Source organism: Clytia hemisphaerica, unplaced genomic scaffold, assembly GCF_902728285.1.
Source record: "Clytia hemisphaerica strain Z4C2 unplaced genomic scaffold, Clytia hemisphaerica genome assembly, whole genome shotgun sequence".
Lineage (NCBI taxonomy): Eukaryota > Metazoa > Cnidaria > Hydrozoa > Leptothecata > Clytiidae > Clytia > Clytia hemisphaerica.
Window position 1 is genome coordinate 1,898,141 of NW_027103551.1, and position 65,436 is coordinate 1,963,576.

The 65,436-nt window shown below is 35.3% G+C and overlaps 4 protein-coding genes across 4 annotated transcripts in view; all 4 read right to left on the reverse strand.

Annotated features, from left to right (window-relative positions):
* Positions 1 to 21,675, reverse strand: part of LOC136800244 (EF-hand calcium-binding domain-containing protein 12-like) — a 40,480-nt gene extending 18,805 nt beyond the window's left edge. Inside the window, exons 1-2 of the mRNA XM_067056866.1 lie at positions 21,515 to 21,675; positions 12,351 to 12,413 (exon numbers count right to left, since the gene is read on the reverse strand). The gene's annotated coding sequence lies outside the window, so the exon portion shown is untranslated. The remainder of the gene's footprint in view (positions 1 to 12,350; positions 12,414 to 21,514) is intronic.
* A 5,539-nt stretch (positions 21,676 to 27,214) lies between these two features.
* LOC136800246 (transcription factor CP2-like protein 1) lies at positions 27,215 to 51,841 on the reverse strand. Its single transcript, XM_067056867.1, has 18 exons — positions 51,620 to 51,841; positions 50,960 to 51,121; positions 50,409 to 50,456; positions 49,879 to 49,955; positions 49,338 to 49,405; positions 48,432 to 48,537; positions 46,621 to 46,727; positions 44,895 to 44,930; positions 44,196 to 44,306; positions 37,187 to 37,255; positions 36,628 to 36,669; positions 36,320 to 36,396; positions 33,201 to 33,330; positions 32,534 to 32,718; positions 31,735 to 31,905; positions 29,898 to 29,937; positions 29,482 to 29,533; positions 27,215 to 28,844 (listed from the first exon to the last, which is right to left on the reverse strand). The coding sequence occupies exons 1-18, from the start codon at positions 51,784 to 51,786 to the stop codon at positions 28,807 to 28,809; spliced, it is 1,686 nt and encodes a 561-aa protein (XP_066912968.1). The 5' UTR covers positions 51,787 to 51,841; the 3' UTR covers positions 27,215 to 28,806.
* Positions 51,842 to 52,569: 728 nt separating this feature from the next.
* On the reverse strand, positions 52,570 to 56,296 carry LOC136800248 (TBC domain-containing protein kinase-like protein). Its single transcript, XM_067056869.1, has one exon. The coding sequence runs from the start codon at positions 56,255 to 56,257 to the stop codon at positions 53,528 to 53,530; it is 2,730 nt and encodes a 909-aa protein (XP_066912970.1). The 5' UTR covers positions 56,258 to 56,296; the 3' UTR covers positions 52,570 to 53,527.
* Positions 56,297 to 58,198: 1,902 nt separating this feature from the next.
* On the reverse strand, positions 58,199 to 60,452 carry LOC136800249 (uncharacterized). Its single transcript, XM_067056871.1, has 2 exons — positions 60,323 to 60,452; positions 58,199 to 59,523 (listed from the first exon to the last, which is right to left on the reverse strand). The coding sequence occupies exons 1-2, from the start codon at positions 60,365 to 60,367 to the stop codon at positions 58,372 to 58,374; spliced, it is 1,197 nt and encodes a 398-aa protein (XP_066912972.1). The 5' UTR covers positions 60,368 to 60,452; the 3' UTR covers positions 58,199 to 58,371.
* Positions 60,453 to 65,436: the final 4,984 nt, after the last annotated feature.

Sequence of the window (65,436 nt, forward strand, 5' to 3'; positions counted from 1 at the left end):
GGATGAAAGTTATTACAGTAGAGTCTCCATAACTCGAACCCGCCGCACGGGGAACAGAAATTTGTTCGAGTTAAGGAGATTTCGAATTATGGAGTAAGTCACTGTTAGTTGAAGGGACGAGGAAACTTGTTCGAGTTAAGAGACAGACTCCGCTGTACTTATTGATTGAAAAAGGTCTTAAAATCAGCATTTTCTTAGAAATCACGAATCTGGAGAATCAAAATCATCCAGAGACTACACAACGCTGTTTCAACGTCCATCTAACGTTACATTCGCGCTGGGTACGGTGTTTTGTCGTTTCGTATCAACTGGATGGATAGATTTAAAGGTTCAAAACCTTAAAAGCAAAATCAGATAATTCTATAATTTTGACGAAAAGATACCTTCCATGGTCCTCAGAAAAGTCTTTTGAAAAAACTGTCTGACTCAATTATTCTCAAAAAATATTACGAACCATCAACTTTCCAAAATGTTTCACTATGTAAACATTAATGACGATAATGAAAACATAAAGACACTGTAAAGATTGCCATCCATTTAATCAACAAAGACCTCGAAACTCTAGAACTACGCAAAGGGTTTTCAAAATACTTTGACCTAAATTGTATATACTGACCATGTAAGGGAGGTAATCTCCCACATAATATATCTTAAACCTTTTCGTATCTGTTATTGTCCTGTATACAGCTCAAAATAAGATACATGAGTTGATAATGAAGCATTGACCAAAATTTCATCGACAGGCCTGCAACACCATTGGTCATTCTTCAGTATGAAAAATGAGGTGTTTGAGTGACATTTCAGAAATCGTTAATATCAAGATATGGGTCAAAAGCTTTAATCAGAAAATTGTCCATTTTCAAAAGAGCAAAAACGAAAAACATACAATGTTGTTTGAAAGTCCATAGTATGTCAATCACGAAGGCATTCTAAAGCAACTGCTTTAGAATGGGTGCATGCCCTCATCTTCGTCCCGCCAGAGAATATTATTTGGGACGTCTGAATTTAATTAAGCTGATAAATAAGCAGGGAAAGAGGTTGAAATTACCGTAAACAAACCAAGAAATATTCATAAACATCCACCCATCCCTAATCATACAAAGCCTCATACGTCAATTTTTACCAACTCTTCAAATGTGACAAAAGGTTTGGCGAAGATCTCAGTAACAAATATTATTGGCAAGAATATTTCTCCTAGACTGGATGGATACCCTGAGATTTTTTTTATTTGAAGTTTCTGGTTAACTGCCTGGTCTTACAACGTCGATTAACATTCAAAATTACAAGGCAGCGCATGCTTGCTTTGTCGAATAAATGATTCCGCGCAGCGAAAAATTTCCCTTTACAATCTGGAAGATCAGGCGACAAAAAGCAGATAAATAAAAATAAAAATTACAATCTACAGCTTTGATATCCAGGCTAGATCTCTCCATACCCTTTAAGTTAAGTAACAGTCACGGTGATGCGACTTTTATCTGATCTCAAGAGCTCATTATACTACAAATTATGTAATAATTACGCCTCAACCAATATCAAAAAACAAAATAAACACACATCGCATCGCGGCCATTACCAATCAAGTTACCATAGTAACCGATGCTATGTATCATTTTTAGTAACCATGGGTTACTATTGTTGTTTTGATGAAAGTGCATGAAGTCAGGTCAGAAGGATAAAAACGAGGAACGAAGAGAATGGATGAAGTTAAGTCTTTTTATAAGAACAAACTATTTAAGAACATAAGGCTTCAATGGCTAAAATGCCAAGAACAAGTTAAGAACATTTTAAGGCTTTGCGGACTCTAAAACGGCCATTTTCATAACAAAATGGATAAACATGCATGTCAAAAACATTTTTCGGTCTGAAACTCAAAAACTTAAGAACATCCCAAGGCTTCAAAAACTTTGGATGTTCTTATAGAATAAACGTGTACACCTCTCATAATAAATAACTTAATTACCTGGCAATCAAAGCGTAGGTAGATCCAGTTTAGCAATACCATTGTGGAAGGATCATGTAAAAGTACAATCACGTGAGATTCTAGTATCACGTGACTTGCATTTAGTGGAAAGGGCTTAACCCATTCAATACCACTGACGTCATATGAGATCGGTCACTCAATTTTCGGTCACGCACCGGTAGGTCTAGACCTAGGAGCGCCGCGACCCATGCCGACCTGTTATTTTTTTACCCCGCCCGAATGAAAAAACTAAGTTGAGATTGACATTTTTTTCTTAATTGGGGCGTGTAAACGTTTTGAAATCAAAAGAAATATTTGAAAGGAATACGTGAGAATGGTAGAGAGCAAGTGAAAAATTCCTTTTTGGTTGGATTTCCTTGAATTTCGCCTATTAGATAGTTTGAGAGAGGAACAAAAGGGCTCACCATTGAAATATCTTTTTCTTTTTAATGGATTCATGGGGAAAAATATGGTTTCTTTAGACTCCGACGAGCTATAAATGAGCTAGAAAGTTTTAGCCCCGAAGGGGCTTCAGTGAGATCTTTAACCCTTATCAAGCAAGAAAAAGCGAAACCTTAAGATTTGCTCGCATTAAAAATGACGGATTGAATCTAGCGCTTTCTTTGTTTTCAGGCGGCATACTATTCGAAATCTGCCGATGGGTTTTACTTTCAACCTGGCGTTTAGTTTGTGAGAGAACCACGTGGGTCACGCACTTTGGATGGAATCTAGCCTCTTTATGGCTTCGAAATCATTGTAAAAAGGCCAGTTATCAAACCATGAGCTTAATTTTCTCCCACGCTAGATATGATATAAAGACAAAAACAATAAAGAAAAAAACTTAAATTGTTTCAAATCATTTTCGAAATATCATCGTTAGTTGGTGATAAGGAGGGGATTATCATTAAACATTAATTACGCGTTTTTTTTATGAGAACAAGTTATATAAGAACATAAGGCTTCGATGGCCAAATAGCTCAGAACAAGTTATAACAGGGTGGCCAGCGATTTCGGGAATCCAATTTCCAGTATAATCAAGTACATTTTCACACATTTTTTCCATTTTTCAAGTATATTTTCAAAATTTTCAAGTATCTTGGACTAAGAAAAATAAGTATATTCAAGTACATACTCGACTAAAATCGACTCGACGAAAAAGGATATTCACAAACAATATAAAGAAAAAGGGTGGCGAGTTATCCCGCGCTGGACATCAATCCAGGATTTGACCTCCGCGGCATCATGAATGATGAAATCAAGTATATTCCAGCACTAGAGATTTTCATTTCCAGTATATACTTGAAAAATAACGCTTTTATCAAAATTTCAAGTATAATCAAGTATCAATCTTTTTCTCCAGTATATTCAAGTATTTTCAAGTATTTCCAGTATCGCTGGCCACCCTGTAAGAGCATTTTAAGGATTTGCGTACTCTAGAATGGCCAATTTCTTAAGAAAATTGACAAGAATGCTCTGAAAATGGTGTTAAAATAAGAACATGATTGTTAAGAACGTTTTTAGGCTTAAAACCCTAAAGCTTCAAAAATTTTGGATGTTCTTATAAAAAATATCATCAAACATTAATTATATACTCTCCCACACAAATGAAGGAGAAAGTTTCCAGAAAAAAATTGACGCGGTCAAAGCAATCATAATTATATTTGAGCATTACCACCGTTCCCTGTATGTAATGGTATATTAGTGGTCGGTGAATAGGTATATTTTCAAAATAGAATTTCGTCAAAATAAGAAAGTGGGCCAAAGTATTTATTGAGGTTTTAATTATGCGTCTGTAGCCCTAATTTATGATATTCATAACTTAATTTCTTATACGGAAGCACCCAGAAAAGACCGGGTGTTTACCACTCGTTTTGAATTTAAACAATAAAAATAGTGGTAAACGCTCCGGCTATTTTGAGAGGTCTCGTATACCACATTACGTCATGAATACCAAAATTCTTAACTTATGAACAGTTTTAAGATTAGATATGGAATTGTATTATTTACGATCAAAATTCGAGCTCCGATAAATGTTCGAAAAATGTCCGAAAGGAGAAAGGAAAGCCTTTCCATTATCACTAAGGGAAATCTGTAAAAATGCAAATCGGTAGAACAAGTAACTGACTTTCTCCCAGCAAAAAAGACGGCTGTCATTCACAGATGTCATATACCTTTACACTGGACGGGCTAACTGCTCATAGATTTCCCGTGAGAATGTGTCCAGGTTTGAAGTAGTTGAAAAGTCTGCCATGTTGCCTTCTAATTTTTTTCTTCTAATTTTCCTTTCAAAACATTTGAACCGTGCTGTTGACGACCAGAATTGAAAACAAGATGGCGGACTAGTCAGCTCTAAACTGGACACGCTTCCTTCCAGTAAAGTAGTTAGAGATCAGTGCTACCATTGCATATTACACCGAACTATAAAAAAGCGATAAGTAAGTGCCCCCCCCTAGACTAGAGTCTACTTCTAATTAAACTTTGCTTTCTGATAATTTTGACGGCGTTGAGTCCAGTGAAGGGGACCAAGGGCTATTGGAGCGCAACCAACCACAACAGCCCTCACTCATATCCAGTCAACTTTCAAATGAAGCTATAAAGAGCATCTTTGGAGCAATTTAAGATGCAACAGATCTCTTAAATCTACAGCTGATCCTTTCTAATAGAACTACTAATTGATTAAAATGAGAGAATCCTTAATTACCATGGCAACTCAGCAAACATACAAACAAAAAATTACTTTATTTTTTAAAGATGTTAAGAGCTCAGGAAAGGCGGGAATCTATTGTAGATATAACTCCATTGCCAACAAAATCCAAGAGTAGCTCTCTAACACTTTCTCTATCACTCTCTCACTAACACTTAGTCACTCTCTACTATCTTCCCCTTCCTCACTGATTCTCACGACAGTAAATCACATATCACATCGATGGAAATGGAGGATTATTCAACGATGTTATGACTTATGACGACTTAATTTAGTTAGATTGGTAAAACAAACTCTCTGAAAGAGTATTTCAAAAAAATGTTACGGCAACGACTTAATAAACCAGCGACCTTATCTTCTGTATTCCCCACCGAATTTCAATTCATTCCAATCTTTCCTCCACAAAGGGTGGGGGGGGGCTTAAACAAGCATAGGCGCTGGTCGGTCTATCTAAGTTTCAACAAAAACAACCAACAGTCAAATGGAAATAATCTCTCCAAAGGTCAACCTCTCTAACGTTACAAAAACCGCTATAAGCCAAAAATGCCCCTCTAAGGGGAGAATATTTTTCAAAAACGTCTTTCTAAGTGTGACATACTTCAGATAAATTGATAAAAGTGAGCTAAAAAATAGTGAATTGTCAAAGGGATATGAGGATGGGCGAAAGTTTTTGTATGGATAAAGAATATTTGGAGGGGTGATCTGGTAGGTATATTATCCTGTTATTTCTTTGTGGTATCATTTCTAGAAACCAAAAGTGACAGGCAACAAGGCCTCGCCCCCATAGAAATGAGGAGGTAAGAAAAAGAGGAATCTAAATTGCCAACCCATCCTATTTTAACGACTTGGCATTAACACAAAACACGTTGCTTTTTTATAAGAACATAAGGCTTCGATAGCCAAAATGTTATGAACAAGTTAAGAACATTTCAAGGCTTTTTGGACCCTTAAACACATATTTTCTTAGAAATATTCACAAAACTACTCTCAAAAAAGTGAAAATAAGAACATGTTAAGAACATCTTTTGGTTTAAAACTCAAAAAGTTAAGAGCATGCGAAGGCTTCAAAAATTTTGAATGTTCTTATAAAAAAAACGTATATATTTATTTAGTTATCATAAACTTAATCAATAGAAAGAGCATCAAATTAGTTAAAAGTGCCTATCCCTAGCAAGTAGCTAGGAGGGTTAATTAAGACACTATGCAGATAGTAAATAAACGTCATAATCATTGTAAGGATATATAATTAACACGTTAACTCTTGTCAACACTTCCAGAAATATCCTGTTTTTATTAGAATTGTAAGGTTTGTTTGTACCCGTTTTTTTATAAGAACATCCAAAGTTTTAAGCCTTATGTTCTTAACTGTTTTAGTGTTAAGCCTAAAAATGTTCTTAACATGTTCTTAATTTTTACTATTTTGTGAATATTTTTGTCCATTTTCCTAAGAAATTGGATGTTTTAGTGTCCACAAAGCCTTAAAATGTTCTTAACTTGTGCTTAATATTTTGGCCATCAAAACCTTATGTTCTCATATGGTTTGTTCTTATAAAAGAAACGTGTAACCTCTTGAGCTGGAGTGACTGAAATAATACTCAGTTTTCAACCACAAAATCGAGTACGTAAAAAGGTTGATACTGTATACCGCAGTCCTTAGAGTGTTAGGATTATTTCATACTTTCTGCGCCGCTCAAAATCTAAAAGAACATATAGAAATTTGTTAATGTTTAAGTAAGAACAAGAGAGTCAAAGCCCAGGGGGGGGGCACTCGATTTTTAAACGACGGCGTGTGCCGCCAAAAAAATGGCTTTCAAAATCGGACCCTCGCAGTGCAGCCCTTGAGCAGTGAAAATGTACCCTTACAGTGCATTTTACCGAACGTTTCTGACCCTTACAGTGTACTTTGATTTCATATCTTATTTTGCTAAAGCTACCTGAGAATGAGCTTGAGATGTAAACACATCAAAATGGGTGGAGTCATGAAACTATATAGATACATCAGATTTTTACTGTTAGACTTGCAATTCATCAGTCCCCAAACAAACCATTACAGTGCATTTCCAGGGTCACGAAAAACCTACTCTTAAGGATATGAGTGCCCCCCCCCCAGAGTCAAAGAAAATTCAAAATTAACCATGTTATCGTAAACTTAGAAGACATAGAATTTGAATTAGCAAAATTATGTCAAAGATCAAATCAGTTTAAAAAGTATACTCAACAGAAACAAGAAATAAATACAGTAGTTCCGTTATGGTACACGCTTTTTTATAAGAATGGTGTAAATGGTCCATTCCATCATGGATATTCTTAACTTTTTTGGGAAAATCATCCTGAAATATTCTTACAGTATTCTTAGGTTAGGATCCTAATTCAGACTAGATTTAACATTTAGTGCATACGTCTCAAGCATCAAATGGCATTTTTGTGAAAAGAGTGAGCCTTACTTGAGGGTAATTGGCAATTTATAATTGAAAATGCCATTCTTAGCTTGAGCCGCAAAATTCCATGATGGTGCTTACGATATTCTTAATTTTTTAGCCATTTTCATCATGGACATTCTTATAAAGTGTATTCTTATAAAAAAAGCGTGTAGTGCTGCCAAAAAAATCAGAAAAACTAATGAACCCATCCCGAGAAAAGCTGGTAACAGACGAACGAACGTGTTGCCATTTGTAGCCAATCAAGCAGCTTCAAAGAACAAAAATCAGCAAAATACAAAAAAATATCTTTCCGCCTATAAAGTGAAAACTCAAATGACCTAACTACACGTTTCAGTTTACAGATAACATATGCTAACCCACTCAGACATTATCAGACTGACCATACATACGTAAAAGATATTTTAATTTAAACATATTTAATTTATCAACAAAAGATAAGAATGAAGAAAATAAAAAAATCGCCCTATGACCCAGTATGTAGAGAGAACTTTTCTCTTTTTCTCAACAAATACAAGAATTTTTTTTTCAGAATTCTATCCAGGTCAAATATTATAAGTATCTTACAAGATTAAAACGTAAACAAAAATTCAAAATGGCGCTAGTTTGAAAAAAAATTTTTCTTGTAAGCACAGCGGGGCATGAAAAGTTCTTTTGATTTGAAACTCAAACAAATTTACTTGCCAGGTCAATGAAATAGAAATAACATATTTAGTTTATAATTCAAAAGAAGAAATAAAACACAAAAATCTTGAGAAAAAATTCTTTCAGGTCAAGGTCAGCTGCCCTTGAAACTTTATTTTTGAAAGAGATACAAGACATCCCCTTGGTGGAGAGTTTTTAGTACGTTTTTAAGACGTTGAGTCAAAATCATCGACCGAATCGAGATTATCATAAGCCTAAAATAACAAACACCATTAACACGTAAAAGCTGTAATCTATATTTAGCAATGATAACTTCCCTTTAAACTTTTCATTCCGCGTCTGATATAAGACCTGTCATAACCACGGAACTTACTTTAAATTACTTAGCTATTATTCCCTAACTTTACACCGTATGACGAAAACAAAATTAAAAATCTACCAACCAACAATTTTTAAAGTTTTTAAATGACATGGTAGAAGTTTAATTAGCGGTGCCATAAAAATCCTCTATCAATGGAAAATATCTCAGCACAGATTATAATTAAGAGTTCCCATTGGAATTCATTGGAAAACGATTCTGAAAACATCTAGACAGGAGACCCGTCCTGTATTTCTATAATCTGATGTATACAGGACGGCTGCCTAAAAAGATTTACAGTGGGAAATTCGAATTTAGCGCTGTCCTCACTTACTAAAATAAAAACCAAATTTTGGAGCTTGCGCTTTCTCTAAGAAAGTGTGACCAGTAAAAGAATAAAAAAAATTTGATTGGTTATGTTTTCAACCGTTATTAGGATCTATAATTCTAACTCTCAGCCCATACTATATATTTCACCATCAGTATATAGAATAAGAAATCATAGCATGGATTTCCAGGCTAGAAAACATATAGCTAGAAGTAAAATCTATCGACCACAAAGCACAACACATAGGAAATGTAATTTTAAGTGGTTCATTGAAATATAAGAAAAAGTGAAACTCTCATCTTCTGGAACCTGCCAAATAAATCAGGTGACCAAAATACAGCTAACTCTTCAATTCAAACCTCTATAACTCGAATTTCTCCTTAACTCCAACAAGCTTTATCCTCCCGTCAGTTAACAATACCTTACAAACCTTAACTCGTAATTTCCTCAATTAGCGTTCCCCGTGTGTGTTTGAATTATGGAAACTTCCCTGTACGCTAAACATAGAATTAGAATTACCGGAGCTACCCATGATTCTAGGGTTCTTTATCAATTCATGTCGGTTTTTCCGTAACATATCATATAAAAAGGCGTAAAAGATTTTCATATCCATACGTTTTGTTAATAGAGCAAGGAAATTTTGGTTCAGTCTTGGCTGTTCTTTTTTTCGAGATTTTATATTAAAATGACCGACCCTTTTTTTGGGGAGCTTGTCCCGTAAAACAAATGGTAACCCGCATTTGCGACGACGGGAACCAAAATACTAAAAATTCAAAACTCTTAGAGTGTTCTTAATTCTTCTTAGATTTTGGAAAAAATTCTCCAGCCATAATATCAAAATATAATGTATATTTGTCCAAAAACATTCGAGTTAACTGTTCGAAATAGTAGTAAACTAGACGGTTCCCGTCGTCGTAAACGCCGGTTAACGGTTTTTCTTGCACATCAAAAGCCTTTAAAATACTATAATGTGGGTTAATTCCTGACATCGTTTTGGCTTAAAATGCCAAATACAATAATAAAAATTATACTTCTAAACTTTCTACATTAGTCAAAATTTTGTGTCTGTAAGCCTCGATGATATGTCTTTTTAAGATAACGGGAGTTTGTGTTCAATGAAATGCCATAGTAACCCTGTCAAAATTATCGAGGGTACCCGTCGTTGCAGACGCCCAAAGGTGTCTGAGGTGGTGAGAGGGTTGCTTCTAGGAAAGAAAAAGCCTTAGTTGTGAAGGAGAGGCTCACGCTTTCCGATTGAGCACTGAAGGTTTTCCCGTTTGTTGGCTTCGCATGCGGACAGCTTAAGACCGGCGCATATGCAATGCAACCAACATTGAAACCTTTTTAAATAATGTTAGACGAAGTTTAATCATCAAACAACAATGTTGGATTTTGTTGCGTGTGTTGATATAAAATAATTCGAAATCGTGCAACAAAAATGCCACACCTTTTTATTTGAAACTTTGTAACGTCGCAGTACTTTTTCATGAAATTGACGTCAGAACATTTTTCGTTTACAAATAGCAGTGTAGAGTCTTCTCTAATCCGAGTTTTCTACGCTTGTCAAACTTAGCGCGAGACTTTTTGTATCGAAGGTGGATAGGTTTTCCAGCCGCGGCGTTCAAATTTTAGAAACCTTAACATATGTTACTGGGCTAGCGTTACAGACATTTTTCATAAACTCATTTAGTATAGTAAGATAAAAGAAGAATTTTAAAGTACTGGTAGTTATGGATGGAATAAGTTGGTTGTCACTAACAACGCTTTGGAGACCCCATTTTCCTAAAAACACATGCACTTTTTGAATAAAAGAAAAGAGTTTTTTTAGTGGGTCACCTTGTGCGAAGCAATTTTTTAGTTGGATTTTTTTTTCTGTCGTTACCAGTTTCCTAAAAAGCTGACCGCGTCGCTAAAGGTTGGTGGGTGTTAATATGTATGTAGTGGACAACTTTTACTGCTCCTTTGGTGTTTTACAATATGCCATAATCAGACTTTATACCAGAAGGCCCACTCAACGATTTGGGAGTTGACATGATTTGACATTTCAAATCATGAAGAACGGTGAAGAAAAAAGAATTTTACCCCTCTATAACTAAGGAACTTTTAACAAAATCACTCAACTTCGCTAAACGATACATCGATATCCCAGAGGAACACGAGCAGATCATACTCCATTCACGAAAATCACTACTCTTCACAGATGACAAACCCTGGGTGAAGAAATCTGGCGACCCTGACTTTGACGTGACGATGGGTAGTTTCGATGGCGCGGAGATATGCGAACTTGTTGGTTTATTTATTTTGAACACCCTTGGTGACAAATATGGTCGTTCGAAATCTGGTTTATACCGTGATGATGGTCTCAGTTGTTTTCTACGTTCTTTGGGTCTACCACCAGATAAAATCAGAAAGGACTTCATTGAGCTCTTCAAACGTGAATTCGATTTAAAAATCACGATAGAATCGAACCTTCAAGTTGTGCATTTCCTCGATATTACCTTTAACCTAAAAAATGGAACTTATAAACCATATTCCAAACCGAACAACGATATAATGTATATTAACACAAACTCTAATCACCCACCAAATGTAATAAAATACATACCGTCTATGATCTCGGATCGAATTTCAAAAATTTCATCCAGTGAAAAAATCTTCAAAAAAGCAGCACCACAATATAACAATGCACTTACATCAAGCGGTTACAAAGAATCAATCACCTACAAAAAACGAACAAATAATCGCCCAAGATCAAGAAAACGAAAAATTATATGGTTTAATCCACCATTCAGTTTGAATGTCAAAACTAACGTTGCAAAAAGATTTCTTGCGATCGTCGATAAGAATTTCCCAAAAAATCACAAATTTCGAAAAATCTTGAACAGAAACACTTTGAAAGTTAGTTATAGTTGTTTACCAAACATTTCAAGAATAATTTCTTCACATAATAAGAAAGTGCTTTCAAACAATCCAAATCCAACAACTAACGTCCCTGCGTGTAACTGTCGTAAGAATAATATTTGTCCACTTCAAGGAAATTGCCTTGAAAAAAACGTCATTTACCAATGTCACATCAAATCAACTATCAACGACCCGGGCAAATTTTACATTGGTCTCACTGGCAACACGTTCAAGGATCGTTGGAACACACACAAATACACACTGAGACACGAAGATGCTACAAGCCACACCCAGCTCTCAAACTACTATTGGGATTTGAAAAGATCAGGCGTCACTGACCCAATTCTCTCCTGGGAAATTATTGATCAAGCTGCATCCTACAAAAATGGAACAAAAACGTGCAACCTTTGTTTGGCAGAAAAATTTCACATTATCACTTCCAAACGCAAACTAGTGAACAAAAAAACTGAATTAGTCTCTAAATGCAGGCATACAAACAGATTCATTCTAAAGAACTATAAATCAGTCCCTCCGGACAAATAGCTTTTATTTGCACCTTTTCAACTTTTTAATCATGTACATTATGTAATCACTATCCTATTATGTTTTATATTTTAGCGCTTTATTTAGATATTCCCTTTGGGACTAGGTATTTCGATTTCTACAAGTAGAATTTGTTCGTAGAAAAAATTTTTATCCACATCTGATGATCGCCTTGTGCGTGAAACACCGTGTAATGTTTGTTTTTAATATTTGAAGAGAAATATATGAAATGATTTGACATTTTTTCTTTCGTGGTGATATTATTTTCGCGTGATACATGTAGGTGTAATCTCTATTCTATTACGGACGTCCATATTTACAGATTTAGTATTTTTACGCCAACCACATATTGGCGTAATTATTGTTTCGCAATATCTTGGAGCGAAACACCGTGCTTTTTTTCTCCTCTGAATGATATATCAGTTACAGATTACACATAACAAAGAAGATAAAAAACAAAATGACTGACTTACAGACAGATTTGATAATCAGCAATTGAGTATAATCCAATCTTGTTTTTGTTGGTTGTTCTTCCTCTAAAAATTATAAACACAAGAATAACATTAAGATTTTATTTATAAATAATCAGACCTCGTCACATTTTCAGGGCCCATGACACCGGGGGGCCATGTCCCTACTTTTTTGTAAAAATTTTTAGTTGCGCCTCCTTAGACTCTATATTTATTGCCCCCCCTCCCACTTTCAATTTCATGGCGCGGCCCTGCATTTTCAGGATTCGTAATGCATCTTGGTGAAAAATTAGAAATATGCCTAAAGAGACTGGTATCTAACGCTAATCTTCGTGTACGAACTTTTTTATAATATGTCACGAAAAGTTTTCTCTCTTAGACTTTAGCCAACACATCACTATCTTTCGACTATCTGTATGGCAAACCATATATCTATGGTGGAAATGGGTTCCCTGCATCAATTTTATCACATTAAATCAAAAAAGGTTTCTGGTCTTGGAAACAGTCATATTGTAAACCAGACAATGTACAGAGACACACCAAATATAGTTTCCACACCCAACGTTGATACTGTCCTTAAAGGAGATCCTCTCGCACTTTTCTACTTATTATATGCCTTGACTATGCTATGCGTACTTCAATCGTTGGTTTTGATGGAATTGTTCTCATAAGCGTAGATGTCGAAGAGACCTTCTGCAATTTCTCAGAGAGTAGAAACAGCTTGTCAATCAGGCTTGTCAAATAAGCTTATTCCTCAATGCCAAGAAAAATAAATTTATGATGGTCAACTCAAACCATACCACTCCACTAAGATTGTAGTATATATACTTGCACTAGGTGGCTTTACAAAAACCGAAAAGGATCTGAACAATCGCCTTGGCCGAGCCTGGGGTTGCTTGACGCATTAACTAATGTGTGAAAAGCTGATATTGACAAGAAAATCAAAGTCAAAGTTTTCAGACAGACAGTTGCATCAATCCTCCTTAACTTATGGGTTAGAATCATGGGCACTTTCTGAGTCTCTTGCAAAATCGTTAGATGGGTATATACAAGAAAACTTAGATCAGTAATGAACGTTCCGCCAAACACTAGTATTTCCAAACACTAGTATTTCCAACAAACGTCTCTACGACAAACTGGCCAGAACACCAGTGGGGGTGGGATACAGGTGGGCGTTTGTAAACAAAGCGTCCAATCAATATTTTTCATGGCAAGTCTGGATGGAGTTTGGATGGCTCCCCTTATGGCTTCTCCCTTTGATCTTTTATTGGTTTCATTTGTTGGTTTTGTTGATGACCTACAGAAACTTGTAATCTCAAACCTATTACTGTAACATACCAAACATACAAACATCCCAAAACATAGGGTCAGCCCAGGTCTAGGTCCCAGGCAGTTAGTCACACTAGGAAATAAAGCTTTCAGAAAAAAACAACATCAGTCATCTACAGGATGTATTTGCAACAACAAGGATGAGAGTTACCTGAATCAAGTTCAAGTTCCCAAGACAATTAATTAGAACTTGAAAACTTTAAAATGAGATAAAATAACCGATTGCAAACGTGCAGCAGCCAGAATATCAACCAACCAAATTTTGTCATTCAATTCCCGAGACAGCGCTTCGATTTTTAAGGCCTTGTTTATATGCTAAAGTAAAAATAATTCCGCACATGTAAATGGGTCCTTGTTTGAGGTCCGGCAAAATTTCCGGGAAAAAGCCTGTCCAGCGGTGCGCGGATCTAGGTGGGTTCTGTCTCCCCCGTAGATCTTTTTCTCGGGAAGTTCATCTTCAAATTAGTTTTCAAGGTTGGCTTGGCTCAAATTTTTTCATCTATGGCTCAAATTTTAGGCAATTCCTCATAGTTTTTGAAAATGTTAATTTCATTAAAAAGCGCCGGGTTATTTTTTCATGAATCCCTTTAGATTTTGCAGCGCATTTTTTTGCTTGCGAGTCAAGTAAAAGATATAGGGCTTTCACAGCATTAATCTTTGATACGCATCTTGGCGGGACGCTAGTGTGACTAACTGCCAGGCAAAAAATAGGTCTTCCAAAAGATTTAGGTCCCCCCAAATATTAAAAGTAGTCCTATACCTAGTATAAAATATTTGTTGATTTAATATCTTTTTAGGAAAATCACATTTCTATTCTTTTGCCATTCTCAAAATTTTAAACGGTTCCAACCCTGCATGTGTTGTAAGCAAAAATCCATGCAACAAGGATACAAGGATGTTTGTTATGTATATGGTAAAAGTGCTGACCAAGCAAAAAAGAAAAACTTCACTGTCTTCTGCAGTGAACAAAAATGAAACAAGCAACATGCTGAATGGACCTACCTAATGATTAACATCAGATGTAAATAAGGAAAAAGTGACAATAATTGTACAAAAATTCAGAATGGAAAAATAAAGCTTGTGTGTTGAATAGTGTAAAATGGTAAAAAGGAATTTCCCCAAATACGAAAATCACTTAAACCATTCAGGCCAAAAAAAACCTTTTAAGCTGTTTTTGGCCCAAATTTGCCCAAAATAATTTCCCTTAAAAATCTGGCTCCGTCACATTTTGGGCATTACCATTTTGCATCATTGTGCAAAAAATCAGAAAAAATTATGAGTCAACATTGAGAAAAGCTATATTTTCTTATTTGGTTAAAGGGAATTTCCCCAAAATAAGAAAATCCGTCTTTTAAGGCGAATAAGAATTTCCCGGGAAAAACCACTTCAGTCATTCTTTAGAAAATCTTGCCCTCCATTTTGGCCCAAATTTGCCCAAAATAATTTCCCTTAAAAATCTGGCTCCGTCACATTTTGGGCATTGCCATTTTGCATCATTGTGCAAAAAATCAGAAAAAAATTATTAGTCAACATTGAGAAAAGCTATATTTTCTTATTTGATTAAAGGGAATTTCCCCAAAATAAGAAAATCCGTCTTTTAAGGCGAATAAGAATTTCCCGGGAAAAAACACTTCAGTCATTCTTTAGAAAATCTTGCCCTCCAATTTGGCCCAAATTTGCCCAAAATAATTTCCCTTAAAAATCTGGCTCCGTCACATTTTGGGCATTGTCATTTTGCATCATTGTGCAAAAAATCAGAAAAAAATTATGAGTCAACATTGAGAAAAGCTATATTTTCTTATTTGGTTAAAGGGAATTTCCCCAAAATAAGAAAATCCGTCTTTTAAGGCGAATAAGAATTTCCCGGGAAAAACCACTTCAGTCATTCTTTAGAAAATCTTGCCCTCCATCTTTGTACAGAAAATCAGAAAAAAGTAATAACAGGATTTTGCACAAAGTCCAAAAACCCTATTTTTAGGCAGTTTTTGGCCCAAATTTGCCCAAATATATTTTTTTTCGAAAAGCGGGCTCCGACACATTTTAGGCATTGCCATTTTGCATCATTGTGCAAAAAATCAGAAAAAAATAATGAGTCAACATTGTTAAAAGCTATATTTTCTTATTTGGTTAAAGGGAATTTCCCCAAAAATACGAAAATCCGTTTTTTAAGGCGGAAAGAATTTTCCCGGAAAAACCACTTCAGCCATTCTTTAGAGAATCTTGCCCTCCATCTTTGTACAAAAAATCAGAAAAAAACTAATGACAGGATTTTGCACAAAGTCCAAAAAACCCTATTTTTAGGTAGTTTTTGGCCCAAATTTGCCCAAATAAATTTTTTCTCAAAAATCGGGCTCCGTCACATTCTGGGCATTGCCATTTTTCATCATTGTGCAAAAAATCAGAAAAAACTAATGAGCCAATCCTGAGAAAAGCTGGTAACAGACGGACGAACGAACGGACGAACAGACGAACGGACGAACGGACATGGGTTAATTTATAGAACCTCCACCGGGGTACCCGGAGGTAGGTCCAAAAAAATCGGGTTTTTAGGATGTAGAAAGGCCTTTCTGTTTATTGCCTAGTCTAAATGAAGCAAAAATTGGGTTTCTTTTTAGATGTAGAGAGCCCTTTATTTTGTGAGTGAAAATGACTATTATAATGGTTAATTCAAGATGACACAAAAGACACAAGTGAAAACAAACAGAATCAAAAGACAGGAAAATGAAAGGTTTTTGAATAAAAATGTGGTGATATAAACCAGACGTAATTAATCAAACAATTCGATTATTGAACTAATCGAAGGTAATCGAAGTATTAGGATTTGATTAATCAAATTAATAAAACGCTAATAGAACTAATAGAAATCAGAAAAATCTTGGAACATTTGACTAGTTCGATGAACTTGATAAGTCTTCGATTAGTTTGATTATTGTTCGATAAGCGTTCGATTAAGGTTCGATTAATATTCGATTACTGTTCAATTATAGTTTGATGACTTCGAATAAAGTTTGATTAATTCAAAGTTATATTAAAGATTAATTAAAGTTTGATTAACAGGGTTGCCACGGGTAGGAAACTTTCAAAAATCCAGACTTTTGCCCAAAAACCTCAATTTTTTCCAGATATTATTGCTTAAAATCGCCAAATTTTTCCAGACTTTAGGTAAAAAACACCAATATTTTCAAGACTTTTTTATAAGTGACAAAGTATATACAAGTAAAAAAACGTGCAAAAACCAAAATTCTAAGGTTGTCTTTAACAAAGATAATAAAGTTAACAGTGAAAACAGTACATGTTTCTCTATTTCAAGACTTTTTCCAGACAGGTATGCTATTTCCAGACTTTTTCCAGACTTTCCAGACATTTCCAGACTTTTTCCAGACTTTCCAGACATTTTCGGCAGACGTGGCAACCCTGTAAATGCATCGCCAGCGGCAAACACGTCCATTTGCTTTAAATCCCCAAGAGGTGAAACACTTGGACGGGAAATAAATCTATTTAATTTCCCATTCGGAAAGCCTGTGCGTGGTTTTTGCACTAATGCCGGAATCAAAGTAAAATCTATCGCTAGATTTAAAAAATTCAGTACTTGAAAACAAAGAATCAAAGTTTAATCGAAGTAATCGATCAATAATCCAAGTAATCAAATACCAATCGAATTAATTGAAAAAAAAGTTGGACAATTCGATAACTTTGATCATCGTTTGATAGCTTCGATTAATCGAAAATTAATTGAAGGATAAAATTCGTTTAGATTCGATTAATTCGATTAAAAATTGAATTTGATTTTATTCGATTAAATTACGTCTGACGTATAAAAAAAAAATAATAGAAGAAATAGTCAGCCCCCAGCCTTGCTATTGAAATTTCAGGTCCCCCAAATATTAGCCTGTATTTTAGCTCCCAGTTTTCATTTGGCATTTTTTTGGGTGTAACCCCCCCCCCCTAAATGGGCCATTCCAGAAGAAAAAAAATTACCCCCTAATGGATGACATCAATTTTTGAAATAAATTTTGGCACAGAATTCCAGGCAAACTTTAAAGAGAAAGTATCGGAATTCCATGAATTTTACTTAATTTTGCATTAAAGTATTGGAATTCCATGATTTTTTTAGGTTACAGTAACGGAATTGGACATGTTCATAAAACATAGGGCGAAAGTTTACACATTGAAAAATGGCTTTTTTACATTTTTATCAATAACTTGGTAAGTGTTGCAGTAATCTTGCTGAAAATTGGTGAAAATGACGATAATGATGTAACAAAAAGGACTGCATCAAAAAATTTCAAAAATATACTCCTCAAACAAGGAAAATGATAAAATTGTAACTTTGTTACTAAATTATCAATTATTAAGGTTCTAATGGATTATTTACAATTCTGTAAAAACAAAGATAATTTTGAAGCATTGGTAATGTGGCAGTAGCTTTATAGGCAAGTAATGTAACACCCTTCCTGAAAAGATACGGGATCAAAAAGTAACTGTTACTTATTTATCAGGAATTTATTTGATTATTGGAAAATAAACCAATGTTTCAGTTTTATCAATGATTTGACTTGCAATTTAAACTTATTGCAATCAAGTAGACCCAAACCATTTCCTTGAAATTAGTGATAAAAATTTACAAAATTAAAATTTCAAACTGTTACAGTTTTATCATAAAACCATTTTCAGCAGTTTTGAAAAGCTAGAAACACTCCTGAGTTACATTTTTATCATCTGTGAAAGTTTCATAGTAAAATATGCATTACTTCCAGAGATATTATGTATTTATCATTTTGGGAAAATTTCCAGTTGTTACATTTTTATCTTTTTTCTTGCCTGACTTTGGGAGCTAATATCTTAAGCCTCGCTTATTATTTAGAAATCTAACCTGGACAGTTACAAAATATCATCTATTTACAATTGAAAAACCAAAGTCTTTTGTCTTGAAAAGAATGAGAGATAAATCAGTAACAAATTAAAAAGCCATTTTTCAATGTGTAAACTTTCGTCCTATGTTTTATGAACATGTCCAATTCCACAGCTTTGATAGGTATTTTGTAAATTTGTTACGGAAATTCCGGACTTTCTTGAAAGCAATTTGCTACGGAAATTCCATGTTGTCCATTGGGGGGTAAGGGGTAACGAATAAAAACTGGAATGGCCCAATGTCAGTGCCCCCAGGGTTGACGCTATGTCAAAAGGGATGTCTTTCACAACAGGGTCCACATTTGTTTAATTAACTCCCTCCCTCCCCAGAGGTATAATTTAAGATACAACACTGTAGCTACGTAGCCACTGCTACCCCCTCCCCCTTAGCAAGCTGACTCAAATACATTATGTTGGAAACGTCCAAGCATCACAGTAGACTTTTGTTTACAAGTTGGATGAGCTGCTCAAAGCAAAATCAGACCTGCAGGCCACGACGAAGAGGAACAAAGAGGTAGGAAAAGTGGCAGTGGAATCTTAGTGCAAAGCGAATTTATGAGTGAAGCAGTTTTGCTACATTGTGTGCACGTACTTTTAACTTCTATCCCAAGCGAAAATTTGCTACAGTATATAAATCACATCTCCAAACCGATGATTTTGTCAAAATGACATTGAATTGTTTGGCTTGAAGCCACAAAAATTTTCTCGGTTTGGTAGCTAGGACTGCGAAAAATGCCGTTTTAAAATGGTGTACCCTAGCAGTGAACAGCAAAAAAATTACTGGAAGCCGAAACACGGACTTAGAATCTGAAGTTGATTAAATTGCCGCGCAAACACGCATCTAAACAGTGATTCTTCGGTTTTAAATGTTTATTTTGCTGTTATTAAATGGAAAAAAAATAGTTTGAACGATGACAGAAAGGATCTTCATCATTCCTTGACTTTTAACACAGCAAGTATCAAGCAGTGAGATTTTTGATGATTACGATTTTACCAGTTTTTTAGCGATTTTTGCCTTGCTAACCCAAATATCGCAACCTCTTTATCTTAAGGAAGATTGAAATTAGAGTTTTTCAGCGTTCCGAAAAAAACACATCGCAGAAATTTTTTCATCTTCACAGGATCGATTGTCAACAACAAAATACGTCTTTTGGTCTTTGGGTTCGTTTCTGACGCTTTTCCTTCATAGAATATCGATCACTTTCCTTTTCCCCTGAGCGCACGAGAAAAAAATGATTAGCTCGTGTTTTCGCGAGGGCGAATAAAGATGAGGCGGCAATCTTGCACTGAGGGTGTCACTTAGTTTCCGCCCTATTTTGCACCAACGATAAAATGGTCTAAACACGGGGGTATTTCAAATGATAAACTATGTCGTTCTGTAACTGTTTATTTTCTGAGAGATACAAATACCGGGTGCGCCACAAAAAAGTTTCTCTCTTTGAAACTGATTTTCTCGAAATCGAAAAATTTTAAAAGAATCATTCCTATTCCATTGGAAAGAAGAAAGATAAACTTAAATTTTGAGGGGTCATGTAATAAATTCGGTTCATTAGATCTAAAGTTATGCTCAATTGAAAAACAAAGTTACTTTCAGAAAGTGCCCGAAAACGTTAAAAATCGACCTATCAAAGTTTTATTTTAAAACTAGCAATCGCAATAGGCTTTACATGATTAAGAAAAATTTTCAGTAATTAAACACATAAATTTTGAAACTGATGCGGTCAAAAGGGTTTAGAGTCTTCATCAAAATCATTATAATTTACTTTTACCGAGATTTTCTTCAGATTTTTGGTTGTAGACTGGATAAAGTCTATGAAAGCTGGATGTACCTCGAAACCAATATTTGATGTATTTTTCAGAATTTTACAAGATTTTTTGTAAAGTAATGTTTATTCCTCAAACCCCGGGAAAAGTTTTTTTGCCAACTTAGCTATATTACAAATCTTGGATAGGGACTCCCATAGGAATTCCGATACCTAGCCCGATTGGTTAATTTCGGAACGGCTTCAAGAAAGTCATAATGGCAGATAATTTTAAAAGTTTCTGAGGAAATGTGTGTAATTTATCAATGTTGATGGCTTGTTGATTCTTTAAAGAAAAAAGATAACAGGTATAGCTTTTTCCAATCCTGGAATATCGAGGTTCCAGCTACACTGTCAAGTATCAAATAAGGTCAATCAATGGGAGGTTTTTGTAAGTCGCGCGGGCGGGAAGAGTGTTCTTTTAGTGAACTAAACTTACCTTGCAAAACCAAGTTTGTTTTTTTTCAATGTTAAAATATCATTCGTTGAATTTGTCAAGAAAATAGATATAAACTGACCAAGAACCAAAATATAAGTCATCTCGTCTTTTTCCTTTGATTTTGACAAACGATTCGAATAAGAATGTTTGAACGTTCGACGAATATCGTTTGATTTTTTAAAGGCAACATTTACATTAGAAGAACTAGAAGGAAAGAAAGAGCGTCGCGCAGGGCGGCGGGTGTTGTGCTGCCGTGGTTGTTGTGGTGTGTTTGCTGGGGTATAGACCTTTTTTCAAAGAGGCCACCCTGTTGAATAATTATGTAGTCCAGCAGAAAAACAATGATAAAACCATGCGTAATTATTACAATATGCATGATACTACAGTACACTATCATTGTTTTTATGGCTGGACTACATAATTAAATTATTCAACAGGATGTCCTCTTTGAAAAAAGGTGTCGTCTATTATAATAAGGCTTATAAAGACCCTGTCTCTTTTAGGGTTTTATCAGAGTGGCTTTTATTTTGTTAGCAACTTGCGAATTGAGGTGGAGTCTGGATCGCTTCGCAACCCTTATACAATACAGCTAGTATACAAAACGACTGTAAAAAACATCTGAAAAAAATGTACAAATCCAAAAAATTCCAAAATTTGTCAGAATTTTGCCAGAAGAAAAATCTCACCAGGGAAGCAATTACACTCAAGATTGGTTGTAAATAGACCATATTTCGATTTCAGGTTTCTCAACAGCTAATAACACATCACTTTTCAAGATAATGTGTTTGAAATCTTCCTCGTTTCTTCTCTTCTGGCGCACGTGACTGCAAATTCTTCGGTGAGAAATAGTCTCGCTTCTTGGTCTACCATATTTGTTTATATTTTTGAGGCGCCGTTTGCAAGTTTATTATCGAATCTATTGGGGCGCCTCATTCTCACAAAGAGAACTGAGAGTGAGGCACAGCAGAATCTGCCCAGACTTGTGTGCTGCTTTTTCGATCTTTGATAATCCCCCGATAATCCAGATGTGGATTGAATACCCGGGGGGGGGGGGCACTCATATGATTCTGGCCAACCCCGGGGGGGGGGTACTTAGGCAAAATGGGTGCCGGGTATGTGCGAGCCATAAGGGTACCTTTTCTCATTCCTCAAAAGTCTCTCAAAGGGGTACAAATTCAAAAGTAAGTCTCTGAAAGGGTCCCAAAATCACGAAAATCAAAAATTTCTCTCTCAAAGGGTCACGATTTCCAAAAATTTTGACCAAAATTTGGTGACAATCAAACCAAAATTTGGAATAAATGAACCAAAATTTAGGAAAAAGTCTCTCAAAGGGTCCCAAAATCACCAAAATTTTGTCTCTCAAAGGGTCGATTTTCGATTTTCGGCTCGGACATACCCGTCACCTCACAAACCTAGTACCCCCACAGATATCTGTAAAGCCCGAAGGGCTAGATAGGCAACTTTAAGCTTTCTCCAGCAAAAAAAAGTGAAGCAAAAATTTGACTTTTTAAATTTCGTGCCGATGGATAGGATCTAGCATTTTAATTGTTTTCGGAGCGCGAGATAAAAAAAGTAGGCGGCAAACGCTATTTCACATCTCTCAAACCGGTGAAATTGCATATTTTAGTCACGTGACTTTGGTAGGAAATCCTTCCGAACCTAGGCTTCACTTTTCGATAAAAGCTAAATCTAGCCCTTCAGGCTTTAGAGATCTGTGAGTACCCCCCCCCCCCGGGTGGCCAACTTAGATCGGATGCTAGTATGGGTTCCATGTATAGAATGGACAGTGCCCAATGGTGAACTTTTAAAGAAAAAAGAATTTTCGAATGCTAGTCGAACTGCAAAATGACTTTCATTTTTTAATCACAAAACTTTTATAAATAAAGCCATAGCAAAAAGCAGAAAAAGGGGGGCCTTATCCCAGGAAATCAGGAAATTGACTCAATCGCTCCGATAAAACGGTATATTGAAACGATAGGCTAAACTAAAACTATTACCCACACCCACACCCATACCATATACTTACTCTTACTGAATTTACAATGTTTTAGGGCTCTCATTCCAAGCACGAAAAATATTATTATAAAAAGTCTGTGAACGTCTATATCCCGGGGGGGGGGAGGCACTCATATGATCTGGCCTACGTCATGTGCCGCGCTTAAGGGTGGGGTTTTTCTGCATCTCAAAATGCACTATAAGGGTGTGTTTCTGTGAGATTGCACTGCAAGGGTCAAATTCAAAATAATTGTTAAAAAGAAAGGTTTTTACTTCTCGTTTGTTTGAAAAAGTTTCTATTGTCTGATAATTACAGCCGACAAGAATAATTTTCTCAGTTTTTCTTTGAAACAGAAAATTTCCCAAGCTTCTTCTTTCACGCAGGTTTACAGCCGAGAAATATAGTGCACTATAAGGGTTGGGTAAATCAAGAGAAAATGCACTGAAAGGGTACCTTTTCAGCCATATTGAACTGCACTGTAAGGGTACAATTTTGAAAAGCAGATTTTGCGCGGCACATACCGTCGTTTCAAAATCGAGTGCCCCCCCCCCCGGGTCTATATCACTACATCACTCAAGATCCATCCCTTTTACAGTATTCAGAAGTGAATTCTAGTTTTTATATTAAGGTGGTCGTTAACACTTCTGAGATAGGATCATCTTTTTCGGGTCGATTTTTCAATTTTTGGTTTAAATTAAAGTTTGAACCTTGCTAAACAATATCCTGAAGTTTTATTTCATATAAAGAAGAGGAAAGTCGAAAACTTTAGGTCTTTAGACACGTACCTGAGCAGATTTTGTGGTCCGCCCCAAACGCCCGTCCCGCCGCCCGTCACGAAAATCGCAATATTAGCCCTTCTGGTTCTTGGAGCGACTCCAAATTTTTACTGTCGCTACTTAGAGCCACAAAGAACATTCCCGGAAAATTTTACACCGGTACTGTTAATAGTTCCGGATTTATGACAATCAAAACAAACCCGCCATCTTGAATCTTGTCAAATTTCAAGTGTGGATTTTTGTTAAAGGGAATGGCTGTTTCATGGCTTATTTTCTTGTAGTAAGTGATGGTTTGATGCTTCCTTTTTATATAAAGAGCTTCTCAAAACTCCAAGGAACATTTTACTTGATAAACTTTCTAATTTCCTTCCCATTTGGATCAAATTTTCAGCGCCACACAATGTGTGTGACAGGTACGTGTAATTTCTTTTGTTTTTCTCTCTCTCTTTTTAATTATTTAATTCATAATTTATTGTTGTTTAAAACGTCCCTAGAACTTCTTCTTCAAGCTATCTATACACATTTAGTTGGATTTTGATAGTGATATAGTTGATTTTGGTGTATTTCGGGGTTTTCGCAAAAGTGAAAGTGAAAGTGCTCTTTATTAGACTTGAGCGCAGCTTGTATTTCAAGTAATAGGGATAAAAATTTGCTTTGTTACAGTGAGATGTGTTACTTTAACCAATGAAAGGGTTAGGGAATACTTTTTAATCACTTTTCACCAAATTTAAGCTTTTTCGCAAGCAAAAGTAAGGTTCACGCAACTTTTTTGTATGTTTGCGGTAATCTCAGGGTTCTGCGCGACACCATAAATTTGCTGAGACATGCAGAAAAAAATGGCTTTACTTTCTATCTTAAGGCAGTCAAGAACACCTTCAAATTAGCCTATCATAGGCTGATTAGCCTAACATAGGCTATTTAGACTATTTTATATAGGCTATTTAGCCGAAAATCGATAAAAACCTCGATTTCTGACGAAATATAAATAGTCGCGTCTATTTTTCACCATTACTTCATTGCCCAAAGCCAAAAGAATCTTTTTCACTTAAACTGATATGACATTCAATTTTGGAAACAGAAATATATAAATAAATCTATTTTTATAGGCTAATTTTCTTATAATGAAGTGCCGTGTGCAAAAATACATGTTTGTTTTTTCTTTTTTTTTTTTTTTTAAAAAGCCCGATTTTCTTACCCTCGCATGCACAGTACCAAAAAGTGGAATATATCCTAAACCAAAATTGATCCAAAGTCAAAATTTGTCATGAGCATTTCTCTGACATTGAGAAACCATGTATTTCTTAGAGAAGACGCGACTATTTATATTTCGTCAGAAATCGAGGTTTTTATCGATTTTCGGCTAAATAGCCTATATAAAATAGTCTAAATAGCCTATGATAGGCTAATCAGCCTATGATAGGCTAATTTGAAGGTGTTCTTGACTGTAAGGTCAAAATTGAATCAGTGCATCAAGTTTAACTGAAATCTGTCAAAATTCCCATATTGAAAGTTTTTTTTCCTCTCTCTACAGCAAAAAATAGTTTCAGGCCAGTTTACGCAAAACAGCAAAACTGGGGGTTTTCAATCTTGTGGCGGAAGAATCTCAAGATTGGCTGGTCCGATTTACTTGGAATTTTGTACACAGCTTTCTCTTAGTGCAAGGGGTGTTTTGAGTGAAACAGATTTTTCAAAAAATGTTTTGTTGATTTCAAAATTAAAAAAAACAGTTTTTTGCGTTTTTACCCCCGGTTTTTGATTTTTTTTAAAAAATTTTTCACTCAAAACACAGTAGGTCAATATTGTAACATAACTGCCAAATATCAAAATCTAACTCCATCTGGTTGTTGAGATTCTTCTGCCACAAGATTTTGATATCTATTTTTAGAAATGACGTCATGACCCCCGTCTTTGAAATTTCTAACATTTTTTTCTATTTTTAGATCAAGATAATAATGAAGTATCATCATACAAAATTTCAACAATATATCATTTATACATTTTGAGATATTTCAATTTGAATATTTTTTGACATTTTCAAAAAGTTTGTTAACGACCACCTTAATTACTAGATAATTACCGTATGTACAAATTATTCTCAAGACAAAATGAATGACACAAAAAAACAATGGAAACCAAGAGCAACAGAAGCGAGACAAAAAGAGACGCACAACAAAAACAAACGTAAGTAAACCAAGCATGAGAGCAGCCCGGTTTCGCTGTAGCCTGGATATCCAGCCCGTAAACTTTTTTCTTGATTTTGATATTTCTTATGTTTACGGTCTGGTTTACCTAGATCTTCTGCATTCTCATCTGTCCTGAGGATGATTATGCGGATATTCTGATTGGTTGGTCCCCCGGGGGGGGGGGGGGGGGGTTCTACCCTTGTCGACCGACGGGGGTGCTCCACTGAGGTTCGAAAAATGGACCCTACGTGGGACTCAAAATTTGCGGAAAAAGTGACCCTGAATGGGACTGAAATTCCAAAATTTTCTCAAATTCTCTACTTTTTCACTAAATCTTCCAAAAATAGGCAACTGATTTTTCTATTTTGGTGTTTTTGCGACCCTACCTGGGACTCGTGGAGGTTAAAAAAGGTACCCTGACCAGCGGAGCATCCCCATAACCCATTTTGCCTTAGTACCCCCCCCCCCCCCCGGGGTTGGTCCAAGCGAATCAGAGATCTGAATGGTGGCGCGCGTATAAGAAATTATGCTTGAAGTGTTCGCCTAAGTATTTGGATGGACCGCGCGGGCGATCAGCAAGGCGCGTACGCTGCTTTGCAAATCTCCCTGATTTTTCTTTTTCGAAGCAAATAACAATAGAATAAGTAATTATCTCCCTTGGGTGTTTGACCACGCATCCAAATAAAAATAACAATAATGGTAGGAAAGAAGTGGGAAGATCAAAACATGGGAATTTTTAGATGTTCTGGTTGTTTTCTTTTCAATTACTTGCTTAGATATTCTTGTTTTAATCTTCTTAAACTAAAGGTATATCTTTCTTTTGCTTCAATTCTTCTTTTCTGTTTGCCAATTTTGTATTGCTGTTTTGGGTTGGATATTTTGAAAAAAATTTTCTCCAAAATTTACTTTGCACTTTCTGTCTAACAGACTTTCCACCACACTGTCTATATTTTATGGTCAAGGCTACCATTCTAAATTGATTTATCACTGCTGGGGTACCATCTTGAAATTATGCATGTCATTATGTGCATATATTTATTTGCAGCCATGGGATTCATGCAGGAAAATCTGTCAACAGGGGTTCACCTGATTTCTAGGTGAACCAAGCTCTATAATTTTAGAACTTTGTCTGGCTGAGGTAAAACTTATTTTTTCTAAAATTTTGAGCTGGGATATCCAGGCTAGTTTCGCTGCCGTGCCTCGGCAGTTACAGGGAGCAAAAGGAGCAAAAGCCAGACAGTTTCAAGATGTAAGATACTGTAAACCATTTCAGATGAGATGGAGAAAAATGACACATTCTTTAGAAAAAGTAGCTAAATTGTTTTATTACAGGTTAACGACCAACCAAATCAAATAAGAGCTTATAAAAACTCCATTTCGTCCCAAACATTTCAAACGCAACAAAGGAGTATATCAAAAACAAACAATCTATATTTTGAGATATCTGGTTATATTTTTCCTTTTTAATGAAATGTATTTACACGCCCAATAAATACTATGGTTATTTCTCCAATAAACGTTACCATTTGATCTGATATGATATGATACCGTTTATATATATGGTACGATCTACCGTTTCTGTTACAGAAGAAACCTTCAAATTATAATGTAAGATTTCTTCATAATATATCAAAAGTTCGCGATAGTGCTGTAGTTGGTTTGTCACTGAACGTTAGCATATCAATCCACCGGTCATTTAAAAACCATATCAACAGTAAAAATACATTATGTGGTTCATTGACACGTAGATATACCACTAAGTAGCTGTATATCGCAATCAAAATACAAAATCTTGAGATGTGTTAACATTTACTGCTTGATCTCCTTTCCAAAAATTCGAATATAACAATATGAGACAAGGAATGAATACCTTAAGGGAAGAAATTTTGGCAGAAAGAAATTTATAGGTCATTCGCCAAAATAAATTCTCGCCAAATTTAATTTTCTTTTAATTTAATAAGTCTCTATTTCTCCTAAAAACCCTTTATTTTTCTCTTTTTTCAGCAAAAATATTGAACAAAAATGGGTCGTTTGCCAAAAGTAATTCTCGCCAAATTTAGAAATTTTAATAAATCGCTAAAATAAAATCCGCCAAATTGGACCAAAATTGGCGACGGGCTCATTCACCAAAATTTCTTTCTCTTGAGGTAGTAAATTTCGTCTTGTGAACCAAACTGAGATTAAAACTCGAGGGAAATCCGTCAAGAGTGATCTTAAAATATTCTTTATTTGTGTAAGTCATTTTTCTAACGATAATACCTGAAAAAAGCCGGGGTTTGACCACTGTCTGTTACTAAATATAGAAACAGAGGTCAAAATCTTCTCTTTTTTTCGAGTGCTTCCGTAAGAAAATATTACATCATCTTACATCAAGAATTGCAGGCATCGATAGTTGAGATCAATGGGCCATACCATTTTCTAGTCATAAAAGATTTCTTGGAAATGTGTGGACACCAGTTGGAAAATGGCAAAATTTGCAAAAAGACCTTTGAAAAATTTCTTTTCATACCTAAAAATTGACGGTGGACGGACTAAAATCAGTCTTTTACTCCTTTTAACCCTGGAAATTTGAAAATAATTTTTATTCCCTGGGATAATGAAAAAACGCCCTTTAGACCCATGGAGATTTTTCTAGAATTACCCCCTGGAACTGTTCGTCTGCATGGATATAAAAGGGAATGGCCCAATATGGAAACCGTAATTTAAAGAAGGCGAGGAGGACAAACAGTAAATTTTAAACATCTCAAGAAGAATATCGCGTCTGTGGTTTTGAAAGGAGCGTCAGTTAATACTGGTTAGGTATTCGCTTTCATTGATAAATGTGCTCAGCATCTGGAGGTATGAATGTTCAAATCCTATGTCATTTAGTAGTACTAAACTTTATATAATTCAACGCATTACGATACAGCTTGGTCTACCATTTTGAATCACCATGACGGTGGTAATAAACACAACTGAACATTATCAACGACTGTGATCAATGTCTTCTTCTTTTCCATCCTTTGTCTGTCACCTTTCGTCGTTCATTTGAGTATGATGCGTGAAAGACCTGTAGTTGGATCTGATGAAAAGAAATGCGACTTATAATTTTAAACCAATGGCATATATGGCAAAGTTTCGGAGAAAAGACTATCCAAGCGAAGGCGGCGTAAATCAAGAGGTGAGTTTTATGAACCTCCATAGATGTACTTACTATATAAACCAAGACGGTCATAAACCTTTTTTTATTACAAGAACAATTTTATATGAACAATGAGGCTCAAAATCTATAAATTTATATATAAAGGTCGATCGATCAGAAATCAATTAAAATCTATAATCGACAGCTAATCGAGGTCAGGAAAATTGTGAATATCGATTAGCGATTGATTATAGATTTTAATCGATAACTGATAGATCGATCGACCGTCTGGATATATACAAAACTGGAGAAACAGAAGCCTAGTAAAGACTCCAATCTATGCAAGCGCAGAGTATAAGTTCATCTTCTAAATAACAACAGAATCATACACAATACCAGATGTTATAAGAATAACAAGCATATTTGAGGCTCACAAAAAAAGAATTATCTTAGTATTTTCACGTACTTCCACTACGTCCAAAACACTTCTTTTATTGCATTGAAATGTGTTTTGGTTTATTGTTTGTGAGAGTTGGGGGGGGGGGGGGGAGGGACATTCAAGCCAAATAATGTTTACCTTTCAAAACTTCGACGACGTGGTGTGATTCGTCAACGAAATTCCGAACGAACTATAAAAAATTAGATGTTAGATATTTTTTTGCCTTATTAGTTAGTTGACACAACAAAAAGTTTTCGTTAACTAAAGTCTATATCTACAAAATGTTAGCTCATTATTTTAAAAATCACAAAGTTTATATATCAAACAGACTGTAAAAAATTATAAAAATTATATAATTTTTACCCCAGTTTTGACACCAAATAAAATTGTATCTTAACTAAAGTTCAATTCTAAAAAAATGTAGCCCATGGTTATACCGCCATGGTCATGCATCAAAACAGGCTAAAACTTTGTAAAAAGAGACTAAAAACTATTTTTGGATTTTGCGAGTGTACAGTATCAAGGAACGTATTAATAGAATACAGAATGCTTACGTCATCGTCAATATGGATGTGTATCCCGGTCGGTCCTTGTCTGAAAGAAAAACATCCACAAATATTATGGAGAATATTCAGGTAACCAACTGTTTATTGAGTAAACACCATTGAGTTTAAAGCCCGAAGGGCTAAAGTAGAATCTCTAAACTTTCCCAGGCAAGAAAAAGTGAAGCCACTTTTTGCGAAGCGAATTTATGAGCGAAGCAGTTTATCCCAAGCGAAAATTTGCTATAAAATTTGCTATATAAATCACATCTTCAAACCGATGATTTTATCAAAATGACCTTGAATGGTTTGGCTTGAAACCACGAAAACTTTCTCGGTTTGGTAGCTAGGACTGCGAAAAATGCCGTTTTAAAATGGTGTACCCTAGCAGTGAACAGCAACAAAATTACCGGAAGCCGAAACACGGACTTAGAATCTGAAATCGCGCGGGCGGGAGGAGTGCTCTTTTAGTAAACGAAACTTACCTTGCAAAACCAAGTGGATATTATATGATAAAGAAGTACGGAGGTAATCAAATTTGTCGAATTTGTCAAGAAATAGATCAAAACTGCCCAAGAACCAAAACAAGCCATCTTTGTACATTTTTGTTTTTGGTATTTTTATGTTTTGATGATTTCGACAGACGATTCGTGATTCGAATAAAAATTAAAATTTTAAAAATGTTCGATCCTTCGACGAATATCGTTCGACTTTATTAAGGCACCATTTACACTAGAATAACTAGAGGGAAAAAAAGAGCGATGCGCGGGCGGCGGCGGGTGTTGTACCGCAGTGGATTATGTGGTGTGTTTCGGGCATTAAGGCTCTTACGACCCTGTCTCTATAGCGGCTTTATTAGTAGAGGGATTTTTAGAGTGTCTCTTTATTTTGCTAGCAACTTGCGAATTGAGGTGGAGTCTGGATCGCTTCGCAACCCTTATACAATGCGGCTAGTTTCCCATCCAAAACGCGACCCAATCATGACAACGTATCTAGTGGTTCCTTTGTTTTTGAGGATTGAATTTTTTGAAATCTAGCAATAGATTTTACTTTCAATCCGGCGTTTGTGTAAAAACCACGCGCGGGCATTCTAGATGAGAAATAAATAGCTTCATTTCCCATCCTGGAGTCTCAAGTCTAGTCAGGAGTCTATGGTAAACACAAAACTAGATTTCAATTAATATAGGTACTGGGGTCCAAGAAAACAGTCGAAAAACACGTCCAAGATTGACAAAAAACTTGTACGGGAATTTAATTTGGCCGAAAAAGTTTTTCGGAGGAAATGTATTTTGGCAGATATTTTTGGCCATAAAACGCTGTTTACTGAATAAGAGCCTGTTTAAGGCAAGAAATAGTATGAATTTAAGAAGTCAACGAAATAAATTAAATTTGGCGGATGGTGGAAAAATCTAAATTTTTCCAGGAACTTAATCGCGGTTTTTGGCTATAACAAAAATCACACACTCACAAACCTCACTGGGCAAAGGTAGCTCAAAGAGCTACAAGTCCCCCCAACCACATCACATTCTCTTAATCGCGGTTTTTGGCTAAATCAAAATCTACTAATTTTTTTCTTCGAAATTTTACTTGTACAAGATTTTTCTTCTTCCAAGGAGAATGGTGAAGGACAGGGATGCGTGTAAAGGGCCGACAATAAATGGCACAAAGATCCTCAGAGAATTACGCCGATTAGTCAAGTAATCAAGGGAGTTGCACTCCTTGGAGGGTCTTTGCTCATTACTTATTTATGTATAAAATGTGTCTGAGTTTCTGTATCCAGCTTTATAAGTGTAAGTTTGAAAAACCCGCTTGCAGTCTTTACAATAAAGAACAAAACAACAAGACCTACTTTAGAATGCCAATGATTCCATCTTCCTGTAAGCCACACTTTTTAGCCAGTTTTCTCTTCAATTCACCAATGTTAAGTTGTTCCAAAAACATGGCGTGATACTCCCGCATCCCCGTTCCACTTTGGTGCCACTCTGGTGAAATGTATATAGTCAGTAGAGGTCGACTTGCTCTGAGAAAAGATGGTTTTGATTAAATCTTTATATTTTGTACATCATTTCTCAAACCTTGCACATCTGATTAGTGCGTGGCGTATGAAACTATTAATGTTATGTATTTTTCCAAGAATATATTTTGAAAATGAAAGCTAGTTTTCTCATAAAGAGACTTCATTGAATAAAAAAAAATCGTAATCAGGTAAAATCGTAAAAGGTTTAGCCTTTTGTACTCTTAGTAAAGATATTGAAAATAGTGTTTTTCAGCCAGAAATAGTTATTTTGTCCACTTTATTTTTGCACATTTTGAAGCTCAATATCTCGAGTTGGGTAGAGAAATCATATATACTCGCAATATATCTCTAATCTTAATATTTTGAGAGCTTTCCAAAAATATACAACAGGTCTTTCTTTTCTCAAGCTAAAATTTTCATTAAATTTGATTCTATGATTTTTGCCTGAGATCGTCATATTTATCCGAAAACCGCACCAAAGTGTCCGAAAAAAAATTGGCACCAATGTTATTTTGATTCCCCTACCCCTTAGCTTTCCAAAAATGTATAACAAGTGCTTTGACTAAAAAAATCGATCGATTTTACAAATTTCCCTCTACTATCTGAGCCGTACTTGGACCAACCAAACTACCTTGCTTGGAGTGCATTATTCAGCCGAATACCATCAGCCGGTCCACACAATTGTATGAGGTCGCTTCGGCTCATCCTCAGTAAATCGGCTCCCGTAAAATTCGCCAAACACGTTTGGTAGTTATGGAAACGATGATAAGCTAACCATGTTTGCGTTTCCTCAACGTTGGAGCTTGCTGTTAAAGTCTGAAAATAGTTTTAAAACTTTAATTTACATTTCGAGAAATTGTCAACCAATTGGGAATCTATGCACGAAGTTTATTGAACCACTTTCATGGGTGTATGTATATGGATCCATGGATCGTGGCGCTCCTAGGTCCCTTCAGACGGTATACAGTAAAAGATGAGCGTGACTCAACGTATCATTCCTCGGGAATAGCCTATTAAATGATGGCCAGATTTTACGACGGAGAAACATACAGGTTATTAGTGGATATAATCATTTAGAAGGATAGCGACTCAGCGAACAAACTAGCCAATGTGCTGGAGACATTCGGTGGTACCTTGGAAATACTTGGATGGCATCTTAATCTTTTGAGTATGTAAGCTAAACCAAGTCTATCTGGAAAGAATATCCACATTGTTGCAAGCAGGTCTTTTGTAGTAAAAATATGACAAAGTGAGGGTAAAAATGTTGACTATGTCAAAGAAAATAGTAGATAACAAACCGTTGTATCGGATGCGGGACAACTGGAATTCAAATGGTGTTGGGTGTGCGTCCGGTTATTGAGGAAGGTGTCCGGGGAAGAAATACTCGTGTTGGCCGAACCGTTAACAATCTGCAGTTGGCTTAATTGGCTGTGTTAAAGAAGGAAGAAAATGACAAAATAATTCTCTGTATTCATGATATGCACCATTGCAATGTCTTCTGACATTACATCACGGACCCAAAAGCTGATTGGTTGCAAGTGACGTAAAATCAGTCAATACGTCACTTTCAACCAATCAGATTTTGGGTCCGTGGATGGCATTCCAATGGTGCATATCATGAATAACTTCAAAGTGTATACACGTTTTTTTTTTATAGAACCTAGTTTATAAGAACATATAGGCTGAAATTCGTCGATAAATTAAGAACATCTTAAGAACATGCCCAGCCTCAGTTTGGAAAAAATGACAAGAAACTACAATTTTTTCCTCTTTTTAAGCAGTTTTAACCGAATTTAGGGGTGGATCTTCCAAAAAGTCGAGAGTCAAATATTGTCCAAATTTTGCCATATTTAAGTGCTCTTTATTTTGTATCATATTGTCGATTTAGAGTGGTCTGAAAAATTAAGAACGCATTTAAGTACATCATTTCTCAAACCTTGCACATCTGATTAGTGCGTGGGCGTATGAAACTATTAATGTTATGTATTTTTCCAAGAATATATTTTGAAAATGAAAGCTAGTTTTCTCATAAAGAGCTTCATTGAATAAAAAAAAATCGTAATCAGGTAAAATCGTAAAAGGTTTAGCCTTTTGTACTCTTAGTAAAGATATTGAAAATAGTGTTTTTCAGCCAGAATAGTTATTTTGTCCACTTTATTTTGCACATTTTGAAGCTCAATATCTCGAGTTGGGTAGAGAAATCATATATACTCGCAATATATCTCTAATCTTAATATTTTGAGAGCTTTCCAAAAATATACAACAGGTCTTTCTTTTCTCAAGCTAAAATTTTCATTAAATTTGATTCTATGATTTTTGCCTGAGATCGTCATATTTATCCGAAAACCGCACCAAAGTGTCCGAAAAAAAATTGGCACCAATGTTATTTTGATTCCCCGACCCCTTAGCTTTCCAAAAATGTATAAACAAGTGCTTTGACTAAAAAAATCGATGATTTACAAATTTCCCGCTACGATCTGAGCCGACTGGACCAACCAAACTACCGGCTTGGAGTGCATTATCAGCCGACCATCAGCCGGTCCACAAAATTGTATGAGGTCGCTTCGGCTCCTCCTCAGTAAATCGGCTCCCGTAAAATTCGCCAAACACTTTGGTAGTTATGGAAACGATGATAAGCTAACCATGTTTCGTTTCCTCAAACGTTGGAGCTTGCTGTTAAGTCTGAAAATTTTAAAACTTTAATTTACATTCGAGAATTGTCAACCAATTGGGAATCTATGCACGAAGTTTATTGAACCACTTTTCAGGGGGTATGTATATGGATCCAGGGATCGGGGCGCTCCTAGGTCCCTTCAGACGGTATACAGTAAAAGATGAGCGTGACTCAACGTATCATTCCTCGGGAATAGCCTATTAAATGATGGCCAGATTTTACGACGGAGAAACATACAGGTTATTAGTGGATATAATCATTTAGAAGGATAGCGACTCAGCGAACAAACTAGCCAATGTGCTGGAGACATTCGGTGGTACCTTGGAAATACTTGGATGGCATCTTAATCTTTTGAGTATGTAAGCTAAACCAAGTCTATCTGGAAAGAATATCCACATTGTTGCAAGCAGGTCTTTTGTAGTAAAAATATGACAAACGGAGGGTAAAAATGTTGACTATGTCAAAGAAAATAGTAGATAACAAAACGTTGTATCGGATGCGGGACAACTGGAATTCAAATGGTGTTGGGTGTGCGTCCGGTTATGAGGAAGGTGTCGGGAAGAAATACTCGTGTGGCCGAACCGTTAACAATTGCCGTTGGCTTAATTGGCTGTGTTAAAGAAGGAAGAAAATGACAAAATAATTCTCTGTATTCATGATATGCACCATTGCAATGTCTTCTGACATTACATCACGGACCCAAAAGCTGATTGGTTGCAAGTGACGTAAAATCAGTCAATACGTCACTTTCAACCAATCAGATTTTGGGTCCGTGGATGGCATTCCAATGGTGCATATCATGAATAACTTCAAAGTGTATACACGTTTTTTTTTTTATAGAACCTAGTTTATAAGAACATATAGGCTGAAATTCGTCGATAAATTAAGAACATCTTAAGAACATGCCCAGCCTCAGTTTGGAAAAAATGACAAGAAACTACAATTTTTTCCTCTTTTTAAGCAGTTTTAACCGAATTTAGGGGTGGATCTTCAAAAGTCGAGAGTCAAATATTGTCCAAATTTTGCCATATTTAAGTGCTCTTTATTTTGTATCATATTGTCGATTTAGAGTGGTCTGAAAAATTAAGAACGCATTTAAGAACATTTTAGGCTGAAAATTGCTAAAAAAAATAAGCACATCCAGGCTCAGCCAAATTTTAGGTGTTCTAATAAAAAAAAAACGTGTATACGTTTTTATAAGAATTAGATAAATTTTTGAACACCTTATTGTAAGGCTTTTGAGAAATACTTTGCCTTATCCTGCAAGTAATCTTATGCTATACTCACGATGTTATGCTGATTAGCAATTTTAGAGCTTAATGTTTTAAGGAATTTGTTTAAAACGATACTAGAGTTTTCCAAAGATTAAAGCCTGAATACAAGCTTCCTTCTATAAGAATAATGTAATTTGGATGAGGGTCAAGTATTCTTAAAAAATTGCAAAAATGAGGGTGAGATATTTTTAACTCACGTATTCTTACTTTTTTAGACTTGATTTTTATACAAACATGAGAAATGATCAATTTGGGACTTTTGAGTGCACATTGGGAGCTAAATTATATTTCTACACCAAAGTTTCAATTTAAAAAACCCATTTATTTCTGTTAACCAAATTTAAAATACCCTAGAGGGTATTTTTAGGGTATTCTTACGATTTTAACCCAGATATTCTTATAGAATATATTCTTATAAAAAAGGCGTGTATTCATTTTTTGAAAATCCAGCAAAACGTTCTTCACTTACATGGGGGAGGCACCTGATTGGTTCATTTTACTGGGCGTGTCATGGCTTCGTCGGCGGAGACGCTCGACAGGCCCCAACTAAAAAAGGAAAAGCGGCATCATCACATATATTACACATGTATCGCATAACCAGCTATTAAACGTTAGTATTTTTAAGCAGCCCTGAAATAAAAAACGGCCGAGAACAAATCTTAGAGTGAATGAATTATAGCTGCAAAGCTTTGAGCCCCCCCCCCCCCCCTCAATAAAAACGGAAAAAGGGCCAAAAGGTAATTCCAAAGAAGATTCTTACTCGTTTAAAAATCATACCTGTTTAAAGATGGTAATCTCGCTTGATGGCTGGACTTGGTTCTACAAGACATAAATAATATATTTTGAGTAAAATCTAAGGCGGGGGAAAGTCTAAGGCATCGGCTCGCTCTCCCCGCCCTTTCCAATGCTCGGCTAAGTAAATTGATATCCGAGCCTCGGTCCAGAATCTCGATTACTTTACATTCTACGTAAAATAACGACTCTATCTAAGTGAGAAAATTGAGCCTTGTCAAGATCAGGCCCGGTGGAACAACCGTTAAAATGGGGAGTCTGAAGGCTCAAAATGAGATAAAATTTGCTATGAATTTGAGAAAAAAATCTCATTTATTCAAAAGTGGGAGGCTGAAGTCTCCCCATTCTCCCTGCTTTCGCTGGGCCTGAAGATACAGAGAAAGGAAGATTATAAAAGTTATTGAATAAATAAGACTTTGTCATTGATGGCAATATTGCATGATATGCACAAAGCTGTAATTCAAGTAACTTTTAGTATATGAAGAGTTGGAGCAACGCCCTTTGAGGAAAAATATAATTCAAACGTCAGAATCGATTGACTTACTGCAACATCTTTTGACATGCTTTCAATCTTTTCTTTCTCTAACTTCAATTTGCGATTTGCTCCTTTTGCCTGCAATGAATAAGAAATCAATTTTATGAAGGTTGAATGTATCGATCCAAAATATTTTAACTGAACCGTTCTACAATAAACTCTCATTTATTCAAACTTCTATTATTCGAATCTCTCAATAATTCGAACCTGCTTTCATACTCTCTATAATTCGAACAAATAAGATTCTTCGTTCGAGTTCGAATTAGCGAGGGTCAACTGTATTACCTAATAAAAGTTAAACTTAAATCTAAAAATAAAAGTTCTATTCTAACTTATCTTACTGGATCAGGCGAGTACCCCAGGACCAATTAATCGAGTGACAAATTTGATTAAGTTCAATATAGTTTGGCTAAAAAGACCGATTCGATCATTTCGATAAAAAGATAGAGATGGATAGATTGTTATGATTTTCGAGACCTTATTAGAGATTTCTGAGACCTTATTAGAGATTTTCGAGACCATATTAGAGATTTTCAAGACCTTATTAGAGATTTCTGAGACCTTATTAGAGATTTTCGAGACCTTATTAGAGATTTTCGAGACCTTATTAGAGATTTCTGAGATCTTTTTGAGACCTTTGGAAATTTTTGAGTTCCTTTAGATCCGCCACCGCCCCCAGGAAGTCAGAAGCTGTTGAATAAATAATTTCCATGAGTTACACTCAAAAGATCTTATTATAAGGTGGTAGTCATATGAAATTTTGAGATGTTGAGAAAAAAATTGTCAAATGTGACTAGATGTTCAGAAAAACTTGATAAGGTGTTTTCACTATACTTTACCCCCTGGTCGCTACTACCCCCGTTTTTGACTTTTTTAAGAAAAAAATTCACAAATTTCTTTGTTAATATAGTTGTTTTACCATTGTAGAAAGTTTGGAAGAGAAATATTGAAAATATAAAAAGTTATAACAAAAAATGTGAAAATTGACTTCATCAAATATCCATACGCCTACCACCTACAACGGACATTTTCTTTTGCGAAATTAGTGTTATTATATATTGATCGATTAGTAACCAGATTTCTTTCTGAATAAAAACTGCAAAAAGTCAGTAATTGGTTTTAATCAAGGAACTAGAAAGAGAGAAAGTATATTTGCTACATTTGCAGATCTCAAACTCAATAAAAAACGGTACATTCTCACAACGATTAGAAACAAGCGACCAAGCGCTAGAAGAACAAGTGGTAGAACGAGAATGTCATTGGGGTTAAATCCAATAATATTAGCCGTACGAGGTGGACTGGGACTAGTCAATTGTATCCTTCACTCCATAATAATGGTACTTTTGCTTCGTATTCCAGAATTACGTCGGAAGAGATACAACCAGCTTTTAATCAACATCAATATTGGTCACATAGTAGTTGGATTCACATTGTTTTTACTTGCTTTCAGCAAAGCAAACGCCCTAACATACATCAATTACGCGTTTTTTGCTCACGGGAACGTGTCATTGGTCTTTCTAACAATAGACCGCGCATTTTCGATTCGCTGGCCATTTCGCTACCAGGCTCTTCCAACCTGCATCCAGATCCTTTTTCTTATGGTTAGCCCATTGGTCGCACTTGCATTCATTTTATTTAGCTTTTCAAGAAACAATGAGTCAACGAGTACTGCGTTACGTATCCCCGTAATGAGAAGGGGTCTTGTTTTAGGTGTTTTTTCGATTTCAATCACGCTTTTCGTATCGAACTTGATCATTTGGTACGTCCTGCAAAAACAGAGGCGAGCGATAAGATCCACTGAAACCTCTCGCGGGACATCACATGATAGACCATCCCGTATACGAAGAAACATAAAATCATTCTACATATGTTTTGGTTGTGTTATTACATATATCATTTTATGGTTACCAGAGCTGACCAGACAGTCCATTTGGTTTTTCCGAGGAATAAACATTGAAGGTGTTGTTTGGAATGTTAGCGTGCTTTCGTTCAACTTGAATCCCACATGTGACGCTTTTGTTCTTGTGTTCTTCAATAAAGAACTCAAGGAACATTTCAAGAGATTCTACAAAAGAATTCGACCCCAGAGAGTAGATACTGTTCAAATGAACATTCCAAATAATTGACCCAGTCTCAGCGTACTTGATCAAAAAGATTCAAAAATGAAGAAATGAGGTATAGAATATGAGGACAAGTTCGAAAATGTAAAGTTAACTTAGTGATTTTGGCCGTAGAACGTACGAACGTATTTGATAAAAAAGATTCAAAAATGAAGAAATGAGGTATAGAATATGAGGACAAGTTCAATTCGCTGGCCGTGTATCTTTATTTTATCTTATCTTTATTTTTCTTCATGTTACATAAACTTTCAAAACAGCGGTGAAGAAAATTTAATTTTACAGACGCGGTTTGTAGAGACATCGGTCTCAACTTTTATTTTTTGGACTTTTTTGATTCAGATACCCTTTCTCGACATGCCCTGAAAATTTCAGATCCATATCATTAGTATTTGGGACAGAGGAAGCCTTTTTGTGCACCGAGGTGTTAGAGATCTCTCTAGCAACGGGGGAAATTTTTGGTTGCTAGGGGCATATTGTTTTGTGTTTTACCCCAATTTTTGCAACATGAGCCATCAAAATGAAGCATTTTCCCGCCCTTTTCATTCACGGAGGTTTTTATCAACTCTCTTTCATGGGATTTTCTATTTTTCAAGATGGTAGATGGAGTAGTGCAATCAAAACAAAATAGTACTCACAGCAAAAACATGGATGGCTTAACAGCATCTATTACTCAGTTTTATGGCGAGTTTGAGCTCTAATTTGATGTTATGGTAAATGTTTTGAACTTTTTTACAACCAGTAAAGTACTAACAATTCAACAATGGTTTTGAAGAAGACTCAAGATCAGAATACTTTTCAGGGATTGTTCCTTGTACTATTTGGCAGAGGATGTATGAAGAAGTTTTTCCAAAAACTAAACTCCTGCTTATCAATTTCAAAATATCATTATTTTGGGGTCCAGACCCCCTGGCGAGGAATCTTTAAATTCTTCTCTAGCCTTCTGACATATAAACATGTGTGTCAGATCTCATTTGTCAAATGTGACTAGATGAGGTGTTTTCACCATACTTTACCCCCTGGTCGCTAATACCCCCGACTTTGACTTTTCGAGAAAAAAAATTCACAAATTTCATTGTTAATAGTTGTTTTACTATTGTGGAAAGTTTGCAAGAGAAATATTGAAAATATAAAAAGTTATAACAAAAAGTGTGAAAAATTGACTTCATCAAAAATCCATATGACTACCTCCTAGAACAGCAACGGACCTTTTCTTCTGCAAAATTAGTATTATTATGTTGATCGATTAGTAACCAGATTTTTTTCGCAATAAAAACTGCAAAAAGTCAGTAATTGGTTTTAATCAAGGAAATAGAAAGAGAGAAAGTATATTTGCTACATTTGCAGATCTCAAACTCAATAAAAACTGTACATTCTCACAACGGTTAGAAACAACCGACCAAGTGATAAAGGAACAAGTGGTAGAACGAGAATGTCATTGGGGTTGAATCCAATAATATCCGCCGTACGGGGTGGACTGGGACTAGTCAATTGTATCCTTCACTCAATCATAATGGTACTTTTGCTTCGTATTCCAGAATTACGTCGGAAGAGATACAACCAGCTTTTAATCAACATCAACATTGGTCACATAGTAGGTGGATTCACATTGTTTTTACTTGCTTTCAGCAAAGCAAACGCCCTGAGTTACATCAATTACGCGTTTTATGCTTACGGGAACGTATCGTTGGTCTTTCTAACAATAGACCGCGCAATTTCGATTCGCTGGCCATTTCGCTACCAGACTCTTCCGACCTGCATCCAGATCCTTTTTCTTATGGTTAGCCCATCGGTCGCGCTTGCATTCATGTTATTTAGCTTTTTGAGAAACAATGGAGCAACGAGTACTGCTTTACGTATCCCCATAATGAGAAGGGGTCTTGTTTTAGGTGTTTTTTTCTTTTCAATCACGCTTTTCGTATCGAACTTGATCATTTGGTACGTCCTGCAAAAACAGAGGCGAGCGATAAGATCCACTGAAACCTCTCGCGGGACATCACATGATAGACCATCCCGTATACGAAGAAACATAAAATCATTCTACATATGTTTTGGTTGTGTTATTACATATATCATTTTATGGTTACCAGAGCTGACCAGACAGTCCATTTGGTTTTTCCGAGGAATAAACATCGAAGGTGTTGTTTGGAATGTTAGTGTGCTTTCATTTAACTTGAATCCAACATGTGACGCTTTTGTTCTTGTGTTGTTCAACAAAGAACTCAAGGAACATTTCAAGAGACTCTACAAAAGAATTCGACCCCAAAGAGTAGATGTCATGGAAATGAACACAACGGAAAATTAAAGGATTCTAAATGTTTTTGTTTGTTTATTCCAAATACTCAACACAGGGATGTAATTGATCAAAAAAATTCAAAAATGAAGAGATGAGCTATAGAATATGAGGACAAGTTCGAAAATGTAAAGTTAACTTAGTGAATTTGGCCGTAGAACGTACGAACGTATTTGATAAAAAAGATTTGAAAATGGAGAGATGAGGTATAGAATATGAGGACAAGTTCGAAAATGCAAAGTTAACTTAGTGATTTTGGCCGTAGAACGTACGAACGTAATTGATAAAAAAGATTCAAAAATGAAGAAATGAGGTATAGAATATGAGGACAAGTTAGAAAATGTAAAGTTAACTTAGTGATTTTGGCCGTAGAACGTACGAACGTATTTGATAAAAAAGATTCAAAAATGAAGAGATGAGGTATAGAATACGAGGACAAGTTCGAAAATGTAAAGTTAACTTAGTGATTTTGGCCGTAGAACGTACGAACGTATTTGATCAAAAAGATTCAAAAATGAAGAGATGAGGTATAGAATATGAGGACAAGTTCGAAAATGTAAAGTTAACTTAGTGATTTTGGCCGTAGAAAGTACGAACGTATTTGATAAAAAAGATTTGAAAATGAAGAAATGAGGTATAGAATATGAGGACAAGTTCAATTCGCTGGCCGTGTATCTTTATTTTATCTTATCTTTATTTTTCTTCAAGTTACATAAACTTTCAAAACCGCGGTCAAGAAAATTAAATTTTATACGGAAGCGGTTTGTAGAGACACCGGTTTCAACTTTGTGATATCGAGAATGTCATCCGCGCAACCTTGATTCGTGGCATTAGAGGATCGAATTCATTGCCTCAACCGCGGTAGAACGATGTACAGTATATTATGAAATTGAAACAACTAGAACGTTTCACCGAAAACCGTCACAGCGTCCGCAATTCGTGCTTACCTTTTTCATGTACAGAAATATGGAAAACTAATAATGTAAACTACGAGAAAAGAAACTATCAAGTGGCTCCATTATCAGGCCGTTTTTCATGCCCTTTTAGCGTCCGGTTATCAGACGCTGCCCCTCCTGAAATCACTAAAATTTTGGTAAAAACAACCTTCTTAGTGGAGAAACACGAGAAAAAGTGCCCTTTTTGGCCACCAACGGACGCTGGCCTGGCTTTCTAAAATATGGCCTGCTCCATCATTACGTATTACTAAAAAATTCCCTTTCGTCGTTATCAGATGATAAAGGTAAAACGCTTATTCTAAAAAAACGAAAAGGAACTAGAACTGAAACCAAAGTAATTTGGACCAGATTTCCTTAATCAAGTTCCTTCCTTCTGTAAGGAAGTTTCCAAGGAAGTGGACAAGAATTTACACTTCTTCATTTGGAACATTTGGAATACATATATCATTCATATTATTAAACACCGGTTAAGAAGTTTCTTAAAATCAGTGTTTTTTCATTTGTAATTGTGCGTAAATCCGATTAATCACGATAAACGGGTTCGATTTCCCGATCTTTCCGGTTTGATTTCCCGATTTGGTTTGCGTTTGTGCTCGCACTTACTAAGATATACTCTTTTAAATTTTATGTTAGATATATTAAGAAAGGCTGGCCACGATAAAGATGTTTGCGTAATGGTTCACTATTCAAAAATGACAATTAACGGAGTTTGCAGCCGTCATTACGGCTATTTTATTAAGAATAAGGTTGGGTTAGCAATGCTTTAACTTTAATACGAAAACTATTGCAGGATAATATCATTTTCAATCAAATCATATCAATTTGTATACTATATGCAAACATGCTAAACAAGGTGGAGTAAAGATCCACTCGTGGAAATTTGTACTTTTAACATTTCAAATTATAATAGACACAGGATAATCTGGAATAACAACTGGAGTCTCTTATATAACACGTGTTAGACGGTAATATTGGGGTTGATAACGAAAACTGTTACAGGATAATATTATTTTCATAATCTCATGGTTGATTGAAATTCGATTGACGTTTTAGCTTACGTTAATTTATAATTTCCCGCGAACTTGTAATTTCCCTTCTAGCTTTTGTAATTTCCCTCCTAGATTTTGTAATTTTCCGCGAAAGTGAAATGTCCATCGTTTGGAAATTCATCACCTTTTTCAAATTTCTTACTAACTTCGAAGGCTTAATTAAATGGAATATTATTCAATTAAAACTCGACTCGCGCTTCTATGACTTTTTTCAGACCTCTTTTTAAAGTTTCAGATTGATTTCCAGTGTAAAATTGACGTCTTTCAGAATTGCTAGAATTTCAACCCAAACCATGAGATTAACCAGGAATCCCATGCTTGTTTTCGTGAAATTCTGGATAAATTACCCTCGGTCAAATTTCGAAATGTTTTAAATTTCCCTCGTTGCACTCTGTAAATTTCAAAAACATTTCAAAATTGACCTCGGGAAATTTATCCCGAATTTCCCTCATAACCATGAGATTACTAGTACTAATAAAATTTGTATATTATACTCAAGCATGCTAGACAAGTAGGAAAAAAGATCGGGGAAATTTGTACTTTTGACATTTCAAATATTTACGAGTTTCGAACAAGAAGGGGAAAATAATTCGTCTCGCTTACCCGAAAAACTTTGACTTGACATCCTGATACATATTCTGGGTCATCAGTAATCGCTGAGTCAGCAGAATTGAAAATTTCCAATTGCAGGCGAAGTGGTACACCGCTTTCGCCCTGATATCATGAATAGAATGAAAATTTGAAAGTTTAAGATGTTCAGGAATAGCTTGAAAGACCAGGCAAAATTTCACGCACTTAGGTCATTTGCCGTTTTTTGACTTAGAAATTGAGTTTTGGCCTTCAGAGTAACCATTGTAGGTGGTCAATACGCGTCAAAAAAATTTAAAACCCTCTCTAGGGCATTTATGAAGGGTTTATTTTCAAGGATTAAAAGCATTGTATTTGTGAAAATAAAAAGTAATGTATTTACAGTATTTGTTTATTTTCCATCATCATAGAGAAAATACATTTTGTTTTTGCTCTCTATCTTCATCTTTTTGACATTTTCTCAAAATTGAGTATTTTGGCCGTATAACGGCCACAAAAAAGTGCTTGGAATTTTCACTGATGATATTTTAAACCTTTTAAAAGTGAAACCTCTAAATCAATCGCAAAGTTAACACAGTTAGTAGAAACAGAAATAAAGAGTTTTCCATTTCGATATAACAGTATAACTGGCGATTACTTGGAAGGAAATTTCTCCTTTGTACCTATTTACTAAATCTTCATAAGTTTGAATGCCCAGACTTGAAAAATACGTACCTTTCCTTTGGTAAATTCTGAACTCAAACAGTTGCACTGAAAAAAAAAAGATTGTTTTTTTCCATTCATATACTTTAACTTGAAGATTACATCCAAATGTTAGCGCAGTTAAAGGGATAATCAGATGGTTTGATATATTCAGATTACAGAAACCTTAACGTATTTTTGAGTAACAATTTTCTAAAATCGAGATATCATAATTCGAAATTTTTGAAAATGAGTTCTTAGGTTCTTACGCTGAAATTCTATTGTTTTAAAGTCAAAAACTTGTAACTTAAGGGCTCTGACCATAGTCAGAAAATTGTTTTTAGTATCTGAACATAAAAGTTTATGTTTTAGATTCTTTAACACTTTTAACAAAGAATTGCCTTTATAAATTGCTTTTTAATCAAACCCCTTAAGAGTAATTAAGAACTTAATTGCAAAAATGACGTTATGAACTTTAAAAAGACGTTAATAATATGTTGCATCACCTTCTTTTATAAAAAGTGCTAAGTTTTAATGGGTAATTAACCTTTTTCTTTCGAACTTTTTTCAAACTGTCCGCAAAGAATTGAACTATTTTAAATTTTGCGGAAAATCTTTCTAAAAGGATGTGTCAAAAGTTATGACTGTTTTTTTAAGCAAAATCCAGATGAAAAATTGATGAAAAACCACTATTTTGAAGATTTCGAGACAAAGAAACATTTACAAAAATTTTCCGCAAAAACTTTTATTGTTCGGTAAAAGATACACCAACTACTGCGAAAATTTTTTCAAAATGTTTTTTCTTCGCCGAAACTAAGCTCTTCAAAGTTGATATACTCTTCCTCGCAAAAGTCTTCAATTTCTTCTTCATCAAATTTTTTCAATGCAATTTCTGAATTTTCAGATTCAGGAATAGTTTGTCTATAAACAGAAAATGTATAACATGCCATAGTTTTGTTGGTTACATCAGTCAGAAAACACATTTTAAACACGGCAATTATGAAAAATTCACTATGGTCAGAGCCCTTAAATATCTCGACTTTGGAAAATAGTTAGGCAAAATAATTTTGAGATTTTGCCCAGGACAATGGAAGGACCCCACATGCCAAATATTAACAAACCATCTGATTATCCCTTTAAGTATTGGTAGTAGATAACCCGTGACGACAAACGAACGTTCGCGTCACGGCGGCAGTATTAGCGAGATTATGTATTTGGAATTCTCTACGGCTACGGCTAAGGTGACGAGGGAAATGGCGAGTAAGGCAAGTAATGGCGGGTGAAAGCAAGTTCGATATTTGACGTGCGGCATTATGTTGACTTTGCTTATACGGTGTTTTGGTGTTTTTCCCGTACAGAGCAAAGTAGACAACGACATGTCGCCTTTGGTGACGACTCGTACGGGCAGCCCCGCAACCGTAGAATATCTCCAAAACATAAATTCGCTAATTCTTTAGGCTAGACGGGGAGCAAAGCTTCTGTACACTAAGAAAAATATTAGCTTTGCTTCTAGAACGAAAACCTGCTTCGGGGAAAAGTTTGTCATCGAATAATCAATTAGATACAATTTCACCGAAAATCAAAGTATAATAAAAACCGTCTTGTGTATTTTTGCTTGTATTAGATAACTGATGATGGCGTAAGCCGGAAAGCTTTTTATTCAATTTTTCAAATATATTTTACATTCACGTCTTGTGTATATTCTCAAGAGAATAATAGAGCCCTGACCAGTAGAAAAACTATTTTGAATAAGCCTTACTTTGACGAAGAGTTTCACTTCTGAAGAAGTATCAATAATGAACTCAATTTCATTTGTATTTGAACCAATGTGGTTTGCATCGATGACATTTAGCGACATCGGTACATCTAGAAAGAAGAAAGCTTTGTGTGAATTTATCGTATAATTTTATCCTTTCATTTCAATCTTTCCATTTTCTAGCAAGAGAAGCATCCTATTGGGGCCAGGAGCTCTCTCGAAATCTTAAGATTGTCTGGTCTGTTAACCGAATCTCCGAAAATCAGCCTTTAAATAATAGACGATTTTGTGAAAATGGTCCCAGAAAAAAAAGTACAAAAAACGTATTATGTTCTTTCATGAAACGCGTGAACTTCTGAGAGAATTCGTTGCATTGAACTGACGTCAACTTATTTTTACGTTAGAATTTTTAAATTAGAAATCATGTTTTTGCTCACAACCTGACAATCAACTTCACTACACTGAGAATAGAAACACTGTACAAATTAAACACAGACTTTTAGAATGGACTCAAAAACTCACAAAGAAAAAGAATCATTTAAGTTAGACAAGACATGGGTGATGAGGATTCCTCGCCAATCAAAAGTGAAAAAATCAAAATCAGTCCATTTTTCACAAGAGGATCCTTATTGCGAACAAGATAAAGCAGAAGAAATCCCTAAAGAAATTTGCGACATGATTTCCAAGCTTCGCCAAGAAGCGACTGAAAATCAAAGAAGAAAAAGATGGGAACAAGCACAAGCTCTCAAAGAGCAAAGAATGAGAGACTCCAATAAAAGAAAATGGGTCGAGAACGATAGCCCTGGTGATTCATCAGATCAGAACAAGAACAAAGGACAAAAACGAAAACGAGGAGACCACTTAGAAGATGACGACCAAAATAACAACAACGACTTCCTTAACGACGATCCTAACGACAACAAACGACAAAAACAACAATTAAAAACGAAAATGATGGTGAAAGCCGACAACGACAACGACCACCTTAACCATGACGACAATCACGACTTTTCCAGCTACAATGTTAGTGACTTTCCCTACTATTACGACTTCAACAACGACCATCCAAACGACCACTCAAACAAAAATAACCACTTTGACAACGACAACAAAGACGATGGGTGTCGCAACAATTCTAGAAATGATCATGTCATACAGTCATACTAGATAAAAAAAACTTTTTTACTATATTAGCTATTTTATACCTTTTTCTAAAAAATAAATTCATAACATATTTTTTAAATTCTATCGCTTTTGGTTATTTGCATATTTTTTCAATTCCCCAAAATCCTAGTTTTTTTGGCGCGATACAATGGCTTCACGAAATTCTGTTTTTTTTTTTTCGATCCGCGGTTATAAAAGTAACATGATAACAGAAGACATTGTAGGAGTGAATATCCTGAATACTAGTTTGAGTTTATCGACCCAGTGATATTCATATTGGAAGTTTATCGTGGCTTGGATCACGAGATTTATGTTCGGCATCCTGAATACTGATACTATTCAGACCATATTCAGACGTTACGGTTTCGTATTGCTCCGGTGTGATATTCGTTACGGATAGAAAGTGTTCATGCTCATTTCGGAGCAAGAAAACGGAGCAAGAAAACGGAACAGTTCCGTTCCGATGTAAATAGTGGAGCAAAACCGTTTAGATCTGTTTTGCTTGGTAACGTCTTCTTCTTTGACGTTTCCAATCTTGACGTTCACCCAGTGTTTCGGAACTTTTTCGTTTTGGAGCGAAACGGAACGTAGCTGTGAACGTGGTCTTAGACTGGGTAGGGGACTGACTGATAAGTGAAATATATATTTACCAAGTTCGATCATCTTTTCACCAGGTCTTGTTAGGACCCATTCTTCATACTTCTCATATTCAAAATATTGATGTTGTCGCTCGTGAAAACCAATGCTCACCACCGCCTAGTGGATTGGAAATATTACTTTTATAACAAGTCTTCACTCTGTTTAAGAATTATGTGTACACCTTTTTTAATTTGTCACGTCCCATTCATGTTATGTTTAAAGTGATAGACCCAATGAAGTATAAGCCCGAAGGGCTAGAAGTCAATCTCCTTGGTAGGATTTGAAGCCAACAAATCCTACCAAAGTTGCGCGGCCTTGAGCGGCTCGCCTGGTTTTTACACAAATGACAGATTGAAACTAAAATTTACCGCTAAATTTCGAAAAAAAAATATCAATCGTAAACAAAGGAATTGCTAGATTCAATCTGTCGTCAAAAATGCGGCGCATTTTTTAAGGCTTCACTTTATCTTACCTGAGAAAGGTTAGAGTTTGAACTCTAGCCCTTCGGGCTTTAAACTCAATGGATAGACCATTATGTAGTGAATCGAAAAGAGCTCATTTATAATGATCAAGTCAAGTTTAATTGATGAAAGAAATCAAGTAAAACAGTGAATATGAAAATTAAAATACTTAATAATCCTCTCTAATTTTAAATCTTTTAAAATAAGATTTTCAAATCTTTTTAATGGATATAGTTCTTAAGTCCAAAGAGTCAGCCTCCACGTATAGCTTTTTATCCAAGAAAAGGATTTGAAGATCTTTGTTGAAATCATCGAGGTTCAAATAAATATACAAATATACTAAAAAGTTTCGAGTCATGATTTCTTAAGCAACAGAAACTTCTTTCTCCTTCGACCGGGTAAAACTTCAGGCAAAAGGTCAACAGCATTTTCTCAATTCAAGAAATTTAACCTTACCTTAACTTGTTTATCATCAACACATTGGTCATTTTCAAGCCTCTTCACCACAATTTCATATGGTTGCCCTGCAAGAAACATAAAAAAAAAAAAGATTTAGAGAAAATGCTCTCCTAAACACTCAAGCCCGTGAAATACAGAGATTTTGGTCATGACTATGACATTATATTGTATCAACAGGTTTTAATCTCAGAACTTTAAGGTGAAAGACAAGAAGCGTCACTGGACTAGCTGGGATCAACCTTCAGTATTTTTCTATTTAGAAGCCCAATCAAAGCTTTGGTCAATGACATGCTGGGAAAAATTTTCTTGGATGACGAAGCATTCTTTTTGTGAATTGTTTTTGATTTTGCTACTTTTTAAATGCTTTGATAGAAAAGACCGTGCGAGCGAAAATGTTTGAAAACACCCTTAAAATATACATAGAAGAAATTCATTCCAGACGAGTTCAAACAACTAAGAGTAAGTTAAGAATTCTTGTTCCAAAATTTATTCCCAAAAGCAATCAGCTGAAAGCAGCCTGAGTAAAGTTTATTTTTACCTTGATTGAGCCATGTCAAAGTTTGATCGCTTTGTTTTCGCTTCGGTGCAGTCGGTGCCCTCATAATAACTTCATACCTAACGAGAGAAGTAATGTCACATTAAATATTGCGTTTTGCCTGAAAAAAAAGCAAACGGTGTAATCCTTGAGGGGGACAATTTGTTTTCAGAGAGGTATTCAGTAGGTATACACAAATAACAAGAATTTCATGGGTGTAATTTTTTAAATCTTGTAAAATTTCAGAATTTCAAAGGACTTAACTTGAAGTAATTTCAGTCGCAAAAAGACCTTCTCACAGCTTCTCAACAACATGGGGTAAACGGTTTTTTCTTAATTGGAATCTTATAGATTCTGAGATGGCAAAACCTAACAACAATCCTAGGATAAAATCTCAAAAAAGTAGGCAAGCGCTCTTAGACAAAACCAATAAGCATTGAGTTGGTATCAGGACACTTAAGGCTAAAACCAAAATTTAATGTTCTTATGTTCTAATGTTCTTATAAAGGATTTCTTTTCAAGCCTGTACTTACTGGGTATGTTCTGTTTTAATTTGTGGTGCTTCTCCGTCGTCAATTATTCTGAAACAAGAGAATAAGCATTAATCTTGTCGGCTGAATTTCAAAGCAATTTCTCAAGAACCGTGAAACTAAAAATGTGATCAAGCTTGGTACCATTTTCAGATATATCTTAGTAGTCTTTTCATATCAGTCTTTTCAGATCACCCTGGATCACCTATTTCAATAATGGTACGAAATCAAGAAAGTAAATTACCCCCCTCTCAATCCAATATCCCATATCCTACTTCCAAGCAAGCGACTCGTGTCAATTCTCATATGCTAATAGGTAATTTTGAATACAGTAGACTCGCTTATTCAAACTTCTGTTATTCGAATCTTTCTAAAATTCGAATTAATTCCCAGTTCCTGTCAAGGATAAACCCTCTGTAAAACTTCTATAAATCGAATCTCTCTGTAATTCGAACAAATAAGATTCTTCGTTCGACTTCAAATTAGCGTGAATTAACTGTAATTAATTTTTGATAATATTAGATGAATCAATCAATACTGCGTGGATGCCTTACATTTCTTCATTTTGAAAATGTTGTTGTAATTGGTCAAGTGTTTGTTGCAGCGAGTCATAATTATAAGGAGTTGGTGCAGCTCCAATAGATTCGTTCAACGATTGGAGAAGGTCGTTGGCGTCCAGTGCTTCCTCCTTGAAAAGCTGAAGACGAAGAACTTCCCTAGAGGTGTCGGAGAGAAGAAATTTTATTAGTTTCAGGAAAGTTTCATGAGTCAGCCGAGTAAGGAGTTTATACCTCTGTCGATATAACTTTATAGTTCCTAGCTCCCCAGCTAGGACTATTATATATGTTTGTAGTTTTTGTATGTGTTTTGTTCTGATGAAGAAAAAGTAAGGAGTTTGATTAAAATTTCAAGAAAAGAAAATTTCAAGAATCTTGCTGGCCAGTTCAAGGCAAGTTTTTTAGACCCTTTTCAAAACATTCATGGAAAGTCTGGATGCCTCTTACTCAAAATTAAAGTGGACGTTTTATAGAAAAAGGCTATTTATAACTGTCTGATAAAAGTTGACAAAAAATGTTTTGACCAGTTTAAACTTAACAGTCCAGTCCGTTAGATTTGAATTTCATATTGCATTTTTCGAGTTAGAGGGCCTGCAACATCCTCAAACTCATTCGAGAAAGGGTTCATTTTCAACAAAAGAGAATTCAAATATTTACGTCATATCATAAGCTGGTGTATGTTCATTGTTGAGCAATGCGTTGGATGAGGCACTCGCACTAGCGCCTAGTCCTTGTAAATTAGCATCCAGACTTCCTGATCCATTGTCTAGGTCATCAACTCGCCATGTGTTTGGACGAATTTTATTGGTCTCATCATCGTCCATCCGATTGTGCGTGAGTTTGTTTGTTTGTAATTTTTTTGGTGTTTCGTTTTTTTTTTACCCTAAAGACAAAATTAAACAAATAAACAGGTCAATTAGTGGATGATAAATTATTTAAATGATTGAAACCATACTCAATGGGATTAATGTTAATAACGTTGTGACATGGTAAAGACGAGCGCACACTAAAATTGTTTGTAAACAGACCCGTTATTTTACGCTCCACTCATTTAATGTTTGAAGTTGCTTAAAACCAACCAAAGATTTCAATTTCATTTTTGGGAGCAAATAGACAAATAAACACCTTCACAAAGCTTCAAAAATTGCGACGGCTTTGGACCGACCTTTTATCATTTTCGAATTTTTCTCAAATGGATATTGTGATTTTTTTTTTGATATTTTTTTTTTCAAAAACAGAAAAACGTGACAAAGGTTGAATTTTCAAAAAAATTTATGAAATGAAAGGGATTTAAAATAAGATTGAGAAGTTAATAAAATTCGTTAAAATTAATTATTATCAAAATCTATTCTAAATATTGATCAAGTAATCTCATAAATTTTAAGTCAAAAATTTTCGAAATAAGTACACGATAGAAATCGCCCTAGGTTATTATTGTTTAGAATAATTCATAATAAAAAATTATCAAAAATGTCTAAAAATTAAAATTATAAGAGTTCATCATTTGAGGCAGAATAATTGATTATGAGGCCTAAAATTCGACTAGAAATAGTTAAAGAATCTCAAAATGACATTTAGAAAGACAAGACCCGATTATAAAATCAAGTTTGTATAGTTTTTTTAAACGTCGCCTTAAAGTCTACTTTCAGTTAGTTAATTCCTTTTAAAATAGAAGATTTAAGCCTTTTCCGAAATCATATGAAACTCTTTCGAAATCCGGTTTACAAAAATAATTCTTAAACCTTCACCTTTTTAGAAGGTTCGTCTTTCCTCTTGTAAAAATATATCTTTACAAAGAATAATATGTCTGTATGCGAATTGAAATGACCTTAAAAATTAAAAAAATAATAAAAGTTTTAACATCTCAACGCTTATATACCCTACTATTACAAAAAGTTAACATTGAAATTTGTTCTGAACATACGTACAGTTTCAGTAACCTTAGCCCTTGAACTTGAAAAGTATTACAACATGACCGTATGCGAAAATATCGAAAAAGAAAATTTCACAAAAAAGTGCAATCGTTCGGAAGCTAAGAAATACATTTGGTAAAAAAATAGTTTGATTGAGTAAGAAATCTTTCACCTATCTATGGGTGATTTCAAAATGCGACCTTTCAGAAACCTAAGCTCATAATTCAAAAGCTTTAATAAGCTTGTTATTTTACTTTGTCTCAACGATTACGCCCTAAGAGTAGAATATTATGTTTAAAGTAAGCTGTTTCTGAAAACCCCCACAAAAGGCGGTTCAAAAAGAAAAAATGTTCAACAAAAAATAATGGGCTCTTCCAGACAATGTTTGTACATGGGGATGGAGGATATAGTGTCCGGGGGTAGGGAAAAATCTACAAAATTTGCCTCGTCCGGGGGGTAAACTTGCCCTGTTTGGGGGCAAGTTTGTGTGTCCAGGGGGTTAACTAATGCTTGTCCAGGTTACACCTGCTATCCGGGGGGTAAATACCCAAAAAATGTTATATCCTCCACCCCCCCATATTCAATTTATTTCTAGAAAAGCCCAACTATACTTCATCAGATGAAGTCAGATGAATCGGATTCTGATGAAAGACTATGCATTACCGACGGTTGTGAAATATCCTAGACTTTTCAAAATGCTCGTTGAACCATCCATCACGCAAACACGTCTATAGTTTAACGCTACCAACAATTCACCTAGCTTCATGGGTTCTGGCCCTTTGAGGCCCATGGTCATGATAATACGGCCTTTGTGAGCCTCAAGGATACTTGTTTGGGGTGTTGGAATGAGTTGACCGTTTTCGTCGATTGATTGATCGTAGGGTATGTTTACACTATGTTGTAAGTGGCCTGCTGTGAATTCTTCTGCTGGTCGTGTGTCTACAACCAAAACTTTTTGCTGCTGAACATTATTATCTACAGTCTTTTTCTTGTCTTTTTTCTTTTTGTCTTTAGAACCATTTGCTGCTTTCCCATTGGATAAATTCTGATCACGTGACGAGATGGGATACGATTCTAACTGTTGAGTGAGCTTCGAGATTCGGATCAAATCTCTAGGTGAGATACGTGAACAAATTTCAGAGCGTAACGATGCTAGCGGGAGGAATTCTTTCTCAGGTAAGTTCATGAATTGTTCTTCTGAGGGCGCTTTCATTCTGTTTTCAGGGTTGTCTTGTTGGCGGAGAGAGGCGGAGGGTGGAGTATGGTTGAAAAGTTTAATAGAATCTTTGACACACTTCTCAATATCAATACCAGGCATATCGGAAAACAAAAGAATGCAATCATTAAACGCAAAAGAGAGGAGTTGCTCTCGAAACTGCTCTAAGATGGAGACTCCAACACAAAGCGGTAACATAGAGCTTCCAAGAAGGAGCGTGTCCCATAAATGGTAGATTTTCTGCAACGGGAAAACGTGTGAAAACATGGTCAAGAACCAAGGGATCGCGTACAGTTCTGGTTGAAATCCAATCTCATTTAAATGGTTAAACAGCTCTGGATCATGAAAGGCAATCAACTGCTTGAATACTGCTAAATATTCATGAATAACCATCGAATTATCTTTCAAGAAGAAATGGTACAAATACTTTGGAACAAATGCTGATAAGCATGCAAAAGCGAGTGCCTCGTTATTGAAATTCAATTTCAAGAAAGGTGCGCATAAGGAATCTAAGCCTTGCCAGTAAACCAGTTTCGGTGCATTAGTGACAACCCATGCTTTGAGGACAGATTTCAGCTTTGAATGACCAACTGGTGATGACAATAGATTATCGTATTGATGACAACGTGGAATATCAACTTCAATTTGACGATCTGTAGCTGTCATGGAGACTTTATCAACCATATCGTAAGCTTCAAATATGTCGCCAGAGACGTTCAGCAAAGCTGCCCAAACCTTAGCTCTCACATAGGGTGGAATATCAATTCTGGCTTCCTTGACGATCCGATCCCGTGTGTATGGATAGCCTTCTAACAGACGCTCGAAAAGCACAATACGATGGAATTGATAGCCTGCGCTCTCTTCACGAATAACCAAAGGTAGTTTAATTGAATCTGATAAATCGACTGGATAGAGGTCATCGTGTACCACTAGTGGGTAGAAAGACGTTAAATCTATACCCGATAATCGATCGTAGAGTTGGGTTAAATTGATACAGACTGTGTTTGCAGTTAAGACAATGGATTCTTCCTCTGAGACTCCATACTCTTCACCGTTGTTAAGGATAGCTGTCGGTAACGCCAAAACTGGTGCTTTGGAATTCAACAAATGTGCTCTTTTCAGCTCCACAAAGACATCACCACCAGTCAAACACCAAAGATGGTATATCTCAAAAATCGAACGTTCGCTTAGTAAGGATTCAAGAGTACATTCTTCGCGGTTTTCTAGTAATAGAGCGTTGAAGTCAGGTAACTGTTGAATACTATGTGATCGATAAACAGCTGGAAAAGGGCTTGGGACTGATAAATTCATTTTCTCAGGTTCCTGTAATGGTTTAATGAATTCATGCGATAGAATTTCCCTCATTTTGGAACCACGCTTTCTTGGATCAGCTTGTAAGCATAGTTTCAGAAAAGATGAAAACTTTGGATCGATCAATTTCATTTTGTGATCACAACCACTCCATTTACAAATTTCAGATAATGCACTTTCATTGTTATTAGTAGTTGAAAACATATCAATCAATTTCATTGCAATTCGTTCTTTTGATGGGCCTAATTTACTCCATAGTTGGCCTTCTAAATAGCAATCAAGTAAAACCATCCCCAATGACCAGATATCAACTGCATTGTCTGATGGCCCGTATAATGGATTATATCCAAGGCCAGACACAATCACTTCTGGTGCCATGTACCGAGTATCACCAACCGTAAACACAACCTCATCATTAAAATTTGTCATATTATATAAACCGTATTGGGATAATTTCACATGATCATCTTCATCAAATAAAATATTTTCAGAGGACAGATTTCGGTGTACATAACCTTGATTAGAGAGGAATTCAAGTGCTAATAAAATCTCATAACCCAATTTTTGGATTTCAGCTACAGTACGAAATTGAAACTTCTTTTTAATCAAAGTTTTCAGATTGGTTGTGTAGAATTCGGACACTATTACAAGACGTTCATGTTTTCCACGTACAATGTCAACATATTGACACAAATGAGGATGTTGCAGAAGTTTCAATTTTTGAAACCGTCCCAAGATGCGGATAGAGTTTGGCGTGACCGGTAATCCATTTTGTCCACAAGTGTCTGTCGGGTGAGATGATGCCAAAAAGGAAAATAATCCCAAATTAGCACCACCTAATTTTCCACCAACCATGATAGCTTTATGTTTATTTTGATTTTTTCATTTTTTATTTAGCCTGCAAATAAAAGGAAAATAATTGTAGAAGCTTGTAAATCAGCATCAAAATTAGAATACTTCAAAATAGGCCATAGAAGCCAATTAATATTATACCGTCAAGGCAAAAGTTCTAATCTCCAAATCAGTATCAAAAACTGTGAGAAAACCAATATTTTTTACGTTGTTAACTTAAAATTTAGAAATTGGTCCTTTTTTCTTGTAAATAAAACCGAAGAAAAGGTCAATCTTACAATATTCTAAGTGAGAAAGGCAATCTAGTGTCAGCTATTTCAGACACTAATTTTGAGATTGGACCTAGGAAGAGATTCCTAGGAATCATATATGGTGGGAAAGGGAGGTCTAAAATGTTGCTTTAATATTATAATTTTTTACTGAATGTATGCTCATAATTTTAACTTTTAAATTCAGTTTGGAAACTATTTTTACTTGAAAATGGTGAATTAAGCAGATTAAAGGGAAAAGGAAATAAAATGCTTACTTTGAAGCTTTTAAGAAAATATTTTAGACTGTCATGTCAATGAATTGTCTTTTACATGAAAATAAATTTGAAAACACTTCTAAGCGTAAAAAATAGGTCTGAAAATTCTCAACTAATTTTTTAAATACAATAATGATATAAACTTTTCTTAAAAGTTTTTAAAATATTAACATAAAGAAAATAATAATTGGATGTAAAAATAAACAAGCCTTCATATCTAGCATTGAACAAATTTTGAGTAAAAGCCCATTATGACAACAAAATTTGTATGAAAAGAATTACAGTAGGTATGGGAACATCCCTAACGACATGAACACAAAAAAATACAAAACTATCTTATCTGGAGTTACCAGAAATTAATCGAACAAAAAATGAAAACCATTGTTTAGTTGAGGAGACCCAACAAACTAGCGTCGTTAAAATTTATCTTCCTTATGCTGGTAAGCAAGGTGAACTGATTACCAAGCAGTGCCGTAGCAACTGGGGGGGCAAGGGGGGGGGGTTATGCCCCCCCAATAATTTTTTCAAAAATGGTTATTTTGCAAAATGCAAAGTTTTTCTTTTTTAATTTGTCATAATTGTCACAATTGAGTGCATTTTCAAGCAATCTAGAGCTCAAATTTTCAAAATTTCCCCCCTCGGGCCAAACCATGGTTGGCCCTCGCGGTGTCACTAAACTTCAGCCCCCCCCCCAATATGCAAATGCCTCCTACGGCACTGCCAAGGATATCAACAAGACTGTCAGTAAAATCTTCAACAAAAAAGTGACTGCTAATGTAAGCTTTAAGTCAAAAAAGCTGAGCTCCTTTTTCAGTGTTAAAGATAAAACTGAAATAAAACATAAACACAACCTTGTTTACAAAGTCACGTGTCCTGATTGTCCGGCGACCTACATTGGTGAGGCTGGAAGAAGATTACAGGAACGGGTCGACGATCACGGAGGAAGAGACAAAAACAGCCACGTTTTGAGACATTCTTTTTAGAGCGTGGTCACAATAAAGTTAAGTTAGAGAATTTCAATATCTTGGGAAATAACTTGTACACAGAGACACAAAGAAAAGTCAGTGAGGCATTTTTTATTAAAAATCAAATGCCCACGATGAACATTCAAAGGCTATCTAGGCCTATTTTATTGTATAAATAATTAAAGAATATCACTTGAGAATTAGCAATATAATAAATATACTGGTAAAGTTTTATTGTCCTTTGATTTAGGTTTTATGATGTAATTAGTCTCTTTCATTTCAAATTTCTTTTAAACTTGTACATTTTACAGATAGCTAATTTTCATTGCAACAAATTTTTTACTGATGATGGCACTCTGTTGAGACCGAAACGTTTAAAAATAAATTTCAAAAAATGAACCAAAAGCAGCTTCTGTTATTTAACCTTTTACTGAAGATGTATGGAATGATTGATTTATTTAACATTGTTTAGTTGATTTTTGATAGCAAACGTTCTGATTTTAAATAATACAAAAATTCACGCAATTTACATGAACAAACATCACAAAATTCTTTTTATCGTTTTTCTTTAAAAATCTAAAAAAATTAAAAAAACCCATCCATAACTATCTAAACATAACGATGCCTCAAGGATTCATCCGTAACAATTTAGTGCGAGCTCTTGTCATAACTGGGTTTCTAGGTGTAATTGAACGTTTTTGTCCACTCAATCTTCTCCTATTTGGCGTTTGATTTTCATTAGAATTAGAATTTTCTATCCCAGCGTTGTTTACCGATACGGCATTATTGTTTGCTGAGTCAGCACTGTTTGCTAGCTCGGCATCATTATTTGCTGATTCATCATTATTTGCTGACCCAGTTGAAGAAGCAGAAGAAAGTATTGAAGGCCTACAATTTCTTGAAGGTTGACGCCTTCTAGATGTTGAAGATGCTGAGTTACTGTTTTGTTGTTGAGAAGAGCTTGCGGAAGACTGGCGTTTCCTTCTTGATGAAGATGAAGTAGGGTTTTGCTGTTGTTGAGGTAAATTTGAAGATGATGTTGATTGTCCTCTTCTTGAGTTACTGCTAGAACTACTAGAGGATTGTACGGCAGGAAGTTCATTACTTTCTTCTTGGTTTGAGGCTGATGATAGAGAGTAAGCAGATGTAGGTTGTTCATCCAGATTCTGTTGCTGCTCTACCGTATTGTTGCTGTTATAACCATTATTCATAATGCTGCTATTTTGATTCCCTTTAGATTTTGAAGATCCGCCACCACCATAGAAATTTTCCACAGTTAGTTCAGCTGCTTTCTTGATAGTCAGCTGTGGTATTCTATGTTGACCGTTAACCTTCTTAGAATATTTCAAATCTTTTTCAGTTTGATACTCGTTCTTCCAGTTAGGTATGAAACGGAATGACCAAATTGGTTTTAAAGGGCTTCTATTAAAACGAATTTTGTAAACATCTTCTGTGAATTTCTCATGAGCTTCGGTGTCTTGGTTTTCTTTTTTGACTTGATATTTTATGATACGTCCGCACATACCCATGCAACCTTCCTCGTAATCTTTCTTATCACAGATAGCGTGAGTTTTCCAGACTTCTCGAATACACCAAGATGGAGTAATAACATTATCATCATAATCTCTTGAAATTATTTTGAGCTCCAGAAATTCTTGATATGCATTTAAGGCAATATTAGCGACAACTTTTGACCAGCCCAACTGTTTTCTTATTCTTTTGGTTAGGCTTTTACTGTGTGTGAAGACTTGAAGCTTGACGGTATTAACCAAACGACACTATAAAAGCAAAAGACAATAGTACTAAAGAAATGTAAAGAATTAGCTAACCAAAGCTAAGGATTTAGATTATCAATAAAAGCTTCTTTGGTTGTTCTGCTAAAATTTTCAAATTCAAAATGACATCGCAAATTTTGCTTATGCAGAACCAGAAGTCAAAATATCAAAGGGATTTGGAAAGAATAATGTATGTTTTGCATGTGTTGACAATATTATAGCCTGAAGGAAGTTTATTTTTCATCATTGAAAGTTCATACCAGGCAAAAAGCCTCTTATATTCATAGTCTTGCTTTAGCCAGCTAAATGAGAGCCAGCTAAATGAGAGCCAGCTAAATGAGAAGATATATTTCCAAAACAATATACTCTCCAAAGCAGCCATGGTAACTGGTGGCGAAACAAAGCAAAGACTTTTGCAAAAAAGCTGTGGAAAAAATTAGTAAGGATTATCGTCTCAGCAAATCAGGTCAACATCATAAGAGAATCCACTCAGCAAAAGATAAAAACCTTGTGATGAAAATTAGACAATAATTAGTTGTTAGTGGAAAAAATAACCTAAAAGGGAATGGGTTATACAATTTTATCCCCGTTCGAAATTAAATGTAAAAATTGGACTCAAAAATCAACCATATTTTAAATGGGAAACAATAGATTTTCTATCCCCATTGGGGTTTTGAAAGTACATAATTTTCATCCCCACTGAGGAAAAAAGTTTCACCTGGGTACTGAAACAGGGGTATTAAAAATGAACTGAAAAATAATAATTCAATTTAATCAATGTGTAGTAAAGAGAAATTGATACCTTGACCAATAAATACTCAATGAACTGATCGGTGTTCCCTGACATGGCACCAAACACAACAAACTAATTATTTCTCTTTTTTTTCAATATATATTTTCAATAGTTTCTCACTGAAAAAGAAAAATGAAAAGCATGAATTCGGATCAAAATAACATAACTTTGATCAGGTCAAAAAGTTTTCATTTGTTTTCATTTGTTAAAGGGTATAAACAACCTGGCAACGAAATTAAGCTTTTTTCATCATAAATCAATGAAAAGTTGCACTTGACTCATGAACAGGTAATTTGATGAAAAAATACATGCTCTTATATGAAGAAAGAAACACAACTTGCATTCCAACTATTTATAACTGAATTCACCAAAATTGAATTCAAAAATGGAATTGAAAAATAAAACACAAACAAAATAAAAATTAAAGCAAAAATACAACAAACAAAGATCTTTGCTTCATAAATATTGAAATTTCGGAAAATAAAATACCAAAGCAAGGTATAAAAATTACTTAGAAAAACGCAAAATGCTTCAGTTAGAATCCATAAAAACATCAGCGGTCAGGGCATTCATCACGATTTTGACAAAATCCTGTAGAGTTATCATATTGTTGAAGTGTTTCCAATGGAACAACATCAAGAGCACGCTGATGGGTAGCTGCCAAATTAACAGGTGGGGCTATGCCACGTTGAAGAGCTGCTTTCCATCGTAAAACACACAAACACCAACAATCGCCATGCTTAAGTCCTGGAAAATTATACTCTGGTCTTCTGGTAGAAAGATCATTTCCCACAGCCTTGGAATGGTCTAAGAATTCTTGAGTAACTGTTGCACATACTACATGTCTTCCGTGATCACTAGGACCAGTTGAACAGTAACCATTTCGATAAAAGCCTGTCAATGGTTCAGTACAGCAGACTTCCAGAGGGTTCCCAAAAACATTTTTATCATCATCATTTGCATTGATGGACATAATTAAAGAAAATATTGGCAACAAAAGAATAAATTTCATTTTTTGGGTACCTGAAAAGAATTTTAAACTTTATAACAATTTTGAAATTCTATAAGTCAATAAACTTGCAATGCAATGTAGGCAAATTCAGTTCCAAGATATTTGCTTTCCACTTTCTAGATTTGGATTTAAAGTTATGATATGTAACGCTGAAGGAAATAGTGATATTGCGAAGAAAAAAGATAAATTGTACACAGTATTGCTCAAAAGTTTGGGTTATTTACTCAAACAATTATATATTAACAATAACTAGGTAAATAGTTTCAAATGTTACTTTCTTCTTACTTTTACTTAAGAAACAGAGATAATGGTCTTAAACTTATAATACCTGCCAAAGATGCAGCTAAGAATTATCCAGACAAAAAGTACCTTTTTAAGAAAACTTCAGTTATTTCTAGCAGATGATTTTCTAAAATCTTTGGTCAACTCATCATTACACTCAATTTCTTGAACAAATGGACAAAAACACCCATGAAATGGTGAAAATAAGAACATGACATGTTCTATTGTTAAGAACACTTTTAGGCTTTAATACTCAAAAAGTTAAGAACATCTTAAGGCTTCAAAATTTTTGGATACGTTCTTATAAAAAAAACGTGAAGGTAGAATTTCTATTAAAAAAAAAACATCTTGAATTTCCTGTCTTCGCCCAGCTTCGCCCCATGACGCCCAATCCTATCCTTGGTTTTGCTTCCAGATGCCCCTCTGTATTGAATCCACTCAACAAAAAAGCCTTACAAAGCCAGACAAAGCAACTGAAGTAAGTTTACCCTGTCCCTCAATGATTGATAGACTATGAACAATCTAATGATGCTCTACAAAATTGTTTAAGGGATTGTTTAAGACTCTTTTCAGCCTAGACTAAAACTCCTATATCAGAATCGGAAACCAGGCTAGTCTTACTTTTTTATCTTTCCCTTTGCAATAATTCCATATTGAAAAATTGACACAATACATAATTACATAACGGCTCCACACAATAGCCTGATAGTAGATCAACTGAAAGCAGGAATTTGATACAAGAGTTATTAAAGATTTCAACAATGTACCGCAAAAAATCATTGAATAAAAGAAGAATTTAAAATCTTAAATACTTTCATTTTGAAGAATTGGTGCAAAAGAAGTGAAACATGGAAAAGTTTCATTTTTTGTTGTTTTATAATTGAAATGGGGGATTTGGAAAATTTTCTATGTTTGTTTTTTTGCACAAACCCCTATAACTATGGGCTTTCACCCTGTTGCTAAGATGTTGGCCTTGAAACCATTGAAAACGAAAGTAAAATCGGCCCTCATTCCAAATCCCGTAATCTTGATATATAGGAGTTTTAGTCTATACTGTTTGTGGTCATAGAGGAATAATCCTTTTGCAGTCAGTGATTCAAACTTTCATATTTATTGCCAGTTAGTCACACTAGGAAATCAAGCTTTCAGAGAAAACAACATCAGTCATCTACAGGATGTATTTGTGACAACAAGGATGAGAGTTACCTGAACCAAGTTTGCAAGACAATTAATTAAAACTTGAAAGTTTGAAACAAAATAAAACGTGCAGCAGCCAAAATCAACCAACCAAAATTTATCATTCAATTCCCGAGACAGCGCTTCGATTTTTAAGGCCTTGTTTATACGATAAAGTAAAAACAATTCCACACATGTAAATGGGTCAGTGTTTGAGGTCCGAGTGCGCGGATCTAGGTGGATTCCGTCTCCCCCGTAGATCTTTTTCTTGGGAAGTTGATCTTCAAATTAGTTCTCAAGGTTGGCTTGGCTCAAATTTTTTCATCTATGGCTCAAATTTTAGGCAATTTCTCATAGTTTTTGAGAATGTTAATTTCATTAAAAAGCGTCGGGTTATTTCTTCATGAACCCCTTTTGAAGTTTTGCGGCGCATTTTTTTGCTTGAGAGTCAGATAAACAATGTAGCGCTTTCGCAGCATTAATCTTTGATACGCATTTTGGCGGGACGCTAGTGTGACTAACTGATTGCGCGCTGCACATATCTTGTATGGTAAAATGAGCGCACGATCTACTAAATTGGTCCCTAGATGGATAAACATTTTTGGAAAATTCATTTTTTAGTGGTTCGTGCATGACTACATGCATGACACCACATATTCTCGTGTTTCCTCAGAATGCTCCACTTTCAGCGCTAAATCTTCACATTGCTCCTGTTGTAAAATTTTCGTTTTTAAAAGAAGTCGTTGCAATGCTAATCTTTCGCTAATTTTTAACCCACTTTCCTTTGAGATTTTTTGATGTTTTTGGATTTTTTCCCCTTGGAATATGGGCCACCCTTTTGGATTGATCGTTGACTTTTATTAGGGATAAAAAGAAACCCTATGCCAGACCCAATCAATCAAACTTGTCAAACCATCGAACGATTAAAGTTCGATTAAAAAGATTAATCATATTCATACCTAATCAAGTTCAATAAGTTTGGTTGGTAAAAAGTTTGATTAATTCGATGATGTTAAATCATCATATCTTTCCTCACTTGCAAAAACTTTATCGTGACACGCGATCACCATTTCAACAGTTCCCTGACTTAAGGATAACGTACCCTGATATTTGTCTATCTGGAATAAAGTCTGTAGTCCCTCTGTTGAGATTTCGCCTGCACCAGAGTGGCGGAATACTACGCTCCAACAAACCGCCTTTGGCTTTAAAAGGATACAGGAAAAGTGTGTAATTTGTTATCAGAAGTTTCGGGATTTACATTCCTAATTTGGCTTTGAAAAGAAGCTAATATACGATGGTGGAGCGGCACGAACTTGTCGAACAAAATTGGGTTATCGAACTAGGATCGAACCACAACCCATTGATCGAATTCACAGGTGTTTGCAACAAGCAAAAAATGGAAATACGGGGGGCACGATTTCCGCATTCAACAGAACGAACAAAATTCAAGATGGTAGATAACAAGAGAAAAAGCTGATTTTGTTTAAGATTAGATAGCTTTCCTCTATCAAGAGGTGATTTCACATGGGATTTTCATGAGAGTGATCCTAAGTTATCATAGAACACAGATAAATAAAAATATTATTGTGTACTTACATTTCAATATGAAAAACCATGCACATTGTAGAGGGTACTTTTCAAGTCATTTACAGACATTTCACTATCATCCACAAGGTCTATTTGAAAATCTTTTTTATGAGACCCTTGGCATCATTGTAAACAAAGCCATTCTAAATGACTTTAGACCAAAACCCTGTTCCTTTGTTCTGAAAATCCAAGAAAACTTATCTACGGATGTGTTTAGGGAGTCTATTTACAGTGGTTTAGAGAAACATTATTTCCTTTATCCTTAATTAGCAGACTACAGATTACAGATCACACAACTTCTTATAAAGTGCAACTTTAAATACCCATGAGATTAATAAAAACCTTGATATTATTGTTTTCTTAGCAGTGAAACATGATTAAGAAAAGAATAGTGAACCGCTGTCTCAGAGTAATAAATACTAGTAGGGGAAAATGTTTTTGAGGTCGCTCATTTTTTTAAGTCAAAGCACTTGTTATACATTTTTGGAAAGCTAAGGGGTAGGGGAATCAAAATAACTTTGGTGCCAATTTTTTTTCGGACACTTTGGTGTGATTTTCGGACAAATATGACGGTCTCAGGCAAAAATTATAGGGTCAAAAATTAATGAAAATTTTTGCTTGAAAAAATTGGCACCCAAGTTATTTTGATTCCCCTACCCCTTAGCTTTCCAAAAATGTATAACAAGTGCTTTGACTAAAAAAATTGAGAAATTTTACAAATTTCCCCCTACTATACAGAGAAATTTGGTGCGAAAATATAGATCCAATCAGCGCGCCTATATTGCAAGCAAAAAAGCAAGGTACAGCAATGCAGTGCATCAAAATACAGCGACACAGTGCAATATCTCCGATATCGAAAGTGAATGATAATTTCACTGGATTCATTTGCAAAACTAAAAGTGGCAGACAAAGAAGTGTGTTGATTCCTGTTTTTTCAGGTTTGTTATTTCAGTTTGAAACATCTGTGAACTTAATCGAACACTTGCAATTTTTAAAAAAATTTTAGAGTTCGATTAATTTTTTTAATCGAACTTTAATCAGTTCGATGGAGTTTGGATGGATTAAT

Excerpts from the sequence above, each read along its gene's own strand:
- LOC136800246 (XM_067056867.1), bottom strand. The coding sequence starts at position 51,786 with ATGGACGATGATGAGACCAATAAAATTCGTCCAAACACATGGCGAGTT. Across the intron at positions 50,457-50,959 it reads CATTTTCAAAATGAAGAAAT|AATAATTGACGACGGAGAAG; the intron begins GTAAGGCATCCA and ends CTCTTGTTTCAG. Across the intron at positions 36,670-37,186 it reads GCATGTCAAAAGATGTTGCA|AACCAAGTCCAGCCATCAAG; the intron begins GTAAGTCAATCG and ends TATGTCTTGTAG.
- LOC136800249 (XM_067056871.1), bottom strand. The coding sequence starts at position 60,367 with ATGTCAGGGAACACCGATCAGTTCATTGAGTATTTATTGGTCAAG. Across the intron at positions 59,524-60,322 it reads TTGAGTATTTATTGGTCAAG|TGTCGTTTGGTTAATACCGT; the intron begins GTATCAATTTCT and ends TTGCTTTTATAG.
- LOC136800248 (XM_067056869.1), bottom strand. The coding sequence starts at position 56,257 with ATGGTTGGTGGAAAATTAGGTGGTGCTAATTTGGGATTATTTTCCTTT.